Source organism: Mytilus edulis, chromosome 8 (genome assembly GCF_963676685.1).
Source record: "Mytilus edulis chromosome 8, xbMytEdul2.2, whole genome shotgun sequence".
NCBI classification, from domain to species: Eukaryota; Metazoa; Mollusca; class Bivalvia; order Mytilida; family Mytilidae; genus Mytilus; species Mytilus edulis.
In genome coordinates, this window is record NC_092351.1 from 49,988,890 (window position 1) to 50,060,978 (window position 72,089).

General features: G+C 32.3%; 1 protein-coding gene across 1 annotated transcript; it reads left to right on the top strand.

The window, feature by feature from the left end:
- Positions 1-37,852: 37,852 nt before the first annotated feature.
- On the top strand, positions 37,853-56,646 carry LOC139484167 (uncharacterized). The gene is made up of 5 exons (XM_071267899.1): positions 37,853-37,883; positions 40,927-41,337; positions 50,336-50,386; positions 51,732-51,827; positions 54,803-56,646. Exons 1-5 carry the CDS (start codon positions 37,853-37,855, stop codon positions 56,644-56,646), a joined length of 2,433 nt encoding a protein of 810 aa, XP_071124000.1.
- The last annotated feature ends 15,443 nt before the right edge of the window (positions 56,647-72,089 follow it).

Below are 72,089 nucleotides of genomic sequence, written 5' to 3' on the forward strand. Positions count from 1 at the left end.
TGTCAAGTTGCAGTATTAACTAGAGAATATAATGCACCAACTATTGCCAATTAAACACTCCTTATATTTCTTCCAAAACAATATTATAATTTATATGTTCAACTCATAAAAAAATGAAAATCAAAATCATTCAAAGACTATCCAAATTAAGTAAACAAATTTCCAATTATAACAAATATGTCATATCTCGTGACACCCCTTATTATTTTTCTTTAGAAGCCATCGAATAGGCCAACCCCCTATTCATTTTTGCAATTTTGTTTGTTTGTTCAATTAAAGTTTTAACAATGATATTAAAGGTGCTATTTGTTTTGCAGGGCAGGACTACTTTACATCCGTTCTAAATTGAAGTGGGTGGCCTTATATGTACACCTACAATCTATCCGTTGACAAGTGCAGAATTACTGTGGTACTGCATATAAAGCCTAAAAAGGTGAATTGTTTTATCAATGAATGGGATAGAAACTATTTCATGATAGAGTTGATTTGTTTTTACATATATCGCCTTATTGTTCGCAAGTTATAATTGTTCGATAGCTTCAGCCTGGTCAAAAACTTCTAGGTAAAGTATGCTTGTGGTTATATTTGTACTTTGAGAAGACGTCACTAATATTGTTTCCGTTTGTGTCTAATCCCATTTGCAAATGTTTACAAATTAAATGCGTTTAAACTGAATTGATTGTGGTAAAGTTTGTTTCACTTTGGCCACTAGATTTCGGTGAAGAAGATTTTTGTAAAATTAGTTAACAGCAACAGGCTAATGCTGAGTTGACACGGACATTTAATTCGAATTGAATTCGAATCGAATTCGCTTATCGCGTTCACACACTTTTTTTTTTTTTTTAATTCGAATTGATTCGAATTGGGTAATTCGAATTATCCAATTCGCATTAGAAATATGCTTTTGTCAATACAAATTAAAAGTTAACGTCGTTTGGACAGTAAAGCGAATTTGACGCGCATTGTAATTCGAATTAGAATTAACATCCGGACGTAAAACGTTTCGAATGCGAATTAAACTAACTCGAATTAGTTAATGCGAATCGAATTCGAATTACATGTACGTGTGAACTTAGCATGTAAAGTGAGAAGAAAAGCTTTCTTTACCCTGTTGATCAGATGTGAGAAGAAAAGCTTTCTTTACCCTGTTAATCAGATGAACTTAAAATCTGTAAAATGAATTATAATTCGATATCATAAATTACATAACAACTGTTATAACTGATTAGAAAAGTTCGTTATCACGGTTATAATCTGTAATAACAATTCGTTATAAAGATCTTAATTACAAAACATGTGATAAAGAATTATATTTGCAAATACGAATTACAAAATCTGTAATAACGATTTCCACCATTTGGTTATCACAAAGTTAATCTGTCATAACAAATTGTACAATTCGTGAAACAATTTAAATCGTGATTTCGAATTCAAATTATATTTTATGAAGGTTCTTAATGGGCTTCCGTAATACACAAATGTTAGAAAAATAAATATGACTTATTTAGCAAATAGTAAACGATATAAAAAAAAAGAGGAACTATTTTCAACAACTTCCACACCAATTTCCTTAAAACTATCTGCTTCCCTATAACTCGTTTCATATGCAAATGAAATGAGACTGTAATACATAGTTGTTTCAAAAAAAAAAAGGAAACAGTAAAACAAACTTTTATAATATTTCTTCCTTTTTCTCTAAATCAGAAAAAAGATTGATAAATTAAATATATTGTCAATGCAGAGACAATACTTTTTTTGTAGATAAGACTCGAAAAAGACCTCGTGTATACACGTAGTAAATGGGTAGAGAACATCAAGTGGCATACGTTGCTGATCAATTATTCTCTGTGCTTTGTAGCGAAAAAAACTCTCACTAAAAAGCTGGGCGGGAGCTAGCAGTTTCGCGATACACTGTGTTGGAAATAACGGAGATAAAGGTAGAAGGGGTAACAAGGACCTGCTCTGAAATAACCAATGTGTTTAAGGTAAGCCTTTTTCATTTGTTTCATTATTATTTTTAAAAACTTATAATTGCGTCTCATCGTTTATATTTCCTCGTATATGTATTGATCATCGATATCAAATTGGGATTTTGATTTTGTCATTTGACTCGAAGGAGGCGGTGTAAGACAGTGACGAATACAACTCCTGAGATGTATTACTAATTACACTGGGTTAAGCTCCTATTCTTCGCTTTTCTCTTTACAAACAATGCAAATCGGAGGCAAAATAGGTAGACTAGAGCAATAATACGAAAACTCTCTTATCAATGTATTGAGGTACTACTATCATTCAAAGTCTTGGCGAGCCCGGTAGATATGACCTTCGTAAAATAGTACCTGACCATTCACTATTGACATGGAATATGTGCCTATATTTTCCAATTGAAGACCAAGTCAGTAAAAATAAAGACAAAAATCAAACTGTTACCAAAATTAAATATGATACTAAAAGTTTACCGGAAAATTGGCTTATCGGTGATTCTATTGTAACAGAAATTAATCGTGTGATATTGCAGTTGGAACAATCTGAAGCTTCACAACAAAATATCGATAAAATGTATGATAATTTTGTATCGGTACTGAAAACAGAAATGTCCGAAAAGTTATCAAGTAAAGAAATTCGAATTAGTAATGCGTTTAACAACAAAGCTAGAAAATGTATTTTATATAGCTAGTGTTAGTGTAAGTACTGTATATACATTTTAGATAGTCTCTCATAACTCTTTTTAGAGTGGCTCTTGTATGTTTTATGTTGTTGTTTTATCAACTGTTTGTATGTTTTATATAATGAATATATAGTCTGTACGTCACAGTGAGGCCTTCAACACTGAGAGCAAAAACCTCACCTCAATGTAAGTTTAAGACACCCTCTAGCACAAACTGGAAAGGAATTCTTTTCAAAAACAACTTTAATGACATATGTGATTACATCTAATAAGAAACTAACACTTCCTTAAAAATAAATTGAACAAAATAAGATGGAGCCTGTTTTTGCCCTTAATTTGTTATCACATTTTGTTCTTTTTTAATCTATTTAACACTAATGCTGTAATGCTAATTTCATATAATTTCAAGCATGTCCTACAAAGAAATGAGCCATCAAGTTTGACTCCTATTAATCTAAATGGAAGTATGTAAACTGTCTTTCAGTAATATTATTCCTACATTGTCAGGTTTCCGTTGTTCGTGTGATTCTTTGTCAATTGTGTTCTCCAATTTATTTATATTGTAGTCCTGTGTTGTCATTTTGATGTTATATTTCACATGGCCATAAAAGTGCGAGGTTTGGCATGCCACAAAACCAGGTTCAACCCACCATTTTTTCCTTTAAAAATGCCCTGTACCAAGTCAGGAATATGGCCATTGTTATATTATAGTTCGTTTCTGTGTGTATTACATTATAACGTTGTGTCGTTTGTTTTCTCTTATTTTTGACTGTAAATTCACATTGCGATAAGACGTGTCACGGTACTTGTCTATCCCAAATTCATGTATTTGGTTTTGATGTTATATATGTTGTGTACAAGTTATCATTTTGTACAATTATAACATAAAGGAGTAGTGCACCTATAAACCAGATTCACATAACATTATAACATAATCGAGTGCATTTTCATATTTCAATCTGTTGTACAAGTTATAAATGAATTTTGGTCAAATTTTGTACAAATTGTAATTTGTACAGGCACTTTTTGTACAAATTATAATTTGTACAAAGGCAAAATACAAATTATAATTTGTACAATATTTTTGTACAAATTATAATTTGTACAAAATGATAACTTGTACACAACATATATATATATTATATTTGTTATTCTCGTGGGATTTTGTCTATGTGTGTTACATTTTAGTGTTATGTCGTTGTTCTCCTTTTATATTTAATGCGTTTCCCTCGGTTTTAGTTTGCTACCCCGATTTTGTTTTTTGTCCATGGATTTATGAGTTTTGAACAGCGGTATACTACTGTTGCCTTTATTTCCTAGTAATTATGGTTGCTAAAATTATCCCGAATCTTAAACATAAAAAAACACATTTAAAAAAAATCAACCTTTTAAGAATAGGAAACGACAAATTAACTTCATGGGGAGGGAAGTTGATCTTATGATTTTTTTTCCTAAAAAAAACATTGATTCCAAATTTGATGAAAAAAGTACTGGTCAAGCAGATGACAAAAAAAATAATTTCTGAGTCTACTCAGAAAAATAACATACCCCCTTGAAGCTTAATGGTTGCTCCCTTACAATGTGTGTTTCCCGCGTAAACTAAATTGAACCTTATGTACATTTCTCATTTAAACTTTACTTAACATGTTTTACCTTTCATATGCTTTACATTTGCATCTATGAGCACATTTCTGTCCGAACTTGTATGGAAGACAAGATTTGCACTTCTCTCTTCCCTCTTTATCCGTAAAATATCCTACTTCACACGCTGTTATAAATTATAAAAACATGTACATGTAAACAACAACAAAATTACATGAAATCATAAATAAATCGTACATGCCATAGTAGAGTAATACACCAATTTAAATTATTACTATTACTCAAATGTATCATAAAATCAAATACAGCATCCAAATCTGGACTTCGGCTATTGCCTGTTCGGGTTGTTGTCTCTTTGACATATTCTTCATTTCCATTCTCAATTTTATAATAGTCCTCGAACTATTTTCACACATGCAGATTGGATGATATTTTCTATAAACAAACTTCGTAAAAGACAGACTAGATACACTTTATGAATCATTACTACACACGATTACTATTGAAGCCTTAGTAGCCATAATAATTAACTTTTTTTATATAACAAATTTATAATTTGAAATGACAGTTTTTTAAATATATAGGACAAATTATTGACTTAAGATAACGTATTATCAATTTGTTAAAACAAATTATGAATTTGATTAAACTGGTTATCAATATATATAATATAACAAAGTATAAATTTGATTAAACTGATGATCAATTTGACATAACAAATTATTGATTTAATATAAATGGATATATAGGGATGATTTTAACAATGAGCTGACGTCGAAATGCCATGCCGCATGATGTAACAGAAAGGCATGCGATATTAAGCAGAATCCGTTAATAACAAAATTCATACATGTATCACACGGCTAAGACAATTCTTCAAATTTAATGAATAAGTATTATGTACAACTAAGTTTTATCGTGGGGTACAATAATACAATTATTTTCTATAAGTATATGATAAAACAAGTTATAAATTTGAGGAAAGTAATTATACATTTGATTAAACTGATTATCAATTTGAAATAACAAAGTATACATTTGATTAAACTGATTATTAATTTGACATGACAAATTATTAACTTGATATAACATCAGAACATATTATCAATTTGAAATAACAAATTATAAATTTGATCCAATAAACCGATTCTGAATTTGATTAAACAAATCATTATTTCGATATAACAAATTGAGAGTTTCTCTACCAACAGTATGATTTAATCATAATAATGATTGATTCAAAGATTTAATAACCCAAACTGGCATATTTTTCCCATTATTTGAGACAGTTTTTGAGACTAGTTAATCTATTTCATACATGGGTCTGGTGACTTATAACTAACCATGAAAGACTTTTAGCATTATATATATAAAACGAATATAGGAGATAAAAGAGGGCATCTTTAATGATTTATTTTGCATTTAATAAAGACAGAACGAAATGAATAGTTTTATTAATATATTGGTGTTTCTAGAAACATAGGAACATGCAAGGATGCAGAAATGCTACCACTTCATAAAAAGGCTGACATGTTTCATAATTAATTCAAATAGGAACATGAAATGGTTAATCAATCATAAAGTTTTTCTAACATAAATTTGTTTTTATATCTATATTTGATTTGGAAATAAAAACAATCTAAAATAAAGACACACACGTGATATTAGTTTCTATTGAATATATCCTGTGTATACCCTGGGCATCAGTTATATCAAATCCTTAATTTGTTAAATCAAATGGAAAAAGTTATTAGAATGACCCTAAAAGGCTCCTGTAGAACAGATTGCAAAACAATGATTTCAAACGTATTATTTTTATAAATTTGAGGATCTAAATCCCAGACGCATCTGGGATTTTGTTCCTCATATCTAAAAAATAATAATTAAAGAACACAGTTGAGTGTGTGTTAATCTTCAGTACTCAAAAGAATATATTACATTAGCAGCAGCAGATATCATATATAAATATGGTTAAGGTAACTTTTACCACTTCCATTAAAGCGGGAGGTTTGGCATGCCACAAAACCAGGTTCAACCCACCATTTTTTTCATAAAATGCCCTGTACTAAGTCAGGAAAATGGCAATTGTTACATTATAGTTAGTTTCTGTGTGTGTTACATTTCTGTGTTGTGTCTCTGTTGTGTCGAAGTTCTCTTATATTTGATACGATTCCCTCAGTTTTAGTTTGTAACACGGAATTGTTTTTTTCTCTATCGATTTATTAATTTTGAACAGCGGTATACTACTGTTGCCTTTATGCACCCCTGACTAAGCCTTTCAAACTTTACACATTTCATGCAATTTTTTGGGCACAATGTATCTACTGGTACAAATTTTACTTCCACCCAAGAGCGAAAAAGTGTACACGAGGTTCTATACTTAGATATATGTCACCAACACCAACTACAACTTCAGCCCTATATCTCTATTTTCCTTGACTATGAATTCGAAGTTGTCAACCGAAATACGGCATATTATGTATTTTTTTCAAGCAATGTAAACCACTGCTTTTCCCCACTACACACAATACACCGGAGAAAAGCAATAGGAACACGGATTCATGTTTCATACAAGACAGACAACAACATCAGCTAGTACCCCGAGCCGCTTGTACCTACATTGTACTTTTGAGGTCGAAGATTTGTGGTTTTATTCCGTAGCTGACATAGATCAGATTGATACAAACATAAACTACACGCCCTTTACCGACTTTGTAACAAAATACTGATGGGACCATTTCACATCTTCTAGAGGGATGACAAAGCAAGCTGAAGAAACATTTTTGCACATGCATCCAAACATTTTTAAACTCATACAACTACTGACACATGCGGAAGCTACCGTAACGCCCTGATCATGTTCCAGTATGCAGACGATGGGAAGAGAATGGCACAAAAAATGAAAGGTTGTCGTAATCATCAACAAATTAGAAGAGCTTTTAGATAGATACCTCAACCAGGAAGTCAAAACAGTAAAGTTTGGGTTGCAACCTCTCTCCTTATTCATATAAAATAGATTAATAAACTATTACTAGACGTATACAGTGAATTTCTAATATTTGTGATTTGTTTTAGTACTGTTAACTTGTACTGTTTGTTTCTTATTATATAACAATGCTTGTTTGACTCTACTGTTAAATTTGTGATATAAATAATATAAAATGATTTACTTTAACTATTTGTTTCCATTTCTTTTATATTTATTAAAACAAATAATAGAAATACATAATTCATACACATACAAAAATAACCTATTACCTATCATAAAAAAAACACTCAGTCTGGTCAATTAAAAGTTGATGTAACAAATGAAAGTTAATTCAGTATTACATATAATAATCCTTTTCTGGCACTAGTGTTTCCCCTATTTCCACTCGAAAATGTAACTTTCCATCTAGATTTTAGAAAAATTGGAATATGAGGAATGAACCCTCTCGATAGATTCTACAGCAAGAAGAAAGCTGTCGATATGTCATGAAAAATAATGGACTATGAGTTTAATAGACTCTTGCATTACATATCGCTTGTGGTTAATAACGTCTTGTACAGAAACGAGTATATGTCAATATTAAAAGCAAAATAAAACGATACTTGCCTTTACATTTATTTTGAACATATTCGTAATGACGGCAACAAATAACATATTGCGATTCATCTCTGAAAAACAAATTTGAATATTATTTTGAGTTAAGAAAATGAGGCTAAAATGTCCAATAAAGCATTGATGATGATGATAACGTCATGTTTCTGTCATATTCCCCTTGGTTAGTTTTGTTATGCATCGTTTCGTTTCGCCACGATTCGCACTTTGCAGGACGGCAACATATTTCTGTTTTTCATATTTTAATCAAACGCCAAAATAATCACTGATTATGTTTGGACTGTCCAACGTTAGTAGATTGATCGTTTTTTTGGTATAAATATTAATATGACTTTTAAATACGTACCTGTTAAATCATTGGATTTTATTTAAGAATTTGGACTTCATCAATTCGTTTATATTACTTGTACTGAACTGCCGCCTTGTATGAAAAATAAAAAGCTAGTGTCCCGGATTGTGAATCGTCCCCATTGACGGGATCCCACTCAAAGCCATCTAGACAGTTTTATGGAGAAAAGTGTGACAACGAAAGATATGAAATACTTCCTCATAAAAATAGCAATTTATATACAGTTTTGTTATGGTTTCGATGTTTAGATTTTTTGTATATTAATGACGAATAGAAAAAAAATGTTACGATATCAACACTTTAACATGTTGATAAGAAAACTCTAAAAAATATGTCTTCTTTAAAAAAAAATATACAGTCACTTGCAAAGCATGCTTACTAAAATTGAAATTCTATTAAAAAAAATTATCCAATAAGGTTTGAAATTTAAAGTTGCTTTACATACACAAGTTCGTATTTTTTTTTAATCTAATGAAAATTAAGCAAAGAATGCATTATAGTAAAAATTCCTACTAAAAATTTCCATGAATAATTCTGTCACAGCAAATGTAAATTTAAATCAATTTAATGTACATTCGATGTGAGCCAAGGCTCTTTGCTGAAGACCGTACTTTGACCTACATGTATACTAGTCAACAAAAGAAACGATACACGATTTTTTGTTCAAATGAAATTTCCGTTTATAGGATCAATATTGAAGGAAGTAATATGGAATGACCATGGAAACATAAATCCGTTGATTTTTTTTTTTTGCTTTCGTGACGTCATATGACGAAATTTGATTTTTTTTGGACAACATTTACATAAAACAACAATTTTAAAAACAGAAGTTCCAACTAATGATGTCAACCTCTCATTTAAAGATAAAGACAATATGTGCCATCAATCCTTTAAAAAAAATATCGTATAGTTTATTTGTTTATTTGTAAAGCAAAGTTCCGCCCCAAAAGAAATTGTTAAAATGTAAACATTATCAATTGATTAAGTTAAATTAAAAAAAAAAACGTTTATAATTTTAAAACTAATCCGAAAGGTTCCAAATTTACAGTGTGTTGTTTTCATATTTCAAACATTGATTTGAGACGAAAACATTTTGTTTTCTTTTTTTGATTTATTAGATTTCAAAAACCCCGGCCCTTTTTTTAACCAAAAATAACAAAAAAACAAAATTTTAACCCATTAGTTACAATATAAACATAACTTGATTAGCATTTTAAATATTTTAAACAAATTTTAAAATTCATTTAGTACTTAAAAAATTGTGTGTCGATTTTGTGTCAAACTTTCCGCAAAAATAATTTGCACCCTATGATCGTTTACTCGGAATTTAGTTACTTTCTGACAGGTTTTGATTTTCATTATCACATGTGCATACATCATGTACATCATGTACATTGCAAATCAACACTTTTTAAAATAGTGTATCTCATTTTGTTTTAGTTATAATACATTTTGATAAATTTTATTATAAAGTTGTGTATCGTTTTTTCAGTTGACTAGTATATATATAACGATAATATGGGTTTAATTTCTCAAATTGTGACTAGATGGAGATTGAGAGTTGTCTCATTGGCACTAATACCACATCTTCTTATATCTATGTACTCATTGTATAAAATCATCACTTAAAGGGATTTATAAAATTGTAGAATAATTTGTTGCTATAAAAACAAATCATGCCATTCATTTTTAATAACACATGCTTCATTATTATCCACAAATTTGCCTTATGGTTCATTGATTAGCTTAACTTCCTACGGGTTACTATAGGACTGTATTTGTCAATTGTGTAGAGTGCAAGTGACCTTATAGACCTTTTCAACAACTGTCTCAGTGGCGGATCCAGAACTTTTCCTAAGGGGGGCCGCTGACTGACCTAAAAAGGGGGGGCGGCACTCCAGTCATGCTTCAATGATTCCCTATATAATCCAAATTTTTCCCACAAAAGGGGGGGGGGGGGGCCGGCCCCCCTGGATCCGCCTATGTAGTCTACACCTACAGTTGAGAACGACTACAACAGGTATGATATAAGGGTCGTCTCAAAAGTAAAACAGATGAAAAAAACACATTATTGATTCCATATGAATATTTTGTTTGCTGATAAGACAGTAATATCCAACAAGATGTGTCGTTACGAAATTTTTGTGGTCCGTACCTTATTTTGTTTATTAAGAATTTGTTTATTAAAATTAAAACTATTTGTGAATTAACAAAGATACACACAAACTTTCATGGTATCTTGAAGCAGAATAGTTCCTCGTTACTCAATTATCGATGTGTTCATTTCCTTTGACCTTTAAAACATATATCTCGCTACATTGAAGACCTGTTGGTGACCCTCTGCTGTTGTTTTTTTATTTGGTCGGGTTGTTGTCTCTTTGACACATTCCCCATTTCCATTCTAAATTTTAGCTTTTACTGCTCACAACATTGTATTTGTGCAACAAGTGACGTTAAGATGGCTCGATACACACCAACTGTAATGGACAAACGGACAGTCCAAAGATGGGGAATAATTACAGTATTTTATTACTTGTCGGTTTAATAATATCGACATGTATGTCGTTAAGATACATGTAATAAGAATAACATATAAAAGAGAGAGATGTTCATATATTTTTTAAACATTTCTTTCGTTAAATTTAAGGTTGAACGTAATGCTATTAATGAATTATGTTTCATTTTGAGACGGTCCCTTAATTTTACATGTAAACTGTAAGTGTCATTAGTCGGTTTCGAGAGTTGTTAAAAATGTCTAATACGATATTTACTAGTCCACAAAAGAAACGATACAAGGGCAATGTATTTTCCGTATATAATGAAATTGAATACACTGTACTATGGTAAATACTTGCAAAAATGGTCTAATTTATAAAGAGTGTTATGTTCTTACCAAAATCTTTGTCAATGCAAAAACGCGATTTGAAAAAAAAACAATTGGTATTTTAAAATCGTAATTGAAATTATGCGCAGTCGAATAGTCCCGATCCACCTTAATGAAATTTTAATAAGTTTGATGTATTATCCCCCCTCCCCCCCCCCCTTTTACAAAAAAGTCCATTCTGTACTTAACTATTTTTGAAATATGGAAGGAATCTCGGGTCAGGAAATTTGAATGAAAATATATAGTTGTCCAATAAATTTTCCCTCTTAGGGAGCTACAATTTGATTTTTATGGGGGGGGGGGGGTAGGGGTGACAAATTTTGTCCTGCATTTTTTTTTAGCTGTAATTTCTGTCCTGCCTTTTTATTTTTCACTCCGTTCGGTCCTGCCTTTTTTTTTTTAAAGTTTATCCTGACTTTTTTTACCTAGCTTGTCGTCCTGACTTTTTTTCTTGCAAGTGTCTCATCCTGCCTTTTTTTACTCAAAACTCCTGTGCGTCCTGCCTGTTTTTTTCAAATTTCATCCTAGCCCCCCCCCACCCCCCAATAAAAATCAAATGGTAGCTCCCTTAACACAAAATTATATATACGTTGATGCATCATATGTGCATGTTTTTTCTGAGAAATTGAATGTCTCTTATCTCTGGTATCGAACTATATATATATATAGAATGTGTTTACAGCCTTGTATCACCATCACTGCTGGCGATTCGATGGATACAATCTGTTGTAGACTCGTCACTTGTTCAGACATACTTTGTAAAATGCCTAGAAAAACTAGTCATTTTGTATAATGACTGAATCTTGCAGGTATTTTAGAATATGTCTCAAGTTTTCAGTCATTTTACAAAGTGCCTAAATTAAGAAAAAGCCTGTAACATATATACGTTTTGTATTTTCACGAATTAGTCCGGGAATTCCATCCAACCAAAGCTTTGATCGTATCTTTATTATATAAAAAATGTATGAAATCTTATTTAAATACATTTACTGACAACTCAGTTTTACGTACATTATTTCATTTCCGCAAAGAATATCTGAAGTGATTTAGAAAATATATCAGACAAATGGGTCATATGTGTTTTAGAGAAATTGAATGTCTCTCTGATATCTTTTCCCATTTCTTTTGCAAACAACAAAACTTATTAATCAAATTTACTCAAGTAAGTATTTGTACATGTGCTAATCATGCTAATGTCCATTTACCTGACATAACTATTTGTCAAGTAAATACCAGTAGATATGAACTGGTAGTCATCACCTTCTTTCAACTGTTAATCGAAATGTTGTTTTTTTTTTTTTGTGGTGGGGGAGGTTGAAATCATAAGATGGTGTCTTTATGTTGTTCATAAACGTTATGGGGATAGGGTTTTCCAACACAATTTTCAATGTGAACAATTTTATCTGACAACCTCTGCTAATAAATATTAAATAACCGTTGCATAAAATTTAAAGTTTCTTTCGATTCAGTTTACCTGTTACAAAATCCTTCTGAACGTAAAACTCCAATTATGTTTCCAAATCTAGACACCGACAAAAGAGTTATTAAAAGTATGTTAAATGTCATGATCATTTCATCATTTATTTTGTTGTTGATGCTATCACACAAGGACATTTTTGAATTTCCTATATTCTATATTAATCTTTCAACCGGAAATACTAAAACTGGGAAACAATAAGCACCGGAAACCGGTACGCTTATTGTTGTGTGTTATATTGTCAATGTTAATATATATTAGACCTAATGTCCAACTCATCCATGTCCAATGTTAAAGTATTTTATTCTGTTAATACTTAAAATAAACATGATAAAGGTTTTCGTGTTTTACAGTTCCTCAAACCTGTCTAAAAAAAAACCCACAAAAAACAACAACATAACATTGGTTGATAGGATAAACTTTTATGTGTTAATTCGAATTGAAAAAGTTTATTTTGTTTTTATAATTATGGTTACATAGTATGTTTACTCACACATGTATTCGAGTTTAGATCTCACAACGTCCATCAAACGGGTGCTGCTGAAATGCGGAAACTGAATACGGAACGGAAACGGAAACAGAAGGGAAAAAAATGATCTGTAATTTTTTATTTTTTTTCAATAGGCATGTTGTATTAATTAAATAACATGTTTACAAGATAGAAAGACAGGGGAATAAGTATAAGTAAAAGATCTTAAAGTATAAAGTATTGCAAATAAATAGCAGGAGATGATGCTTATTTAATATGGGCATACATATTGTACGTAATTAAATGTATAACTCACTTGCAATTGTTTTATTAGTTCATTTATTATAGTTTCTACTATGTCACTTTAGACCATGAACGTACGTCATTCGTGCAATTCACCTGTAGCCTATTTAACTCTTCTGACTCAAAAACAATTAGACATTAACTTGACAACACAAACACAAATCTTAATAAAGCATACAAAAATAGACATTCGCCTCGTTTCTAAATAGGGTTTCGTGTAATTAGATTTTAGGAAAAATGTTTTTCATCATTATTTCTTTGTTTTCTTTTTTTTGATTGCTTTGAATATAAGGGAGCTACCATTTGATTTTTATGTGGGGGAAGGGGGGGGGCTAGGATGAAAAATGTTGTCCTGCTGGTTTTTTTTTAGTTGTAATCTCTGTCCTGCCTTTTTTTTTTTTTTTTTTTGCCAAGATGCTCATCCTGCCTTTTTTTTTACTCAAAACTCCTGTCCTGCCTATTTTTTTCAAATTTCATCCTAGCCCCCCCCCCCCCCCCCCCCCATCCCCCCATAAAAATCAAATGGTAGCTCCCTAAGGATTAGTTATGTCGTGTATCTTGCTGTGTTATTCTGCATTGCTATCTTTCCTTGTATAATTGAGGGAGAAAAAAACAAGTAAAACCGGATGGGACAATCAAGTATCTTGGAACAACAGCCAATATGGAAACCTGAGAATTTATAGATAAAAAAAAACACTTGTCATGTACAACCCAACCAAATCACTCAATATACAAAGTCTGTATCACTAGATTGCAATACTGGTTAGCATAACCATATGCTCTCATGGACTTTGGTATCAATAAGTATACATTGGTGTAAAATTGGAAATTAGTATGGCGTTCATTATCACTGGACTAGTATATATTTGTTTAGGGGCCAGCTGAAGGACGCCTCCGGGTGCGGGAATTTCTCGCTACATTGAAGACCTGTTGGTGACCCTCTGCTGTTGTTTTTTATTTGGTCGGGTTGTTGTCTCTTTGACACATTCCCCATTTCCATTCTCAATTTTACATAAATCAGGCGGATGATCAATACAGGACTGTACAATTTACTTTACTTTACAACTGTAGTCCTGTGACTTTTCAAACTTAACATGTTACAGTGCCTTGAACTGGGTTTTTTTTGTGATTATTTGTTACATTAAATATTTGAAAGTGATTAACATTATAACAAAATATTAACTGCTGTACGTACCCCTCTTTTGAAATTTTTACCTATTATATAAAAAAGAAGATGTGGTATGATTGCCAATGAGAAAACTCTCTACAAGAGACCAAACTGACACAGAAATTAACAATTATAGGTAACCGTACGGCCTTCAATAATGAGCATAGTCAGCTATAAAAGGCCCCGAAATGTCAATGTAAAACAATTCAAACGAGAAAACTAACGGGCTTATTCATATAAAAAAAAATAACTAAAAACAAATATTTAACACATAAACAAACGACAACCACTGAATTAAGGCCTCCTGGCTTGGGACAGGCAAATACATGCATAATGCTTATCATGTCTGTTTGTTTAGTTCACACATAGTTTTATGTTTTGTTCACACCGAATTGTATGTGACTGTCATACCAGCGATAAATTCAGCTAGCTATAAAAGCAGGTTTCTACATATACAATGCATGCTCCAAGTCAGAAACATGACGGATTGTTTGATTTGTTTGTGCTGTTTAATTTGCAATTGATTACGGACTATTCCTCGAAGTTCGGGTTTTTTTTTGGGGGGGGGGGGGCTTTTGAATATCATAACGCTTGATTCCTTTTTGAAAATTCAGTCCCGTTCAAATACTTGTAGCCGTGAACGTTATTTTTACTAAGTCTATTAGTACAACTAAAATTGTTGTCATTCAGTTGGTTTGGTATTTTAAGCATTACTAAAATATAAGAATAGACATGAATTTATGTTCATTCATACTAAAGGAATCATGAATTTGAAAGTTACTTTTATTCATATCAATAGATTTATAAGCAGTTTTTTTGTCAAGATAACTTAACAATCATTACTCTACGTTCTTTGAGATTATTTTTTATGACGATACTTTATTTTGAACTGCACATCTGATTGTTTGGGTATTTCTCCTGTCCAACCACCCGATTATCTGAGAAACCATCGACATGTAGACTAAATGACACAGGAACCAGGAAAGGGCCTGATACACTCCAAAATCAACACTGGGTGGACCAGTTTGATTTTGTCCAACTTAATATCACCCTTTGCTTGAATACAACATATCACCAAAAAAAAGAAAAAATCACTAACAAATATAAAATCCAATTATTAAAATCCCTATCAGTACATGTACGTTAAAAACAATGTATTCAAGATCTTTCCCAAGCCTCCAGTCTTAGCTTTTCGGAGATCATAAGGACTTATTTGTGAGAGCTGATGTCTCCTCTAATAAATGTTTTTCAACTGCTGAGTTGGACATGTCGTGTGGTAACAGACATGACAGACGATGTCGTACTTGCAAAAAAATAGTGAATACTCAAACATTTATTGCAACTTTACTGAGTCTGTGTACACTATATTTTGTAATGTAACTTGCAAAACCCAGAATGTTGTATACTCTTCCTAAGTGTCGATTTGGTATGCAGTATGTTGGCGAGACAGAACACCCATTCATCGAACGCATGATTGGTTATCAAAGTGATTACACCTGAAAGGTAGGTCGTTCGTCATTTATGATCACCCAAGTTGATCTAAAAAAAAGAAAGTTAAAGAAAGTTTCAACAGAGGGCATTTATGAACAAACCTTGGTCCATGACTCTTACAGTTTAAAGAAAATATTCCTCCTCTCAAACAACAAAGTTGAAAATAAATCACCAGCGTATTGATTTGAGGATGTTCGCTACTCGATCGGTTTAAAAATAACAAGCTTTTTAAAAGACTGTTATGACTTTATAGTATATAAATAAAGAAGCAATAAAAGCAACAAAAAAATGGAGGGTCCGTGTGCTAGTTTTCGAGCTATAAGTCATAGCAAATTGGGCGGGAAATATTTATCGCTATAGAGTTTTCATACATTGAACATTGGCACCTATTTTGTTTCAAAAACTATTAAAAAATAACAAGGATTTTATAAGATTTTGAAATATGGCTTTTTGAACTTTATGTAATAAAATTATAAAAAAGAAAGGAGGAGGGAGGGGGGGGGGGGCATTTCTTTTTTAATGGCAATACATGGATAAAACCAGAGGATTCCGAAAATTTGGCAAAAATTTAAAAAGTAGAGTACCTGAGCAAACATCCTTTTGGTAATTTGTAAAACGAGTAAGGATATAATTATAGCTGAACTACCTCATGTCAAGATAAGAATCATTTTACATCTTACTGATGACGGATAAAAGAAATCCGAAATATTGTTCATGAATTTTTTTATTTTTTTGTGATGTACTCGTGTAGACTTGATCAGTATAGCAAATGTATAGATATATAATATTTTTATCACATTTTTGAAAGCTATGTATTGTCAACATGGTCAAACATGACGCGGTTGTTTCCTTTATATATTCGGTAATTCTTCAAATCAGTATCCTCCAATACTCATTTTGACTGATTATTTACATTCAAAACATTAAAACAGAAAAGATTATTTGCGACTCAATCGAACTTTAACCTGTGTTGTTCCCCCGTAAGTAACCCCCCGTTGCTTAGTTGTTTCCGGTCGTATACAGTTGTTTTTTTTTACCATTGTTGATTGAGGTAAGACATCTAGTACTATAACTAATTGGCAAGGATCCAGTTCTAAAAAAAAATGATGTCGTGTTAAGACAAAATGCTTGTATTTCAATATGTATAAATTGGATTTCACTATAAACCAATCGAATGATGATTATTGTTAACCTTTTTCGATTATATTAAATATAGATTGACCTATTTCTTTTAATATTTACCATCAGTATACATTTGAATAAAGAATATCGACATAAAATGATATTTAAACGTAGCATATTGTCATAACAATACAGGAATTAAAATAGAATTTTATTTTTAGTATCCTTGTAATGATTTTCACATGATAATGTAAATATTATGTGTGTATATAATTAGATGTGCAAGGCTCGCCAAGTGTAAATAAAAAGAATGCTATAATTTAAATTATGCGTTTATGAAAAGAACGGCTTTGAAATCTTGTGTAAATTAAAACGATTTTCAACAAATTAAAGGAAGTTATCTAATTAAATAACTTCAAATTCAAACAGTGTATTTACTCATATTATCATATTCGATTAGATTAAATACATAATGACACACATATTTAGAAAATGGCAGCTGTAACATGTGTTAAGGGCTCGTTAAGGGTATTTATTACATGTATGCTATTTGTTGTCTACAATCTATTGTTTTTAAACTTGAAGGACAAAAAGAAGCATTACAATAATACATTTCAAATGGTACGTTTCAAAATAATTTAATCATGTTAATATAGAACATAAATTATTTTAAAAATTAATACAATTACGTGGCTCGGTATTTATACATCACCATTGTTTTTTTGTTCTATGGTCTTTTTTTGTTACAACAAGTACGAATGTAATATATTTTTTCTCAGTGACATCACCTTTGTTAACACAAATAAAGCTAGTTAAGCAATTTTCTGTAATAGTTATCCCATGAGGACGCGGTGTTAAGATCAGCCCGATGGCGGAAGACCAGAGGGTGATATAAAACTGACACACCAAGTCCGAATAGGTTAACTATTTTTCATCCAAGCTGTTTCAGATTAGACGAAAAACCATTTAAAATTCATAAAATCTAGTTTAGGACGCCACACAACCATTATATACTATACTTTATATAAGATAACTTTATTAGCACTAACACATTAACAATTAAAAACCAATTGTTCAGGGAACCATTGATGGTCTTTCCACCAGTTACGACCTTTTTTATATGAAAATATTAAAATTTCATTTTAAATGTCAATTTTAGCGTCAAATAACAGTTTATTGAACGCTTATTCTAAAAATATATGGTTTCTATACAAAAAGATATAAATAAGGGAGACCATTTTTTACTTCAGGTTTAAAATATGTTACTTCCGGTAGTTTTTTATTGTTTACTTAGCACTGATTCCAAAAATATATGGTTCTATATACTTTTTCATTAATTAGGTATAAAATATAGCTACTTCCGGTTTACAAAAGGTCACTTCCGGTTGTCTTTTTCTAGATCACATTGCTTGCAACCTAATTTAAAAAGTCCCATGTCTTGATCATGTATACATATGAGGTAAAAGCAAAGGTCAAAATCTAGAACGTTACATTTACCTATGACCTTGAGCTCAATTTCGAGGTCATCAACCAAGGACCTCAAATCAAAAGACTCTAGGCCTCTACAATATATTGTTAATGAGTTGTATTACCTTACAACAAATATTAGATATAAAAGGGGTCAAAACTGGCATCAAATGTCTATGTACTCTTTCGACTATAATTTACGTGTTACAACATGTCGCAACTAACAATTTAGTAAAATAATTTGTTATTAAGTTATACGGCGTTTGAAAATATGTGTAATTAAGCATAAATAAAAATTTATAACATGACCTTGACCTTTGACCTTGACCTTATTTTCATTTTTTTTAACCAAGGATTTCAAATCAAAAGACCCTAGGTCTCTATCACTTATGGTTTACCAGTTAGAAATGCATATTCTTATATATCAAACATAAAAGGGGGGATAACTCTCATATGGAATCTATATACGGCTTCGGTCACAATAAAAACAGAACATCCTAAGGATATAACGAGCAATTTGGAAAAATAAATTCATCGGTTTCTTATACGGTTGCGAAGCCTTAGAGATAACAAGGAAAACAGTGTTCGGGGAGATAACTCTTATTTGGGAAAGTATTCGGTTAAGCAGAGTTGGTTTCAAAAGCGTATAAACTGTTCGATATCATATTCCAAAAATCTAAGCGACATCTTGTGAAACAAAAAAACAGCGAAGGAAAAAAATTAGGCGGAAAAAAAAAAAATAATCAGAAGAAATCCAATAGGTCTTTCCACGGAAAAGTGGAAAGACCTAATAAATGGTTATGGCAACAAATTAAAGACAAACTACAATAACATATATACAATGAAGGAGTGACAGTGGATAATTATGAGAGAAATATATAAAAATAAGGAGAAGCATATACATTATTACAGAAATCAAGTACCTTTTAATAATGAGTTCTCACCAACAAGCATTCATTCAAATAGTTGACAAAAATTTTTAATATTGTTTGGGAATTACTATACTAGTCAACAAAAGAAACGATACACGACTTTGAAATAAAATTTATCAAAAAGTATTAAATATAAAACAAAATGAGAAACACTATTTTACAAAGCTTTCATTTGCAATGTATGCACATGTGATAATGAAAATCAAAACTTGTCGGAAAGTATCTAAATTCCGTGTAAACGATTATAGGGTGCAAATTAGTTTTGCGGAGAGTTGAATAAAAAATCGACACGTAATTTTCTACGTACTAAATAAAATTTTAAATTTGTTTAAAAGTATTCAATATGCTAATAAAGTTGTGTTTCGTGTTGTAACTAATGGGTTGAAATATTGGTTTTTTTTCAAATTTTTGGGAAAAAAAGTGCTTTTTTTAAATCTCAAAAAATGCAAAAAAAAATTTTTTTAATTTTTATCTCAAATCAATGCTTTAGATATGAAAACGACACACAGTAAATTTGGAACCTTTCGGATTAGTTTTAAGATTGTTACCGCTTTTTGAATATCACTTTACACATACTGTCTATGGTAAATCAGTTGATAATGTATACATTTTAACAATTTCTCGTGGGGTCGAACTTTGCTTAACAAATAAACGAAGAAACTGTATGATTTTTAAAAACAGATTGATGGCAAACATTGTTTTTACCTTTAAATGAGAGGTTGGCATCATTAGTTGGAACTTCTGTTTTTCAAATTGTCGTTTTATGTAAATTTTGTAAAAAAAAAATACCTTCAATATTGGTCCTATAAACATGATAAACGGAAAACTTTATCTTTAATATGAAAAAAAGTCTTTTATCGTTTCTTTTGTTGACTAGTATATTTAGAATTAATATAAGCAAGTTGTATGTTAAAGAAGGTAATTTGTTTTTCAATAGGACATTATTTAATTTTTTAATGAGGTTATCTCTCACATAGTTATAAGAGGAACATTTTAAAAGAAAATGTAGTTCATCTTCAATGTCTCCATTGTTGCAGCAAAGACATACCCTACTCTGCTTTGTTATTTTTAGATATCGCCCTCTTTCAATAGATAAAGTATGAGCACTTAACCTCAATCTACATAATGTTATATATTACTATATAATGTATACCCTTTATGACCCTCAATTTAATTAAAATTAAATTCTTTGGTTGCTCCCGTTCTGATATGCGCGACATATCAGAACTGGAGCAATTCAATGATTTAATTTTAATTAGATTATACGACCAAACACGATGATTTAATATGAAACAATGTCAACTCGCCCAACTGGAAAATCGGCCCGCACTAGATCGCCACTTTATAAACAAGTCGCCCCACTCTTCTGCTCTTGTTTACCGACTCGCTTCATTTTTGAAAAAGTGTAAAATCAAATCAAAGAGCCATTGAACAATCAGTCTGACAACTCACTTATTTACGAAAAGGGTTTAAACCCACTGATTAAAGGTCTGCGAACTCGCCTCACTTATAAAAATATCTTGCTTCCTTTAAGGATGTTAAATTACTGATAGTTGGTATCCAGTCATCCTGGAGTAGTGGTATGCGTCGTGGGTTCATATGCTATAGGTCTCAGCAAGTTCGAATCCCAGCATAAACACTGGATTTTTTCTACGTAAATTTTAATAGATAGTCTTTTCCGGAAATTGGTAACGTTATGGTAAATATGTCAACAGTAAAGGCGGATAGAAATAATATAATTTCTGCACTTCGGTAAAGAGTTTGATTTTGCGTCTATTTGGTTAAGAAGAAGTAAAAGTAAAATACATAACTTATCATGCTCACTAAGACATGTAATTTGACATTGAACATATTTTTTCTGCTTTTTTTATACGACCGCAAACATTGAAAAAAAAAATTTGGTCGCCGTCGTCGTCCGAAGACATTTGGTTTTCGCACTTTAACTTTAGTATAAGTAAATAGAAATCTATGAAATTTTAACATAAGGTTAATGACCACAAAAGGAAGGTTGGGATTGATTTTGGGAGTTTTGGTCCCAACAGTTTAGGAAATAGGGGCAACAAAAAATGTCCCAAATAAGCATTTGTCTTGGTTTTCGCACAATAACTTTAGTACTAGTAAATAGAAATCTATGAAATTTTATCATAAGGTTTATGACCACAAAAGGAAGGTTCGGGATTGATTTTGGGAGTTTTGGTCTCAACCGTTTAGGAATTAGGGGCCAAACAATGTCCCAAATAAGCATTTTTCCTGGTTTTTGCACAATTACTTCAGTAAAAGTAAATAGAAATCTATGAAATTTGAACACAAGGTTAATGACCACAAAAGGAAGGTTGGGATTAATTTTTGGAGTTTTGGTCCTAACAGTTTAGGAATAAGAGTCCAAAAGGGTTCAAAATTAAACTTTGTTTGATTTCATAAAAAAATATATTATTGGGGTCCTTTGATATGCCAAATCTTACCGCGTATTTAGATTCTTAATTTTTGGTCCTGTTTTCAAATTGGACCAAAATTAAACTTAGTTTATAGTCACTTTGATTTTAACAAAAAATGAATTCTTTGGGTTCTTTGATATGCTGAATCTAACCATGTACTTAGATTTTTGATTATGGGCCCAGTTTTAAGTTGGTCCACATTGGGGTCCAAAATTAAACTTTGTTTGATTTCAACAAAAATTAAATTCTTGGGTTTCTTTGATATACTGAATCTAAACATGTACTTAGATTTTTGATTATGGGCCCAGTTTTCAAGTTGGTCCACATTGAGGTCTAAGGGGTCTAAAATTGAACATAATTTGACATCATCAAAACTCTTGGGGTTCTATGATATGCTGAATCTAACCATGTAATTAGATTTTGAATATTGGATTATAATTGGTAAATGTCCAATTTGAAATTTTCAAGTTTTTAAGTTTAAGTTCTTAGACCACATTCATTCTGTGTCAGAAACCTATGTTGTGTCAACTTTTTAATCACAATCACAATCAGAGCTGTATCAAGCTTAAATGTTGTGTCCATACTTGCCCCAACTGTTCAGGTTTTGACCTCAGCGGTCGTATAAAGCTTCGCCCTGCGGAGCATCTGATTATATGTTGAAAAAGGCAAATGAAATGATACTTTGACAAGATATAAGGAATTCAAAGAAGGGTTAATTAATAGCTAAAACGGCTTAAAGATATGAGTTATCAAGAGAGATTGAAAACAAACTAGGCTTACCTACATTTATTATCGAATATGGACAAAAAAATTTACAATTGATGATTGATAGTAAAGAAAATATTGTGAATCAGAGTATAGAGCTACAGGAATCTCTTTGGGATTGATAGCATTACAGGCTTTTGAATATTATCAAGATGCTTGATTTCTTGATTGACAACATATTTGTTACGTTCGGAGGACGTGTTTTTCAACAAACTGTCGGCATTCCAATGGGAACAAACTGTGCCCCTCTACTTGCCGACTTGTTTCTTTATTATTATGAGGCGGACTTCATGCAGGAACTTCTTAGGAAGAAAGATAAGAAGTTAGCAATATCCTTTAACTCTACTTTCAGCTATATAGATGATGTTCTTTCACTAAATAATTTAAAATTTGGTGACTATGTGGAACGCATCTATCCCATCGAACTAGAGATAAAGGATACTACAGATACAGTTAAGTCTGCCTCATATCTTGACTTACATCTAGAAATTGACAATGAGGGTCGATTGAAAACAAAACTTTACAACAGAAGAGATGATTTCAGCTTTCCAATTGTGAACTTTCCATTTCAAAGTAGCAACATTCCAGCAGCACCTGCATACGGGGTATATATCTCCTAATTGATACGATATTCCCATGCTTGCATTTCCTATCATGATTTTCGTGATAGAGGATTGCTACTGTCAAGGAAGCTATTAAACCAAGAGTTCCAAATGGTGAAGTTGAAATCAACCCTTCGTAAATTTTACGGACGCCATCACGAGTTGGTTGACCGTTATGGAATAACCGTTTCTCAAATGATTTCGGATATGTTCCTTACGTCGTAACTAAAACCACCTTTCCTTTCATGAATGTGACCTACAGAAATGCAGAATTAGACTATTCACCGGATTTGTTATCCCTAAGCAACACGACGGGTGTCACATGTGGAGCAGAATCTGCTTTCCCTTCCGGAGCACCTGAGATCACCCCTAGTTTTTGGTGGGGTTCGTGTTTTTTATTCTTTAGTTTTCTATGTTGTGTCATGTGTACTATTGTTTGTCTGTTTGTCTTTTTCATTTTTAGGCATGGCGTTGTCAGTTTATTTTTAATTAGATATATGAGTTTGACTGTCCCTTTGGTATCTTTCGTCCCTCTCTTATCGTACAGGATGCAGAAGGGATATTATCGTAACATTTAAAATTATAAATGGCTACTATGATAAGGTAGCAAACCTTTTTTAGATGACCTGGACAAGCGGTTCAAGTGAGCTTTTGTTATTACTTGACGTCCGTCGTCCGTAGACATCCGTTATCTTCTGCACACATCTTTTCCCCTGAAACTACTGAGCTCCTATTTCCTGAAACTACCGGGCCAAATTATGATTCGTGTGTGTAATGTAACGTGTATTCAGGCGTCTATGTCTCAAACGAACGTACCAGTAAATACCTCGATCCAAGTTGTCCACAAAAAATACAGCAATACTAAGAACTATATATCTTATTTATGTTATGCACAATGAACTAAAATGTACTTGCGATCTCTTTGCCAATGTTCTGCTCAATTATGAAGTATTTTATTTTAAAAATATCAAGTCGACGACATGGGTACCTATCAAGTTGGGTGTAGACTATGCATAACCTCTGATTAAAAAAGAAACACCACGGACGGAGAACATATCAATCTATTAGTTCAGTAATTTTAGTGTCTGCCCTTCCATTATGCGTCTCAAGAAATAATTTCATAAATGGGTAACAAGTGTATCAAAAGAGAAAATCGAGTGCATCTCTTATGTAAAGGCGTGTTTGAGTTGGATATGTTGTCTTGAAAAAGTATAAAGCAAGAGTATTTGATACACTATCTCGTTTCAAATTCTATCATTTTTTATATATATATATATATCAAGGCTACAGGTTGACTTTATAACATCAAAAATTAACGGTACTAAAAGATGAAATATATACGTCAACATGGTCAAGTGAAATACCTTACTAATGAATCACACAAGTTTTAGCTTTCTAAATAGCTATGGACTGCTTCGCTCTACACTGTTTAAGGTTATATGCGTGCATGTGGTTGTTAACTTAGTACTGGAAATGTGGTATTTTTAGATATTGATTGATATGTAAAATGGAGGTGCAGTACCTGGCCAAAAGTATGCATTTTTGCCTATCCATTTCATAAAAAAACCACATTTTTTCAAAAAAATATTTTGAGGCTATTTATGGTTGCTTTTTATCAATAAGGTCTTAAAAGACGTAGAATTGTCTAAAGTATGTTTGTATATTTGGTAATAGTTTTGTATTCAGGTGTTCTTAATTTCTCTTGATGTGAACACATGTATACAATACATTTTTATAATTTAATTTGGTTAAATATAAAGCGAATTTCTGAACAAAAAATAATATTTGTGTGTATCTTGTGAAGAAATGAAAACAATCCACAAAAAAAATATAACCAAATAATCAAATAAACCTGTGACAATTCTGCTTTTATTGGTACCAAGTTGCCTAAAATTAAACAAAAAATGCCCCATTTTTTTTGGGGAAAAAATGTAGTTTTATATATACAATACGTATAGCAAAAAATCTCAAATGACGAATGCCACACTCTGTACTTTAATAGTGTGCTTTATACACCCATGCTTAAAAAAAAATTCTTGATGAAAATTAAAACAATTATAAAATTTAGACACGACTCTTGAGGTGTGCCTTTCTGGAGTTGTGCCTATATTGTGAGAAATTATAAAATACATTTAATGCATTTTTATAAACATTGTACATAAGAACATTGTTTTAAAAGCAAAGCAAATGGTGCAAATTGCAGAGTTACAAAGCAATTAAACACGTACTAATAATTGATATTTCAATGGCGAATTTATCTCTGAATTGTATGCATAATAAAACGAACATTAATTAATGCCAGTTAATCAGAACTGATATACGCATAGTTAATTTTCCGGCATTTGATGTCTTACCCTGGACGAGAAAAGTCTGTAATTCTTTATCTCATTTAGGCCAATAGCTGTTACTGTATCTCAGCCTCATTTTATTTCAACCAATCAGAATCTATACGTGATAAGTATTTTATTCAAGATGGCGTGTATTTCGACACAAACTAAAAGGTACCAGTCTTGTATTACAATAATAAAATTGAGAATGGAAATGGGGAATGTGTCAAAGAGACAACAACCCGACCAAATAAAAAACAACAGCAGAGGGTCACCAACAGGTCTTCAATGTAGCGAGAAATTCCCGCACCCGGAGGCGTCCTTCAGCTGGCCCCTAAACAAATATATACTAGTCCAGTGATAATGAACGCCATACTAATTTCCAAATTGTACACAAGAAACTAAAATTAAAATAATACAAGACTAACAAAGGCCAGAGGCTCCTGACTTGGGACAGGCGCAAAAATGCGGCGGGGTTAAACATGTTTGTGAGATCTCAACCCTCCCCCTATACCTCTAACCAATGTAGTAAAGTAAAACTCCAGTTTCCGGTGCATTCAAAATATGGAGGGAAACAAAATAGTGCATTTTTTTCCTGAATTTTTTCCTGAACACATTTTTTTCTGTTTGATTATAGGTTTATGCTGAATTGAAACATATATCATCATGATCATGTATATATAAACTTAAAAACAAATCTTGCACCTTTTGGCGATATCAATCCAGGAAAATGAAAGGATATCATGTTTACTGGAAGTGGTGCGACTTAGTAAAAAGAGCACACAGAAAGTAGGAAAAAAAAGTTTTGAATTCAGGGTTAAGTTACTTTTTATTCTTCGTGACAAGACCATCCTTTTTTCGATTAAATCCCAATTTCACATTAGTGCATACAGTATATGAACATGACATTTTTTTTTCTATGTAGCATTTTTAATTTTTTAATTTCAAAGATCAGCTGTTTAACTTGAAAGCTTATGGAGCAGTCAATTACAAGACTACAACCAATAGCTCCGAATCGCGATGCGAAGCATAAATAACAGAGAAGGTGTGTTCGAATAGCTCATTTTTACTAAATGTACTTGACGACATAATTTAAAATAGATGATAAAATGCATATATCTTCGAAAACACTTCATTTTTTGTGTGTGATAATTTGGGTTTATTGTCTTCAACCACTGATTTTTTTTAAGTTTGCCCTTCCACGAAAATGCGAAATATTAAATTAGATTGTTTTTATATGTTGAGGAATTTTCGAAAATTTCACCTGCCAACCGATCAGACAATACTTTTAAGTTGACTCAATGCAGACAAGAACATTTCGGTTTTCAAGAGCTAAATTGGCAGCGCTTCATCCCTACAATGGCTTCCATTTCTACGATTGAAAAAATTAACTGGCGTAAATTAATGAAGAGATAATTTTGATGAAGCAGAGTCCTAACGGAGATGACATGAGTCATTTATTAAATTATCAGAACTTTTAGTTGCTTTATATAACAAAGCAAACTACATCTTTGATGAGTGTCAATTATTAATGTTTTACTTTACACAGGTGGAAACGTCATTTAGCGTTACCCTTGTCTGTCGTCCGTACTTACGTCCAGTATTGGTTTTAATTCTCTGACTTAAGTTTACCTTGAACAAATTTAATGAAACTTATACACAAGGTAGGCTTATAACGCAAAAAAAATGAATAAACAACAGATCAAGTTCGAATTTAGGTGACGTCACTTCTACCGTTCTTGAGTTATGCCCTAGGTAGATGGAAAAATGCTGAATGTTTCGTTTTTGTTTGCCAACCTTTAGCTTGCATCAACCACTTGTTATTGAATTGATGCTCAATGCATATCACCGCTAAAATCACATCTGACAATCGTTCAACTTCAGTTTAATTGTTCCATTTACATAAATATATGATTGTTCGCTTTTTGTACTATTCTCTGTTTGTTTCAGTTGAATTGTAGAACGATATTTACAAATTAATTAAATGTTTGAATATAATACAACATTTAGGATTTCCCAATTTCGCTGTTTCTCAAATAATTACTAATTTCTAATTTTAGTTGCATAGAAAATGCCATTGAAGAAGTTAATCACACATTTGGTAAGTATTAGATAACATGATGACTTAGTCTATTATTATTATTCATATTTTGGACTTATCTATACAATTTGTAATCTGACGTAAAACAAGCAACATGCAATCGATAATAACTTATAAATAGTTACTTCGTGAAAAGTAGGAACAATAGCAGTATATCTTAATAAGCAGTGAGAAACCATTTGATGTTCTGGGGATCGATTTTACTTTCATTTATTTCTGAGGATGCCTAACTTGTGTTTGCGAAAAAAAACATCAAATCGTATGCAATGTTACTTACTCGCCCTTATCATACAAACATACTCATTTTTCGACAGCTTCTTTTCCCAATTCTTCAAATTATCGCCCCCTGGTAATGCATTTGTTTTTGTTCATCTATATCCATTGAATTATTCCGAGAAGCGATTTACATTTTTTTTCCGACGTAGTCGGTATAGTTTTGGTTTGTGCCCTTTGAACTTAAGGACGCTTAACTATGGCAACAGAATACGCATGCTCGAAAATCCTTTCTGTGATTGGACAAAATGCTGTCATGGTGGGTGATTTGGTTGTGTTTGAAAAAACGTCTCATTAATTGTATCGTGATGGAAAGCAAGTGAAAAACTAAAAATATTTGAACTAGATCTGACAAAGATTTATATTTTTATTAAAATAATTGTTCCTCCAATAGCTCTTTGCAACCATGACAGCTGTATATTCGGGATAATTATATAATTTTTAATATGTTTAATGTTAACTTTATTGTACGAACGTACATGACTTTTAGAACGCACCTACGCATGTGAGATTTCCGCGGGGTTTTGGTGAATGTAAACAGAAAGATAACCAGACTTAGTAAAGAATTTCTTGTAGTTACATTCAGATGGAGATTTAAGTCATTGTGCTTCTGAAGGTTATCGAAATGATAGTTTTAAACATATACTCAAATTTAAATACGTCGGATGTCTTTTTTTAAAGATAGTTCTTGTTTATTAACAGCAATCAACATGTTTTGATACCTATTTGTAAGGGGAAAAAAGGAAAATAGGAAAGTATTGTAATATTGATCTTCTCAAGTTCTTAAAAAAACAAAAGCAAAGGAATAACGCTTGTACATATAGTCATTTCAACTTCATAGAGGAGGTGCAATTAAAACGGTACCATTTTGCTAACATATATAACACTTACAGTTCGTTATTTTGTTTATTAATAATTACATGTATATAAAAGGAACAGCTAATTGTACTTATATTAAATCGACACCAAATATTAATTGGTAAGAGAAGAATCTCGATTGAAAACTTCAGATGTTTTGGATGATATTCAAAAGTTTTTAATTTGTCACGTATCTTTAATTTAGTTTCAGATTCTTATATACGTTGTATGTTTATACAAATCATATAAAATCCAGTGTCCTCATTCTTCACAATGGAATTTAAGAGCTCTCAATGATTGCAATGCCACATCACAGTATTATTGTTTGTTTGATGAACACAGCTTTAAATACATCGAGCTTTGTAGACGAAAACCAGATTTTGAAGGACCAGGTATTTATGTTCTGCCATTCCCATGCCTCCAAGGCCATTTATTTTTAGCTCACCTGACCTGAAAGGTCAAGTGAGCTTTTCTCATCACTTGGCGTCCGTCGTCCGTCGTCCTGCGTCCGTCGTCTGTCGTCCGTCGTCCGTAAACTTTTACAAAAATCTTCTCCTCTGAAACTACTGGGCCAAATTCTACCAAACTTGGCCACAATCATCCTTGGGGTATCTAGTTTAAAAAATGTGTGGCGTGACCCGTCAAACCAACCAAGATGGCCGCCATGGCTAAAAATAGAACATAGGGGTAAAATGCAGTTTTTGGCTTATAACTCAAAAACCAAAGCATTTAGAGCAAATCTGACAGGGGTAAAATTGTTTATCAGGTCAAGATCTATCTGCCCTGAAATTTTCAGATGAATCTGACAACCGGTTGTTGGGTTGCTGCCCCTGAATTGGTAATTTTAGGGCAATTTTGCTGTTTTTGGTTATTATCTTGAATATTATTATAGATAGAGATAAACTGTAAACAGCAATAATGTTCAGCAAAGTAAGATCTACAAATAAGTCAACATATTTAAAATGGTCAGTTGACCCCTTTAGGAGTTATTGGCCTTTATAGTCAATTTTTAACCATTTTTCGTAAATCTTAGTAATCTTTTACAAAAATCTTCTCCTCTGAAACTACCATGCCAAACTAAACCAAACTTGGCCACAATCATCATTGGGATATCTAGTTTAAAAAATGTGTGGCGTGACCCGGCCAACCAACCAAGATGGCCGCCATGGCTAAAAATAGAACATAGGGGTAAAATGCAGTTTTTGGCTTATAACTCAAAAACCAAAGCATTTAGAGCAAATCTGACAGGGGTAAAATTGTTTATCAGGTCAAGATCTATCTGCCCTGAAATTTTCAGATGAATCGGACAACCCATTGTCGGGTTGCTGCCCCTGAATTGGTAATTTTAGGAAAATTTTGCTGTTTTTGGTAATTATCTTGAATATTATTATAGATAGAGATAAACTGTAAACAGCAATAATGTTCAGCAAGGTAAGACCTACAAATAAGTCAACATGACCAAAATTGTCAGTTGACCCCTTAAGGAGTTATTGCCCTTTATAGTAAATTTTTAACAACTTTTCATCATTTTTTGTAACTTTTCTAAAAATCTTCTTCTCCAAAACTACTTTGCCAAATTTAACCAATCTTGGCCACAATTATCATTGTGGTTTATAGTTTAAAAAATGTGTCCGATGACCCAGCCTACTAAACAAAATGGCCGACATGGCTAAAATTAGAACATAGTGGTAAAATGCAGTTTTTGCTTTATATCTTTGAAACTAAGACATTTAGGGCAAATCTTTCAACATTTAAATGTCCATCAGAATAAGATATATCCCCTCACAAATTTTGAGTTGAATCGGACAACCGGTTGTTGGGTTGCTGCCCTAAAATTTGTGATTTTAAGGATATTTTGCAGTTTTTGGTTATTATCTTGAATACTATTATAGATAGAGATAAACTGTAAACAGCAATAATGTTCAGCAAAGTAAGATCTACAAATAAGTCAGCATGATCAAAATTGTTAGAGGACCCCTTAAGGAGTTATTGCCCTTTATAGTCAATATTGAACAACTTTTCGTCATTTTTGTAACTTGTATAAAAATCTTTTCTAAAACGACTTGTCCAAATTTAACCAAACTTCGCTACAATCATAATACATTGTACTAGGGTATCTATTTAAAAAAAAAAGTGTCTAATGACCCCGCCTACCAACGAAGATGGCCGACATCAGTAAACACATCAACAGGTGAGCGACACAGGCTCTTGAGAGCCTCTAGTTAAATAAAATAAAAAAAATCGAGTTGTTATGTGTTGCACTTACAGATATGCAGCTGATATTTGATACATACATGTACATTTCATTAAGTGTATAGGTATTATCTTGCAGATCGAATTTGTCTTAATTTCGTTATAATTGACATTGTTTGCGAAAACTAGACCTTTGAGTTCTGAATTTAATGTTAATTGAAATTTTAATATTAAAAAGATGTGGTATGATTGCCAATGATACACCTCTCCACAAGAAACCAAATGACACAGAAATTAATAACTATACATTTGTAGGTCATCGTTTCAATAATGAGCAAAGCCCATACCGCATAGTCAGCAATAAAATGCCAAAAAAAAATGACAAATGTAAAAAAATTCAAACAAGAAAACTAACATCCTTATTTATGTACAAAATAATGAACGAAAAACAAAGAAATGTTGCACAGCAACAAACGACAACCAAAGTCGTTGAAAGGAAAGTAAATCTTTACTAACCCCAAATGTTTGCTAACCCTATATGGTAACTAATCATATATTTTTTAGACAACAAATGGAAGTGTTTAACGAGCTTGACTGGCTATACAGCCCTTGCACGGTAGGCCCTGGCTTGCGCCTTTTTGTCATTAAATAATCTATTTTTACCATATTTTTAAGAACACCCTATTATATATGGAATATATTTAGTCACCACGTGTTGTCCCGTTAACCAATCATATCCCCATAATTATTTAGGAGGTAAAATAAATATAATTGGCGTATATAACGCTTCATCTTATTTTCATATATGATATATGGCGTTTATAAGCGTATATAGCCTAGGTGGTGGAGTGGTCTAGCACGTCGCTGTATTACAGATTATCGTAAATAAAATAGCATCGAATTGCATGTCCTCATTAACCAATATGATTTAATGTGCGTCTGATCCACTTGGAATTATATCTGTTTACAGGGTTAGAGAGTTAAAATTCATTTTATGTTATGATACTTAACAATTTGTTAAAATCTAAAAAATGATCTATTACCTTACATGAAATACAGGGTTAGTAATGCATTATACACCATAAATGTGTGAATACAGGACCTTGATCCTGACCATATTTTTTTTCAAGCCTGCAACATGTTGTCGAGAAAGCAAGACATATAGGCTAAGCGATCACATAGTCATATTCAGTTTTCGACACTGTCGTCAACATTGAGGTTGATTGTTTTTCTTTCAAACAACCATAATTTTGTAAAATCAATATGGAATAGATAAATTTGATGTATTTACTGTCTTCTGATTGGTTAAAAGTATTACTTTTATTTTCAATGTTGTCAATTTTTATAACGACACGCCCACTCTGACGTTTTGTAATCATACGCCAACATATGTGTACGTTGTTATTGTTAATATAAATAATATTAATTAAGAGGCCTATGAGCCTTATTTTTGATAAACATTTATTTATAAATTAATGAATGGCAATAATTTGTTTTTAACTTTATGGTTCAATAAATTCAAAATAGATTATTGTCATTCATTAAATGTTATGAAAATAAAATGAAACTTTTGTTATGCAGGGCAAAATTGAAAAATATTTTATGTCAAATTTTTCCATGTTTTCAGATAAATCATTCATGGTTAATATTTGCAGTTTACATGAAGATTCAAACATAGGGTTTATGTTTTTTTTTACATATATAACTTGTGAAGTATTCTTATTAATTAATGAAAATTTGACACGAATCAATGAATTTGTTTGGCGGCTCTCTGTCCAACTTAGAGCAGTGGAATATTACGACTGACTTTCATGTATATTTCGTCTTTTATATGAATTGATGTTTCTGTCAAATGTTCAATGTCAAATGTTACATACAAATACGAGACAAATTGATATGAATATGAACACTACTTTGTAAACGGCTTTGTCAACCATCCGACTTTAAAGCACACTCGATGTAATCATTAGCAACGACCCGAAAAACAGTTTAAGAAACATATTGAATTGGCAAGTATGAGTTATTCAAATGTATTTTTCATTAAACGGAAAAAGTAATGGTCAAGGTATTTTATTTCAGGATACAAATTGGTAGTTCTGGGTGGTTTAAATGGACGAATTTGCGCCGATGGCCGATATCAGCCGTTCATATTTTGGACAAACGGAAGCAGCAAATGTATTTTCCAGAAGTCATTATGCAGAGAAGAGGGTCAAATGATTGTGACTGAATATTCTGCAAGCGAAGATACTACGTGTCGTTGTGATTATGACAGAGGGTATTCCTTTCTATCACAGCCTAAGCATATCACTTATTGTATTCCATCCAAAGAAGACTGTTCGTGTTATCGAAAACAATGTCCTGATGGACACATGCTCAATGCAGGTACATGTAGCATATTTTATTTATATTATATAGTAAATTATTATACCTTACGTGCTAAATAAATTATATAAACATGCATCCAAGAAAAGGTTTTCATCCTGAAATTATGAGAAACATGTCACGAAATATTTTGTGTTGTTGTTTTAGAAAATAAGTAAGATCTATACGATTTTATGTTTTATTTTGTTTTGTCCAATAACTGAACAATGCACCATATCTCCGTTTGTCCATTCTTCAGTTTAAGACTTACTGAGATGTCTTCATGAGACACTCTTCTTTGTAATTCATACTAAACAGAATGTATTTCTGTTGTGCTATGTAAAATGTAGCATGAGATCACTTTTATTTCGTAGCCCAGTCCTGTCAGAAATAAATGACAAAAGAGTGCAATCACAGGCAGCCAAACGACCTTCAACCACACAGTATGGTCAACGATTAAATGCTCCGATATAAAAATATGAAACAATTCCATTCAGAAACTAATGGTCAAATTATAACAAAACATTTTACGAAAAATAAATATAAATGACATAAACAAACGACAACCACTGAACTACAAGTTCCTGATTAAGGACAGGCACATAAACAATGTAGCTGATTAAACATGTTTGTAATATATATATGTGGTCAACCCTCCCCTAACCATGGACAGTGGTGTGGCAATATAACCGAAGAGCAAACTATAAAAATCAGTTGAATAAGGCTAAATGCATCAGATGGATTCAAAGAGAAATACAGTTGACAAAAACAAATAGTGGACGTGGACGGGTACTTGTACATCCCAAAGAAAAAGACAATAAGTGCAGAACTGAGAGTACTTTTATAAACTGACAGCTAGTTCAAAGCCAATAACAACTAACGACCACAATCATGCATCTGATATTCATATGATGAAGATATAATTTTTCAATCAGTTTAATTGAAGTCTGGAGCTGGCATGTCAGTTAACTACTAGTAGTCTGATGTTATTTATGTATTATTTTCATTTTGTTTATTTTCTTTGGTGACATCTTTTGACATCAGACTTGGACTTCTCTTGAACTGAATTTTAATGTGCGTATTGTTATGCGTTTACTTTTTTGCATTGGCAAGACATATAGGTGGAGGGTTGACCAGGATCTGCCTACCCTTCCGGAGCACCTGAGAGCACCCCTAGTTCTTGGTGGGGTTCGTGTTGTTTATTCTTTGCTTTTCTATGTTGTGTCAATGTGTACTATAATTGTAGGTCTGTTTGTCTTTTTAATTTTTAGCCATGGCGTTGTCCGTTTATTTTAGATTTATGAGTTTGACTGTCCCTTTGGTATCTTTCGTCCCTCTTTTTGAGATCTCACAAACATGTTTAACCCCGCTGCATTTTTGCGCCTGTCCCAAGTCAGGAGCCTCTGGCCTTTGTTAGTCTTGTATTATTTTAACTTTTAGTTTCTTGTGTGCAATCTGGAGTTAAGTATGGCGTTCATTATCACTGAACTAGTATATATACATGTTTAGGGGCCAGCTGAAGGACGCCTCCGGGTGCGGGAATTTCTCGCTGCATTGAAGACCTGTTGGTGACCTTCTGCTGTTGTCTGCTCTATGGTCGGGTTGTTGTCTCTTTGACACATTCCCCATTTCCATTCTCAATTTTATCTATTACTAAAATATCAGTCAGTTTACATAACAAGAATTCACCATCTCTAAGCCAATTTTTAATATATATGACATGTACTATACATGTGACCAGCTTTGTTCATAACTAGGAATAAGATAAATAACATTTTATTAATAGATTATCAATGCATAGCAGGAAGTTCAAGCAACAACGGCAGCACCACCAGTGACCCATTCATTTCATCGAAGTAAGTTGATATTTACGTAAAGTTATTATTTATCTGGTGACTGGAACAGCTCATTTTAAAGCACTATAGGCTGTTTATAGATAGGTATATTTCAGATATTAAATTTGAAAGGTACGCTTACAACGTGTTGAAATGGATAAAAGTACTTAAGTGGAAAATTTAGGAATATTTTGTTGTTACGTAAATTTTGTAGTTCGTTACGTCTGACCCATTTGTTTTCTGGTATATATTTTCATACATATACAACTCGTCTAAACATCAACTCAAAAATCTTACATCTGTAAATTTGCTTTCGCAAATTTTTTGTTCTTCCCTCGCCGGGATTCGAACCAATTCTACTGAGAAATAGTTACATCAAATCGCCTGCACTGCTAGACTCCACGACCACCTGGGCTTCATTTTTCTTTTGGTGGCCGGGTGTTACCTTTCAACGTCAGTTTTAATCTAGCGTCGTACTACAGTACATGATATATAAGGCATGAAGATGTTATTTCTACAGATCAGCTAAATTATCTATAGTAAAGGATCCTACAAATTAATGTAAGATACAGTCACAGAAATAATTATATTTATAAGTACGTCTGAACCAGTGACAACTCTACAACAGATTTATCCATCGGACCACCAGCAGTGATGGTGATACATGGCTGTTATATATATATATAAAAATAGGTACAATGTACAGTGTTCTGTGTACTACTTGGCAATCATCCCTCATCTCATATTTCATTTTATACAAATGGAGAACAATATTCAGTGTGTTTATAAAAAATTGTTTCCTGTTTATCAAACTTTGATACAAAAAAACATCTTATTTTGGTATACAACATTGATGGATCTTTTCTATCAAGACCATTCCATTCTAAACAAAGGAACTCAAACAGTAAAAGGAAAAAGTTTGAAAACTGTAGTGGTAGCCATAAAGCCACCTGACGAGTACCCTTGGCAGGGACGAAACAGTTTAAGTCACAAAAAAAATATCAACGGATGTTATTTAATATAAAATAAGGGCATCTATGTTTTTGATACTGAATTTATCAGCAAGAATAGTCGATTTAAAATAATATATTGTATGGCCAATTCTGCCTGTAATTTAACTAACTTGGTACCAATGGAAATATTACTCTCAGGAGATTTGCTATAGTTCAAACAAACTGAATTTAAAAATAATATATATATATATAATTATGTATTTATATAGTTATAGATTATATTATCAGGATAAATCATAACAAAAGTCAAGAGAAGTAAAGTCATGACAAAATCTCTCGTCTGGTTATTTTGACAAATACACCTTGTAAGCGTTATACATTTGTATAATATTCAGATTCTTTTATCTTCGAAAGTCTAAATTTACTTGTAAACTTTTATAATATTTATTTGCGGTTCAAATGGTTCAATGTGCCTGCGAAATTACATTAAATAAATCGTTAGTTTATATAGGTTAAACATATGTTATTGTTCAAAATTTAAAAGGACAAATGGAACAGGCACACGTTTTTCAACTTAGTAACGCGGCTTTTCTTCGCACTGACATTCACTGATTGCGATTTAAGTCTTGGATATATAAATTATTTTAGTATATGTTATAATTGGCTTTGAAAATGCTTTTAGTAACTATGGGTATCTCACATCTGTATCTTATGTCTTGAGTACTTTTGTTAGATGTTTATTATGTGTATTTTGTTTTGTTCTTTGGCGTTTAATCATTTTCAATTGATTTTGTAGTTTAAGTATGTTATTCTGTTACAACAGTCCCAGGTCAGGGGAGGGTTGCCGGTTGGTATTTGCAAAATGTTTAATACCGCCAAATTATGTGAATGCCTGTCAAAAACAAGAAGCATGCCAATCAGTGGTTGTGATTTTATCTTGTGTACCATGTGTACCATTTTTGTATGTGGCTTCTTATTTTGTACACACAAATCAGGGCATTATCGTTTTCGTTTGAACTATTGAACATTTGACAAGTCGATGTAATTTATAAATTGTAGCTTGATATGTAGTATATGTTTTACTTATTGTTGAAGGTCGTACAGTACCCACTTGTTACTAAATTCTACATCATCAATATATCTGATGGACAATTTCTGATTAGTAATCATACCACATCTTTGTTTTCATATTGAAGCAATTATTGGTCTTTCAACTGGTAAACATTACATAAGATGTATGTTTTATTCTAATACGTTTTTCTGATTGCTTAACGGCTAGCTAGTGTCATTCTAAACTCAACCTTCATTTCAAAATGAATTGTAACATTCTTGACAACACGAGCTTCTAAAATAAAGTGCACAAGTAACAAAAACTTGATAGTAATCGTGTTTTCATGATCATAGCAAAAAATGTAATTATATGTATTGAATGCTTCTTTTATTAATTTCATAGGGTTGTAAAAGTAATGACCGTGTACATGATTTCAGAATTAAGCGCTTCTGCTGCGCTTCATACAAAATGAACATCGGTCAACGCTTTTACATCTCAATGAATTTACATAAAGAAGCATTCAATTTTTAATTGAAAAAACGTATGCACAATCGTATGATTATAAATGTATGTGAAGTTAGCAGCTGGTTCGTTATGTAAGTTGCATATTTGTCTTTATGTAATACAGATTTTTATCAATAAAAGGACATCAAAACTGTAGTTTTATATCTAACATTTCTTAAATCAAAAACAAAAACCGATCACTCTAGAAACATTTAGAAACACAAATAAATATATATGGAAAGCTCCGAAAAAAGAAATATATTGTGAAAACCTACCCTAGACCGCTAAAATGACGGTGAGACCCCCTGTTATTTCAATTATCATTAATTTCGACAAATTTATCGACTCTGTATATATGTTACAGTAAATTTGTATAATCAGCGATTATGTAGAATCCCTTAGAATAACTAGCTAGTTTAGGGATTACATATACTAAAAATTTCAGGGATTATGTATACTTACTAGATAAAACGTCAGGGAATATACATACTTATTAAAGTGAAGAAATGCATGAAATACACAACAGCCCGGGTGGAATTTGCCTTTTCCACAGGCCACCGTGGGCAGACCACCCGTGCCCACCCTAGCTATAATTTTTTTTTTTGTAAAAATTGTGATTTTACCACAATAGCCACATCTTAAAAAAAATTTCCTTCACATATCGAATAAGATTTTACGACACGCCTAAGAGAATAAAGTATTCAGTAAAAACTTCTGAAGGTACTCCAAAAACAGGGAATTAGCAACCTCGAACTGGTTCAAGCAAGATATCTTGTTTTGTGGCCAGGCGATATCCTTTTTCAGACTTTTTGTACAATTGCCATTATTTTTGGGGGGTTTCTCTTTCTTTTTTTACTCTATGGGATTGCTATGAGAATATTACACCAAATGCCAGCTTCCCCTTAATTTTTTTTCTATTTGTCCATCCTTAGTTCTGCCTGGTTTTTTTTTACGTATAGATGCGCAAGTTCTCTCAGTGTGAACTTCTTGTTCATTTGAACACAAAATAATAATAATAAAAAAAAAAAACCAACAAAACCAATGTTCCATAATCTTCTTCACTATTTGTTTTACATGTACAAATGTACCAAAAATAACATGATCAGTGGATTTGCAAATATAACATGAATATCAATTTGAAGCTGGCTTTTAATAAACAAACAATACATGTATAGAATCGTACGGAGCCCTGTTGGTCTCACACAGATTATAAAGTGTCTTTTAAAGTCCTGTGCTGAAGATGTGTAAAGTCTAGCGCTGGAGATGTAAAGTGTAGCGCTGAAGATGTAAAGTCTAGCGCTGGAGATGTAAAGTCTAGCGCTTGGGATGTAAAGTCTAGCGCTGGAGATGTGTAAAATCTTGCGCTGGAGATATGCAAAGTCTAGCGCTGGAGATGTAAAGTCAAGCGCTGGAGATGTAATCTTCTACTTCAAAATTGCTTGGTTAATTGGAACCAAATTTGCAGGAATGTTTATGGAGGGTCCTCTAAACAGATTCCTCATTTTGTGCCGATTGATTTTCAAACATGGCCAAAACGGGCAATACTTGTTTCTGATTTGTCGAAATAAACAACATGTTTTCCTCTGAAACTACAAGGCCTAAGGAACTGTTACTTGGTAGGAATGAAATATGGGAGGTTCTCTACAAAGATTTCACATTTTGTGCAATTAAACATGGCAGCCAATAATGCCGTGGGCAATTCTTTTTTCGAAATTTAAAATCATCTCCTGTCAAAGTATATTCAGTAACTGTAACTAAAATGGTAGGAACGATGTATGGAAGTCCTGTACAAAGCGTGTGTATTCAACCTCAAACATAGCCGTGACCATGGGCAGTACCTGTCTCTGATTGGTCGAACTCAAAAAATGTTTTCCTTTGAAACTACAATTCCCAACAACTGTTACTTGGTGGGAATGATGTATGGGAGGTCCTATACAAAGATTCCTCATTGTATGCCGATTCGATTTCAAAAATGGTCGCCATGGGAAATTCTTGCTTCTGATTGGTAGAAATAAAACTAAAGTCTTGTCCTCTGAAACTACAAGGCCTAGTGTTTAAACCTTGAAAATACAGTCGACTCTCGTTATCTCGAACACATGTACCGTATTCCTCGTACTAAGCACCCCTGCCACTATAAGCAACCCTACCTAGTTTTCCAACAAAAAATTATTAAGAGCCCTCTAAAATAACCAAAAAGTATCGTTTTTTTTTTACGTAGGAACGTCAGTATGTTTCTGTTTGTGGCATGAGTTTCAAACTGGAAACACAATTTAAATGGGAATTTTACTCCAGAAACAGTTTCGAAGCGATAAAAATTCCGGATTTTGTCAATTTCAATAAGCGCTACCTCTTTGGAATTTTGTAAGCGCCATGAGCGCTTAATACGAGGAATACAGTAAGTCGAATTGTCGGATAACTCGAACAGAATGTTTGGACCATTTGTAGTTATATTGTAAGTAAATTTACTCCTGATTACTCGAATTTTTGGTTAAGTAGAAATTAATTCATCGAGTTCCACATAACGAGAGTCAACTGTCTCATAATAGGAATGATGAATAAAGGGTCATCTACAATATCTCCTCGTATCCAATATGGCTTTCATGTGGTATGCCTTGGGACTAGGATCGGGTTACAGGATTAGCGACACAGGCTATGGTGCACCCCTGAGATTCAAGTTAGACCAAACCGTCAAACAAATTTGCCAAAACACACAATTTATTTTGTTCAAACTTTGCAATCTGTACTGACTCAATACAAAGGAAATTTTATGATTGTGGTGCCAATTTTTAGAAATTAAAGATAGCTTCCGCAGACAAACATAGTTTTGCGTAGAAAATACTGATAATTTCATTTAAACCAGGTGAAAGATTACAGACTCTAGAGCTTCTGGTTTATCAGACTTGGATAAATTTATATATAGGTCACAGTATAATAATAGCTGAAGTGAATTCAAAGATGAGTTTTGTAAATAAATTTTTGTAGAAATTATGCATCTTGATAACTTTGAAAGCACTGGGTACTGTTTCACTAAAGGTCGTAAGAATTACGACTGGCTGTAACTCTTACGACCTTTAGTGAAACGGTACCCTGGAGTCCTGGTTTTTAAATCTTCAACAATTGACTTCACATCTCCAGCGCAGGACTTTACATCTCCAGCGCAGTACTTTACATCTCCAGCGCAGGACTTTGAATCTCCAGCGCAGGACTTTGAATCTCCAGCGCTAGACTTTACATTTTCAGCGCTAGACGTTACATCTCCAGCGCTTGACTTTACATCTCCAGCGCTTGACTTTACATCTTCAGTGCTATACTTTACATCTCCAGCGCTTGACTTTACATCTCCAGCGCTTGACTTTACATATCCAGCGCCAGACTTAACATATCCAGCGCTTGATTTTACATCTTCAACGCTTGACTTTAAATCTCCAGCGCTGGCCTTTAGATCTCCAGCGCTAGACTTTACATCTCCAGCGCTTGATTTTACATCTCCAGCGCTTGACTTTACATCTTCAGCGCCAGACTTTACATCTCCAGCTCCCGTTAGATGTCCGTTTTATGCGGTACTCGTCCGTTGGATGTACGTTCGAAATCCGTTCTGCCCGGTACGTTTCCGTTTCTCGTACGTTGCATATCCGTTGTGTGTCCGTTATGCATCCGTAACACGTCCGTTTTATTCGGTCAGTACATCAACGGACGCCCAACGGATAACAATTTTGTCAACGGACAACTTTTGTTTTCATCCGTTAGTCGTTCGTTCGTGCTATCCGGTAAGGTGTGACCAAGGCTTGAGTTTATCTTCCAGACCACCAACGGATGTATAACGGACACGTAACGGATACAAAACGGAAACGAAACGGACGAGTACCGTATAAAACGGACGCCAACGGACGTTCAACGGACATTTTACCCGTTGGACGTCCGTTCAAAGTTTTGAACATGCTCAAAATTTTCCACCGGACAGAACGGACGTCGACGGATAAAACGTACGCTTAACGGACATGCAACGGATTATGGACGGACGTCTAACAGATAAGAACAGACGTCTAACGGACATGAACGGATTGAAAAAAAGTTATCCGTTAGGCGTCCGTTCGAGCTATCCGGTAAGGTGTGACCGAGGCTTTTCTTGCATCCTTATTTGCAATACGCTATAAAACACGATTTTATATTTCTAGCGATAGACTTTACATCTCCAGCGCTTGACTTTACATCTTCAGTGCTACACTTTATATCTTCAGCGCTAGACTTTACATCTTCAGCGCTGGACTTCATATCTCTAGCGCTGGACTTTACATTTCCAGCGCTTTACTTTACATCTCCAGCGTTAGACTTTATATCTCCAGCGGTTGATTTTACATCTTCAGCGCTGGACTTTACATCTCCAGCGCTTGATTTTACATCTCCAGCGTTTGACTTTACATCTCCAGCGCTAGACTTTGCATATCTCCAGCGCTAGACTTTACATCTTCAGCGCTTGACTTTACATCTCCAACGCTCGACTTTAGATCTCCAGCGCTGGACTTTACGTCTCCAGCGCTAGACTTTACATCTTCAGCGCTAGACTTTACACATCTTCAGCGCAGGACTTTAAAAGACACTTTATAATCTTTGTGAGACCAACAGCACTAAAAGTCGAACAGGTTAAGTGTTAAAAGTCTGTTCTAGCCTGGAATTTATAACCTAGAGAACATACGTAATGGCTCGACTAGATATACCCCCTGTACAATACTGTTCATAGAATTGCATTAGGAACTGCTCTTTCTCTTTCTCATTTCTCGATTGTGGTCCACATTCCTCTATACTTCGTATCTTTATATATGTTGTTGTTTGTTATTTTATAATAGTATCGAGGAAAACATGAATTTCTGGGTGATATAGTAAGGTGAGCATTATTCAACCAGGTAAATTTTCGCTAAAATGGGCTATCGAAAATACAGGTGAGCAGATTAATCCGGCGCTTAAATGGGCTCTAATGTTGGCGCTCAAATGTCCCCTAGTAGTTTTAATTTTTTCGCTCAAATGTCCTGCGCCCATGTTCACACCCTCAATTACAGGGGTCAGTGTATTAATTGAATTTATTTTTTTTAAATTTCCTGCAATTACTTTACCTTGTTAATATATAAAAGTAAAAAAATCATTGATAATATCTATGCACACGTACCGAAAAAATGTGTTCAAGCTTACGGAAGAATATCTCAAGAACGTTTTGCGACACTCCCGGCAAGGACCGATTACCCTGTTTACTTATTGTTTTTCGGGAAAATATGAATGGCTTCTCATATCACATTTTTTAGAAAAATCAATTTTTTTCAGAAGAGTGTCCACCAGGCACTTGTACTGCACTATAATTAGAATAGTAGAATAGAATGCTATACAAATAGATGAAAGTTATATATACATGCAACCGTCATATTAATATAATATATAACAACAAACCAGTGTATACTCTGGGACTATTATTATATTAGTATAATAGTCCCAGGTATACTAATTTGTATCACTAAAATATAATTATAGTTATTACGGCGCGGTTGAATTTCATGTCATTTATTCATCATCCATGCACGAACTTGTATCAGAAAAAATATTTTTCTGTAAATTGACCTCAGTTTCAGGTATAGAATTGTGATCTGTTTCTGTGACATGTATTTTGACCATCCACAAGAAGCTGCATTCATCCGATGTTCAGTACTTCTGAACTTTGATTAATATTTTTTTTTTTTTTTTTACGATTTTCAACATAATTTTGAATATTGAACCGACTGCTAGCAGCCGGTTGGAGATTAAATATCGAATATCGAATAAGGAACCGGCTGCTAACTTCACATCCATTGATTATCAGTGGCGGATCCAGAAATTTTCATAAGTGGGGCCCACTGACTGCCTAAGTGGGGGTCCGCTCGAGTCACGCTTCAGTGATTCCCTATATATAAGCAATCAAATTTTTTCCCAAAAAAAGGGGGGGGGGCTAGATCCGCCTCTGATTATCTGATTATAAACGTTTTGCAAATTACTTTCATAATAATGACATTATATTTTACAGAAATAAATCAACTGAAATGAAGGTCATAACTGGTGAGTTGTTCATACATTAATTTTGTTCATCTTTTGTATTGAGTACGAAATTAGATAACGTATTATATAATGATATAACCTTCACTAATAGTCTACTAACTAACAATTTCAACTTTTAAACATATGATCATGAGAACTTTACACTTTTAAATACAAGACCATTTGCACTTTTAGTAGTTACAGAACATCAGAACTTTATACACATTTTATTTACTCGCATTTATATTTTTAGGCATTAAGATTAAAGCCTGCACACATTTATCATGATTTTAGACTAATGCCTAACATCATTTAGACAACAGACTGACTGCCTAGGCGTTAGCTTATTGTATAGTATTTAAGCTTAATGTCTAATTTCAAATATTGCAGCAAAAATATAAAAAAAAAACCCACACGTATCTTATTATAAACACCTAAATAGTGTCCCTTTCATTCTTTACATGTTGAGTTAGTTTGATAAAATGACATATTACGCATAGGATTCTTCTGTTTTTGTTTTTTTTAATTAATTTCTAAAAGTCTATGAGAATTTTGATTACATTCAGTAAGTGAAAAGTAACAAAAGAAATAGCTTGCATTTGAAAAAAATTATGTAACTTATTAAGTTTATTTTGTGAAATAATAATTATCTACTGTGTGACATACGAAGATTGCTATTTACGCAATTGTGAGATCTATACATTTTAAAATGAAGAGATATTCCATTAGCGCTTGATACACTAGTCGCCTTTTTGGCTCGTATTTATGCTTTACATAGTCATGGTCAACTGTTAATACTGTAAGCATTCCCCACTCTCCTAAAAAAATATGTATAAAAAATGCCCAGGGATACCTATTAACATGTAACACGAATAATTTAGCACAAGTAAGACTGTCTCAGTGTGTCTTACAAATGTCAATATTGTTTGAGCGCAAGTGTCATGTTGTGTTACAGGTAAAAATGAATAACTTTCCTGGATCTTGATGCATGACGCTATTTTTGTCTCGATCTTATAAACAAAATTGCTTCATAAACTCTATTTTTATATTCGGCCCTTTTAAGTATTTATCTTTGATCATCGTTTGGTGATGTTTGAAATCATTCATCTTTATCTATTAAAAAGATATATGAGATTTCAACAATTTTTGTTAACCAAGACACCAACACAATATACGCGGTAATAACAGTGAAAAACACTCAGTATCATATTTTACGTAAACATGTAGCTTTCTAATGATACATGTACTAGTGCGCGTGTCTAAATGAATCTATGTATGTAAATGACAATATGTAATGGGTTTAAACGATTTGCATACGACCGCAAAAATCTTTGCAGTCGTTTATTTGAATCACATCGTTGTCGTCGTCTACGTTGGCGTCAGCGTCGTCCGCAGACATTAAAATTTAGTTTTCCGGGAAATAAATTTGAATGGATCTCTATGAAATTTAAACACAGGTTGTGCAACCACAAAAGGAAGGTTGGGGGGTAATGGTCTCAACAGTTTTTGAATTAGGGGTCAATAATTGTACCACAATATTCCATTTTTCAAAGGAAAGGCTTGAATTGAGGTTTGGGGTAATAAGGGTCCAATACAAGCATTGTTCTAGTTTCTAGACATAAGTTGTGTTTATTAAAGTGTATGGATCTCTATGAAATTGTAATACAAGGTACCATACCACAAAGGGAAGGCGGGGATTGAATTTTGGAGGCAATTTCTCCCTATTGTTCAGGAATAAGGGGCCAAAAAATCGGAATTGAGGAGTAATTGCTAAAAGGGGGGTTAAAAATTAGGGGAATTACAATTTTTTTATAATTTTTTATAATTTTTAGGGTTGTTTTTCCAAAAAAAAAAATCCATTTTTTTATTGATCATTTCTGATTTATTAATAAAAGCAAATAAAATACTGATATGGCACAATTTCATAGTATTGTGCAATAGCTCTGTCAGTATTCACATTAGCAAGAAATATTCAATTGAAATTTAATACAAATATTTCAACCCATTTCAAATTTGTAAGATAACCACATGTATTTTGTGTCAGAAACCTATATTATGTCAACAATTTGAGTATAATTCAAATTCAGACAGCATCAAGCTTGAATATTGCGCAACTTGCACCAACTGTTCAGTGTTCTACCTTTGCGGTCGTACCAGGCTGCGCTCGGAGAGACTAGCTCATATATTTTTTTGTTTTTTCGTTTTTTTTTTTTTAAATTTTTGTACGTTTTTAAAAACTAAGGATTTTCTTATACCAAGCATAGATTACCTTAGCATTATTTGGCACAACTTTTTGGAATTTTGGATCTTAATGCTCTTCAACTTTGTACTTGTTTGGCTTTATAAATATTTTGATATGAGCGTCACTGATGAGTCTTATGTAGACGAAACGCGCGTCTGGCGTACTAAATTATAATCCTAGTACCTTTGATAACTATTTAAAGGGAGTCGGGTGGTGGTGGTTGTCGTAGTGCATTGCCCGTTGTTTTCTTTCTTCAAGTTAACCTATTAATTTTTTTTCAGGTTATAGAATTGCTTGGACTGTTACATTAAATGTGAAACAATAAGAGCCAAAATGATTATATTTGCAATATAACTGTATGCTTCAAGTTTGATTTTATTCATTTCCAGTCAATACAGAATCAGATCGAATTATCTTCACGAGAGAAAAACCTGTACCTGCCATCCTAGTACTGATTATTTTAGGTAACGTACAGCCTTATTACATATTTGAATACTTTTATTGAATATATTTGAGGATGAAAATAAAGCAATATCGACATATGACAGCATTAGACTATGTACTTTTACCTACTTTATAATTACTAGGATTTAAAAAAAAGAAGAAAATTATGAAATAAACGAAATTCAAACGAGGTAAAACGCAGAATTGATTATAAAAAGACAAGTTGCGTATACGTAAAAGGAACAACACAATTTTTAGCACAATAGAAACGTTAACCAGACATACGTTCATTTTACATTATGAGGCTGACTTCATGCAGGAACTTCTTAGGAAGAAAGATAAGAAGTTAGCAATATCCTTTAACTCTACTTTCCGCTATATAGATGACGTTCTTTCACTAAACAATTCAAAATTTGGTGACTATGTGGAACGCATCTATCCCATCGAATTGGAGATAAAGGATACTACAGATACAGTTAAGTCGGCTTCATATCTTGACTTACATCTAGAAATTGACAATGAGGGTCGGTTGAAAACAAAACTTTACGACAAAAGAGATGATTTCAGCTTTCCAATTGTGAACTTTCCATTTCTAAGTAGCAACATTCCAGCAGCACCTGCATACGGGGTATATATCTCCCAATTGATACGATATTCCCGTGCTTGCATTTCCTATCATGATTTTCTTGATAGAGGGTTACTGCTCACAAGGAAGCTATTAACCCAAGAGTTCCAAATGGTGAAGTTGAAATTATCCCTTCGTAAATTTTACGGACGCCATCACGAGTTGGTTGACCGTTATGGAATAATAAGATAAGATAAGATAAGAAAACTTTATTTTGATTCGGCATGAGTACAAACAAGCAACACAAGCTCTAAGGAGCTTTTGACCGAATATAAAAACATATAAATAACATAAAAACAGTGCATTTTGACATATAAAACAACCTGTAATACAAAGTTGAATCTCACATACATAGCATGCAATAAAAATAATCAACAAATTTAGAATGAAGTAAAAACATGCTTGACCAGAGCAACCAAAAGCAGCATAAATAATAAAACAGTTTAAGAATTATCTGCAAGCAGAACAGTGACATTCCAAACCGTTCCAGGACTGAACAAGACTTTTAAAATGTGAAAAACTGTTTTCAGTCCTGAAATGGTTTGGAAGACTGTTCCATAAAGTAGCAGCAGCAAATTTGAACGATTTTTTACCGTAACGGGTTGACTTTACCTGTGGAATTTCAAGAATATTTACATACCTGAAAGAATATTTAGATTTTTTGACATTCACCAAATTTTGTAAGCACACAGGAGCGATGTTGTTTATAATTTTAAAAGTTTCTAGAGCCATTGTTCTTATCCGTCTGATCTGCAAGGAAGGCACCTTAGCTTTAAGTAAGAGGTCCTCGTAGGAGCTGGTAAAATCCTCATAAACAAAACGGAGTGCTCTTTCCTGCACCTTTTCTAGTTTTTTGGAATTTTTCTCAGTGCAAAAATGCCATGCCAAAGGGCAAAAATTAAAATTACTAAGAATAAAAGTATGAAATATAGTAAGTTTACTAAGTCTATCCAAAAATGAGCCTAAACGTTTTAAAACATTTAATTGCTGTGATGCCTTCCTACAGATTGAGCTGACATGAACATCAAAATTTAGCTGGTAGTCTATTTCAATGCCTAATAATTTTACTGTTTTTTCACATGTGAGGTTCGAATTTTGAATATGTATAGATGGGTTCTTTTCAAAGGTCTTTTTGCCAACAGCCAAAACTTGAAATTTGTCAGGATTTGCTTGCATTTTATTTACCCTGAACCACTCAATAAGTATTTTTGAATCAGATTCCAAAGTTGAAATTAATAAATCGAAATCTGGAGTACAAAAAGATAAAGTATTGTCATCTGCATAGTTATATAAACTACCATTTTTAACAAAAAGAAAAATATCATTTATAAATATATTAAACAATAATGGCCCTAGTATCGAACCCTGTGGTACGCCTTTATGGATGTCAGCCCAACCACTCAGAACATTGTTGACTTTAATTTGCTGTTTTCGATTAGATAAATAGGACTTTAAAAGAGCAACTGCATTGGGGGTTAAACCATATGCTGATAATTTATCTAGCATAATATTGTGAGGCAGGCAGTCAAAAGCCTTAGAAAGATCCATTAATACTGCTGCAATGTACTGGTTTTTATCAAGAGCTTCTCGCCAGTCTTCTAACACTCTGAGAAGTGTGGTCTGACATCCATGTCCACGTCTAAATGCACACAAAAATGGATTAAATATTTTATCAAAATAATCAGTTAATTGAATTTCATATATTTTTTCAAAGATTTTAGAAAATATGGGTAAGACACTAACTGGTCTATAATTTGTTTTTAATAATGGGTCACTTTTTTTTTTAAGAAGGGGGGTCACTTGGGCTTCTTTAAGTTTATCGGGGAAACAATTATTATCAATTGACAAATTTACAAGAGTTGTCAGTTGTGGTGCAATATAAGATTTACAATTTTTCACTATTTTTGCTGGAATACCATCAGCTCCTGTAGCCTTCTTTATGTTTATTTTATTCAAAATTTTTTCAACATTTTCATTTGATACTTTTTTAAATTCAAAATCAGAATTATGTTTTCTGTTATCCAAAATTTCTTTTATACTAGGGTGATTTGAGGGGTCATATACAACATCTGCTCCAATTTTGTCTGCTACTGTGGAGAAAAAATTATTAAAAACATTTGAAACTTCATTTGAACAATTTACAATTTTGTCATTTTCACATAATAAAATTTTTGTTATTTTTTTTCATTTTAACTTATTTTTAATACATTTCTAAGAAAAGTTTACATACAGTAACCCCCCCCCGTAATAACCGTTTCACAAATGATATCGGATATGTTCCTTACGTCGTAACTACAATCCCCTTCCCTTTCATGAATGTGACCTACCGAATTAGACTATTTACCGGATTTGTAATCACATAAGCAACACGACGGGTGCCACATGTGAAGCAGGATCTGCTTACCCTTCCGGAGCACCTGAGATCACCCCTAGTTTTTGGTGGGGTTCGTGTTGTTTATTCTTTAGTTTTCTATGTTGTGTCGTGTGTGCTATTGTTTTTCTGTTTGTCTTTTTCATTTTTAGCCATGGCGTTGTCAGTGTGTTTTAGATTTATGAGTTTGACTGTCCCTTTGGTATCTTTCGTCCCTCTTTTACAATAAACATATTTACTTGTTTACAAAATTGCCAGCTGTCAATCTTTCAACCGTCCAGAGTAAAATATACTGTAGCGCGGATCTTGTCTGTTGGCTTGTAAACAGTGTCAAATGATATGCAAATGCACGCTGATTGTAATTCAAAATCATCTGTCTGACATGTTTAAGTATTGTGAGTTGACTCTTAGTCAAAGTTAATTACTTTTAAACCCAATTGTCTTTAAGATTGATTGCAAATTCTGCATCTTGCATAGCTCACCTAATCTGCCTGACTTGGTAGCAATTTAATATTACATTTTTTTCGGTCTCTTTTGTTAACAAAACCGAAACAGGACGGGTTTGGCGAATACAATAACATTAACGGCACCAATTGTTATGTTATACATAAGGTAAGTAACCGGCTGTTTGGTGTTAAAAGATTTAGATTACGCAAAACCCCCAACATTTCAACTTTGGAAACGTCATGAAGATTAACGAAGTATATACTAGTTACTGTATGTAAACTTTTCTTAGAAATGTATTAAAAATAAGTTAAAATGAAAAAAAATAACAAACATTTTAATTGTGCTATTGTGTATATTGTAGCTTTAATTGTAACTGTAACTATATGTTACAATAAATCGAAAGCAGACAATGGTAAGTATTGTAATTGAGATAAGGTAGACAATATCTTTTGTAATTCATTGAATCTTGTGCAAAAGATTAGTTTCTAGATGCTAGGTTCTAATGTTTGCATATAGTACTGACTTTACTGAGAAAAAAATACTTTTAGTTGAATATGTGATGTACATGATGTTAGCCTCATTTACGCAGTAGTAGTATTCAAATAGTGAACAAAAATATCGATAGAAGATTGGATTATTGCTGGTTAATTCACGTCCTGTGGCAAAGGTGCAAGAGGTCATCTATAATTGTCACCACTTTCCAAAGTGTACAAAACATATACTTTTTCAGATCCCCTATCCTCCCTCAAAAAGTGCATATCAACTATTTTTAGATGTAAAGACAAGAATCAATCATTCTTAATAAAAAGAAGATCCTGTCTATTATAGTTTAGTTTGCAGTAAACATTTTGATTTTTTAATCCACTCTCCCCCTGTGTGTACGTTTTGTACACTAGAATACGGTGTTCAATCATGGATGACCCCTAAAGCGTATTCAGTTACTTTGACGGTTGGCAACCGAAGTTAGTAATAACACATTGACCTATGAAATATAAAAATAGGAAATGTGGTAACTCTCCACCAGAAAATAAACGACAGGCCACCGTATTTTTTTTTTAGATTGGACAAAACCAATGTAAAGAATGCAACTCAAACAAAAAAACTAACGGCCCGATTAATGTAAAAACCAATGAACGAAAATCAAATATAATATACAGCAACAAAAAGTAAAATCCAAAAAATACTTAACTCAGAGGAAAATTCAAAACGGAAAGTCCCTTAGCAAATGGCAAAATCAAATGATAAAACGCAGCAAACGAATGGACAACAACTGTCATATTCCTGAATTGGTACACACATTAAATTACAGGCCTCTGTATTGAGACAGACACATACAGAATGTTGCGGGATAAACGTGTTTGCGGGCGATAATTCTTCTTTAGTGGTGTAGCAGCACAACTAATTAATCTTCTATACAAATCGGTTAAAAAGAGCTTCACTTATGAGATCGATACAAAGCAGAAAATACATGTAAGAAAACCACAGACCGCAGGGAACAGATTACTGTCATTTAAACAGTTGGAAATTGTAGAAATCAAATACATTTTAAGTTCAATAAAAAACATAAAAATGTTCAACTTAACTTTGCCGGAGTAAGTAGCTACTGGGTTATTGCATTTGATTTAAATATTTAATTATGAATTTATGTTGGTTTATTTTCTCCTTTTACTCAAAGAAACAAAAGTTTTTGTTGTGTTAATTGTTCGAAAGACTTCATTAAAATTTGTGTTTCTTTTTGTTAATATTATTGCAAACAGACACAACTAACAGTATGGATGAGACAGAGATAAAAGACACCCGAGACCATTTGATTGAAGGAGGCCATGCAGTAAATGTACAACCAGTTGTTCAAAGTAAGTAAATGAAAAGTATTTACTAATTTCTCAGTTTAGTGAATTTATTGAACAGATTTATAGAGAAACAGTTGTGTCAATTCCTCCTTACTTCAAGATTGTCTTGATGCCAATGCAACTTTCATAAAATTAATAGTAAGTAATGGCATTTTGCGTACCAACAAAATGTACCTAATTTGATCAAACCGGTTGTGAATGCAGAACATAATATGTATCTGCAATTTGAAACCACACTATTTCATTGCAGTAAGAACACCAATAAATGCATTTCGAGGTATAGATTTCCTTGAATTAATTATCTATAAAATCAGTCAGAACTTTCTCTTAATACTAGTCAATAATGATAAATATGCGCATGTTAAACTAATTCAGTCCCTTTCACATGACTGACTGTACCAGTTCAGGCTACCATGTCCGTTTCATCTTCATTAAAGTTTTCTATTTATGGATATGCTACGAACTTTTCGCATGCACGTGGCATCACGATGCAAGGGATATGACAATGGTATACATCCATCCATCCGTAACTCAACAATACCTAGAGGTATGAAGGTGTAATACCACCAAATTATGGTACGTCACATCTGGTTGCACACGAAAATAGGTCGAAAAAATATATATTTGAATTTGACAGTTGTAGGTAATTAATTCTACATTTTATTGCAGTAAAACATTTCTGGATCATAATTGTATATATTTGGATATTTGAAAGCACCACTTTTGTTTTATTTTTGGTTTATATAGACTATTTTGAAAAACTTGAGGTTACATGGTTACTAAAGCTTGTACACAGTTTAAATAAGGGAAAAAAATTGATTGATTAACTTCCAGTGATGGTTATTTTTTCTTACATGCAATGAAATATGCGAAATATTTTTTATAGTACTAGACAGGATAAAACTTTACTCATGCAAAGCATTTCTGTATTTGAAACGAAGATAAATTCTGCACTATTTTTTGAAAAGTGCAAATTTAACAAAGGCTTATAGAGGAAAATCACTGGCGGTATTACACCTAAAGTGTATATGTTTAAGATCCCAAATTAAATATATTCCTTGTTAAACAGATAAAGGATTAAAAATTCAGGATTGCTAAAAGGTGTATTTGATTTGATAAGGTATTTGACGTGAAGGTACACAAATTGCACCGAGTACCAACATTGAATCCATTTAGCAATATAAGGATCGGACAATTTTCAAGCTTTCTTGGAGACCCAATATTTTGGTTTTCATTTGACATTATACACGTCTTTCAACATAGCGTAGTATATTTAGATATACATAAAACGTTCCCAGTTCATTTCAACCGATGAAGTATTTACTGTAAACATTAAAATCTATGGAAACGTCATCATAAAAAGTAAAATCACAAAAATACTGAATTTAGAGGAAAATTAATTCGGAAAGTCCATAATCACATGGCAAAATCAAATAACAAAACGCATCAAAAACGAATGTACAAGAACTGTCATATTCCTGACTTGGTACAGGCATTTTCAAATGTAGAAAATGGTGGATTAAACCTGGTTTTTATAGTCGTTCAATGTGTATACAAACAATTTTAAAATTTACCTAGGCAATGTTAGCATACAGGGTTAAAAAATCAAAAGTATGTAAGAATAAATTTCAGAAATAGAAAGAAGTAAAAACACAAAAATACTGAACTCCGAGGAAAATTCAAAAAGGAAAGTCCAAAATCAAAAGACAAAATCAAAAGTCCAAACACATCAACCGAATGGATAACAACTGTCATATTCGTTACTTGGTACAGGCATTTTTTAATGTAGAAAATGGTGGATTGAACCTGGTTTTATAGCTAGCTAAACCTCTCACTTGTATGACAGTCGCATCAAATCCCATTACATTGTCAACGATGCGTGAACAAAACAAACATACTCAAAGAGTAAAAATGTCAAAATTAGGGGCACAGCAGTCAACATTGTGTTATCATCTTAGAAGCACAAAAAGGCATACATCAAATTTAACATCCTCATTTTGCTTATCTTATACGATTTTATTTATCTATGTAAAGTCTACCCGTACAGGATGGAAGGTTTTCAGTAAAATAATTGTGTGGTTCAAAGTATGACGGGATACATAAGTACAGAGTCACGTCAAATGTATATAATAAAAAACAGACTTAACAGAAAAAGTAGTATTAATGAATAAAATAATTTTGTCATTCAAAGTATGACAATTAAGATCCATAAGTAAAAGTAATATTGATAAATGAAATAACTTTGTCGTTCCAAGTATGAAGTTTTACATAAGCACAGAGTCACGTCAAATTAATATCTAAAAAAACTGACTTAACAGTAAAAGTAATATTAATAAAGACAAATAAAAGAATACTTTAACACGTTATTAAGATGATAACCAACGTCAGTACGCAAAATCTATACTTCAAGACCATCTAGTATTATTTGTGAAGTTGATACGGAATAGTTATCAACAAGTTCTTGGTACCTTCCGATGAACTTTTTTAGAAAAAGGACGAGACGTTCTTTGCCATACCCCTGGTTTATCAACTTTCTGCTCATACACTGGTGACGTTTAACAAACTCTGAATAGGAGCTGCAAGCTCTTAAATACCGAATAAGTTGGGAAATGTATATGTCATATGCAGGTGAAGTTGGTATATTACTTCTAAGGTGGGGGAAATTGATAATTTCAAAATTAAAATCGTCTCGTTTGTCATAGATTCTGGTACTGAGATGACTGTGTATGTCAAATTCGAGGTGTAAGTCCAAAAATGAGACGGAGGAAGCCGTGTCTGTTGTCTCTTTAATTTTAAAGACTGAGATTTAAACTATTCCAAAAGTTATTTATAGAATTTATAAGAATCCACAAATAGTTAATTCCACTACGCGATTGAATGATTTTGACGTTTGTGGTTCAACGTATATTGTACTTCATAATAGAAATATATCATAATGACATAAAGGAAACTTCTATTATTATTCTCTGTACTTTCAGAACAACAAAGGTATTTAGGATATGCACAAGAAGGGACATATGAAGATAGTTTTAAAGCTACAAAGGCATTGTCGTGCGTTTATAAAAATGTAAAAACCACTAAAATTACAGTTATTTCAGGACCACCAGGTTGCGGAAAAACATCATTATCCTATCACGTTGCTAGGAAATTGAGAGCTACAGACAACTATAAAATATGTTTCGTATCAAATCCAATGAAACTTATTGATTCTATAAATACATCAACTAAACAAATATTTGTTATAGATGATATCGTGGGGAAGTATTCCTTAAACAATTTCCGTTTACAGACGTGGAGAGCAGAGTCAAATTTGATTAAACAAATTATAGGTCAAAGCTTGAATACTAAATTGATTTTGACATGTAGATCATACATTTATAGGAATGAAAAATTTAGTTTATTAAAACTTCCTCATATTCATTGCGATATGTTAGCAGATGAAATGTGTTTGACTAAAGAAGAAAGGCTATTAGTATGCGGTTATTATGTTTCTGAAGAAAAAATTGAGTCACTTCATGAAAATGTTATGATGCTATATAGTTTTTTTCCATTGATTTGTATGCGGTATAAAGATAAAGATGCGGAAAACATAAATGAATACTTCACTTATCCCTTTGATATCATTGAAAACGAAATGATCGAATTGAGGATTTCTTCCGATCCTTGCTTCCTAGCTTTGGGATTACTAGTTATCTATAACAACAGTATAGATAAAGAATCTCTAACCCTGTACGAACAAAATCAAACTACCGAAATCAGAATTACCGACGTTTTGAGTGATATGCTACAAGATATAGATTATGGATATATGATATCATTGAAAGGAATCTCTGTCAGTCTGTCACTTTTGGAAAATGTATATTTATCAGAAACAGCTTTAACGTTTACCTGTATAAATAAATCCATGTTTGATATGCTTGTGGGAACTGTTGGCCAACATTTCATACCATGTATACTAAAACACAGTGATAGTGAATTCATTAAGAAATACGTCGAACTTGTTAAATTTTCCACAGTTCGAAACTCTCATACCATTCAACTTGAAAGTAAATATGAAAATATATATTTTATGCGAATTATAGATGATATCAATAATGGCTTATACTTGGATGTTTTTGAGACTGTTCAAATGGAACGTAAGGAATACCGATTACATTTTTTAGAAAACGTTTTGAAAACTGAAGAGCCTACGTTCTGTAAGTCTAAAAAGGACGGATCAACACCGTTGCACGTCACATCACTTCTTGGATACCATGATTTCTCACTCTTTTTTGCTAAAAATTATACGTCACATGTCAATTCTAGAGATAACACTGGTAAAACTCCATTGCATATGGCTTGTTCAAAGGGCAATACAGCTGTAGCTAAATTATTAATAAAACATAATGCCATTATTAATCAAATGGATATCAATAAAGTGACACCCTTGATGTTAGCTTGTTCGTCTGGTAAAATCGATCTGATAAAGTATCTTCTCTCAAAACATGTGAACATCAATGGATTAAACGTATTCGGATCTAATCCACTTCTTAATGCATGCATTAGAAACAATTTTGAAGTGTTTTCAATTTTACTCCAACATAATGCTTCTGTTGATTGCTTTAATAAAAATGGTGATACTCCATTGCATTTAGCATGTCAATCAGGAAATACCAAATTAGTTTATATGTTGATTAAATATAACGTAGGTACATGTATAAATAAACCAAATATAAACGGTAACACTCCATTTGAATTAGCTCTAAGTAATGGACATAAGGAAATTGCTAGAATTTTATCACGTATTGAAGTGACCCAAATATACGAAACGACGAAGGATTAAATCCTTTACACGTCGTTATTTATGTGAGACAAACAAATTAGAAACTGTAATTACGCTTCGAACGCATGAAATTTATTTACGTAATATTTTCAGCAATAGGTCGATACCTCTGCTGTATGACTTACAGTCCTCTGCAAGGTATCATCATTTCATTAGGCAGTACTTCAATTGAAATTATTTATAAAATGCCTTTCTTAAATTGTCTGATTATTAATTTTGACATTATTTAGAAACCTTGGTTTAAACTTTTGCAGGCAAAGTTAACCTTAAAAAATATGTCTGTTATTTTAAAGTCCTGTTTGGTCATAAAGCAATTCAACTGTTGTGCTGATCCCTGGCTTTCCAATATTTGGCTTTAAGCGTTCCTGATGAAGGTTAATCTGGAAAAGCGAGTCTGAAGAATGCAATTTATGTAATCGTGTTTTCATTCAAAATCTCATGCATTTAACATATTTCATTAACTTAAAAAACTCCAAACTATTAAATGATGCACATGTTGTTACTAATTCATTTATTATGGCTGTTATGTGTTGCAATTCGAAATTGACATACTTGAGGTACATACGACAACCGTTCATGTTGGCTGTTTAAAACTCCTCCCTCTGAATTATCGCATTGCCGGTTGTTTGCTAGAAAACAGACACAACAGGGAGGTTCATGGAAGAGCCTACACAAACGCTCTACACTTATACACATCGGACTTAGAAATTAACTTAATTGTCCTCATCAGATTCGAAATAATTGATGCCAGCTATACTATTGTAGTTTTAACATGGGTGGCGTTATGTTCGTGTTATTGTTATTGCTCGGGCAAAACTAATCACGGATATAATGCCTATCTATGTTAAAACTACATAAAGTATAGCTTACATCAATTATTTCATAAATTACTAATTGATGGAACATTACAATTATAGTAACAAGCAAGATAAATGATAATAAAGAAAACTTTTAAATGAGTATTACGGCAACAAATCCCTCTAATAGTTGAAAGAAATCAAATTTTAAAGATTGACTTTTAAAGATGTTGTAAAAGATACTAACTACAGCAGAACAAAAATCTAAATCAACGAAATATTGTAAATAATGACAAAATATACAAAACAATACACTACCTAGACCTTTGTAGGGGTTCATTTGTTGCTACAAGAAGATTCTTTTGTGTAATTGTTATATCATGTATATATGTACCAACATTTTTTATATTTTGTAAAAAAAAACTATAATTGTAGTTTTAACATTGGTGGACATTATATTCGTGTTATTGTAGCCCTCACTATTGCTCGGGCAAAACTAATCACGGATATAATGCCTACCCATGTTAAAACTACATAAAGTATAGCTTGCATCAATTATTTATTAAACTACTAATTGATCATGTTGATGGAACATTACAATTATAGTAACAAGCAAGATAAATGATAATTAACAAAACGTTTAAATGAATATTACGGCAACAAATACCTCTAATAGTTGAAAGAAATAAAATTTTAAAGATTGACTTTTACAGATGTTGTAAAAGATACTAATTACACTTGTACCAACATTATTTATATTTTGTAAAAATATGAGGAAAGTATTTTTTATTTTAATCTTTTTTAATGAAAACGATGACCGTCGGGCAAATCAAAGACATAACTGGTATTATTTCACTATTTTAGTTGTTATATAATGTACTCTTAAATACTGGTTACAAATAGCAAATAATGAATATAAAAACTGCATGCTTTTATGATTCGTTATCTCTGCAAAGGCACAATATATTAAGATTTTAATATACATCGGTTATTTTCTAACGGTTTCCTATTTTTATAAACAAATTGTAATACTCCATTTATAGATGATGATAAAATGCCGTAATGATTTGTATTAAATTTTGTCATTATAAAATATGTCTAGTCACTCGTGATTTTTTATGATGTAAATGGTGCTTTTAAATGTCACTTTATTATGTGTATGAATTTTCTTATGATATAACTGAAAATCTATACTTATACCTTCAATATAACACAATCAGTTACAAATGACATAAAGTCATTTGTCAGATCTAGAAATGTGTTATTTTAAAAAGGCTTCCGATAATTGCATTGTATGATTTATATTAATCCTGTTTCTTATTAAAAGTTACTGACACTTATAATTTATATATCTTGCCTACTACGAAAGTCGCCCAGGCGAAACATGGGGATTGTTTTTTCCGGCAACAGATCGGTAACGATGGCCTCAACAATTTTTAAGTTGTCGGCTTTAGTTAGTTTGATAGGACAAACTTTTGATAGATCATTGATATTCAATATAAAGATGATTTTTGTCTTACACAGGAAATATTTTATTGTTTAAGAGTAAAAGTCACTATCTTTAAATATCCTTTTTATTACTTTCAACCCATGTTTTGTCATCATTTATTGGGGGCTGTTGTTTTAGTTATTAAATTATCACAACAAGCAATGCCAGGCGATAGGTACTATATATGACACCTGTAACTTTATTTATCTGTGGTTCAATTTACCTGTTTACACTATTTTAAAATAATTATATATACATGTTGATAATTTTAATATGTCAATTCTTTATAAAACTAAAGTATGCAATATCATAGTTTATAAGGACTAAATTTGAAGGTATAAGTGTATAAAACATATCAAATTCATTAATGTATATCAGCTGAAACATGCTAAAAGATAAATAATCAAATATGTTTTGTTTATTATCAATGTATTACTTCAATAAATAGTAAAAACTACCATGAAAATTTCAATTGACCAATATTTGCCAGTATTGACCACTTCAGAAGTATTATCCGGGGCGGTAAATACCGGTATGTACCACTGGTAAATACCAGGGATGGTAAATACCGCCCAACCTTGATCTGCTGCTTGTGATACATTTGTGTGATAGATCAAGGATAACTTGTACATATATGAAGTCGTATTACTGTCAGTACGTATCTATTTGACGACTACTTTGAGACCTAATCCTTATGTTATTGTTCAATGACTTTGAACTAATTAACAAGTTTTAAAGTTAAGCTTCTTTAGTTAGTTTAATTCTTCTTCTTCTTCTTCTTCTTCTTCTTCTTTTTCTTCTTCTTCTTCTTCTTCTTCTTCTTCTTCTTCTTCTTCTTCTTCTTCTTCTTCTTCTTCTTCTTCTTCTTCTTCTTCTTCTTCTTCTTCTTTCCTCTGCTTCTTCTTCTTCTTCTTCTTCTTCTTCTTCTTCTTCTTCTTCTTCTTCTTCTTCTTCTTCTTCTTCTTCTTCTTCTTCTTCTTCTTCTTCTTCTTCTTCTTCTTCTTCTTCTTCTTCTTCTTCTTCTTCTTCTTCTTCTTCTTCTATTGCATGGATATCATTACAATTTTGGAAGACCACATACAGTTGTGTATGTGTATTGAGACGCGTCACACAATGTTAAAACTTATTTGATATAATAATTACAATGCAAGTTAAGCAGGGTTAAGCTTAAAATCTAAAAGGTTACTTTAGAACATGTTCTTTCACTAAATAATTCAAAATTTGGTGACTATGTTGAACGCATCTATCCCATCGAACTAGAGATAAAGGATACAACAGATACAGTTAAGTCGGCCTCATATCTTGACTTACATCTAGAAATTGACAATGAGGATCGGTTGAAAACAAAACTTTACGACAAAAGAGATAATTTCAGCTTTCTAATTGTGAACTTTCCATTTCTAAGTAGCAACATTCCAACAGCATCTGCATACGGGGTATATATCTCCCAATTGATACAATATTCCCGTGCTTGCATTTCCTATCATGATTTTCTTGATAGAGGGTTACTTCTCACAAGGAAGCTATTAAACCAAGAGTTGCAAATGGTGAAGTTTAAATCATCCCTAAGTAAATTTTACGGACGACAACACGAGTTGGGTGACCGTTATGGAATAACCGTTTCACACATATATATATCGGATATGTTCCTTACGTCGTCGTAATTTCAATCCCCTTCCCTTTCATGAATGTGACCTACCGAATTAGACTATTTACCGGACTTGTTATCACATAAGCAAAACGACGGGTGACACAGCAGGATCTGCTTACCCTTCCGGAGCACCTGAGATCACCTCTAGTTTTTGGTGGGGTTCGTGTTGTTTATTCTTTATATTTCTATGTTGTGTCATGTGTACTACTGTTTGTCTGTTTGTCTTTTTCATTTTTAGCCATGGCGTTGTCAGTTTATTTTCGATTTATGAGCCTGACTGCCCCCCTGGTATCTTTCGTCCCTCTTTTACACTGTATGAGTTAACTGAAAAAAAACTTTCTCTACTTGTTTATCATACATACACAGACAAAATAGTTGTTTGCAGAGTACTGTTCATTATACACTTTATATACACTGTTAGTTTATAATCATCTCATTGAATGTTACATATCCGCGCTAGAGCTATTAAAGTCTTATTCTATGTGTGTGAAGTTTATAATATAGATTGATCCATAGGTTATGCATATCGATAATGCACTCCTTCTTGAACAATGGATATAAGTAGCTACAGTCGATCACAAGCTCTACAATATATCTTGGTTAGATAGGAAAGTGTTTTTCCAAATTATGTTTATTGCATATTTCTTCAGATCTTGGAAGTCATCTTTTCTGTGTTTGAATAGAGCTGGAAAATCTTTCAATAAATGAATCTCATCCTCATCAGTCAAACCACAAAATTTAGAAATTGGTGCTTCCTTTCCTCAAGAATATTTACATTTTAGACTTTGTAGGAGATATGTTTCAGTAATAAGGCGTCTTTTTCCTCCTCAAGAGGCAATGTCCCCAATATGAAGTAATACTGCACAGCTAGCTGTTCTCATAGGTAGGGATTTGAAGCCCTTCAAGTTTTTCAGATTCCATGTATTTCATTTATCTATATTTGTATTGTTCAGTGGTAAAATTTCAAAACAATATATCAGTCTTGGGAGTACGTAGCACTAATAAATTTGAAAGGAGGTTGCCAGGTTTAATCCGTTAGATCTATTTGCTATAGATCATTGATACTTTCTATGAAGTTTAACTACCAGCAGTTCATATCATTTTGACGTACCATTTTATGCCCTGTTCCCAAGAGGGATCAAGTATGAATGAGTTTGGTTCGGATGTTGATTTGCATAGTTGGACTTAGAAGTTTCATGCAAATGATGAGTTTTTCACACTTCTTTTCGTCAGGTCTGAAGGCATTGATTTTATATACTAGTATAAATAGTTTACACCCTGACAAGTTCAAGATCTAGAATTAATTATGTTCGGTTCAGGTGATCATTTTGCAAACTTATGGTTCGAAATGGTAAGTTTTCTACAGGTTGTTATCGTCATACTTGAAGATATTGGTCATACTAACTCTTTACGATACTGATTGGATAATTATTTCAAAAACACAATGACAAGTTATAGAACAAGCTAGCATTTTGATTCAGCCGTTTGATTGAATGTCAATTGGTAGGGTACTATAAATTGTCATGTAGTACACTCAAAGTACTTGTTATTCTTAAAAGTGTTTGATTATCTCCAATAAAAAAGGTTTGTAGTGAGTTCGTTGTATGTAATGCAATTGTATAAGAAACGCAAAGCTAAAATATTGACAGGTAAAAAACAAAATCACAGTAGCGGTAAATATAATTTCAAACCCATTGCAATTAAGTCTGATGTCAAGTGCAGTTATACCGTCCACTCCCCCCCCATAAAAAACCCTACAGTTTCAGGACAAAATTAACAGAAACGTCGAAATAATAATTGTTAATTTGAAGAGGAAATTTTAATATATTTTGACAGTTCTATTTAAAAGAACCGGCGCCTGAAGAATACAAAATCAGGTTATTTGCCTACCCTGATTAAAATATATTAATTAAATCCGACAAAAATGCATATATATGCATTATCAATGTCCATTTGTCTGACCCTGGCATTAAATATCTTGAATTTGTCATTTTGTTCTTTGTAAAGATGTAATTTTAATATTTATCTTTAAAAAGTACAATAAAAATGCGTATTATCAACTCTAACAAATCATCTGAACAGTTTGTAGAGTTAATTACTCGACTTGTAACTTAATGTTCGATCTAACTGTCTAGTGCGTTCGAGCAGTTACGAAAAAAGAAAACGTTTCACTCCAGTAGAATCACAGTGTTGTCGAGTGTCGAGTTGCGACCTACACAAGTCGAGCTGCGAGTAACGAAAGCGGAATAGCGAGTTACAAAAGTCTAGTTGTCAGTACCGAAAACAGAATTGCGAGTTACCAAAGTCGATCGCGAGTTGCAATAAACGAAAGTCGAGTTATGAGTTACGAAAGTCGAGTTGCGAGTTACAAAATAAGATTAGGGTGAAAATGAGGAAAACATGTTTTGAATGATGATTGCCTACATAATTGTATACGGTATTTTTGATTATTTGTGTTGTTTGGATTTCGTCTGAGTCTGGTGTCAAAATTGATTGCTAACATAATCACTACGCATCGCATGTTTTTTGTTTTGAAGAAACAGATAGCCTTTTGAAATACAACAGATTTCTTGTAGTTAAATTTGCTAAAAGTTTTATTTTACCTTGAAATTAAAAGTTATTGTATGTTGATTCTTATTCGGCTGGCATATCTGAAATATCATCCTTATCAATATATTCTAAATATTTATTCTCTTTCTCAACACATTGTTTTACCCGTATAACTTCACTATTATTTCCCAAACTGTCCCAGCGACGTGTTCATCTACCTTAATACCATCTTTAAAATTTAATGATAATAATATTAATGGAGAGTTGAAGTCTTAGTTCAGCTTGGAACAATCGTGAACATATATATTTACAGCGAAACATAGGAAATCACACGTACACATAAAATAATCAAAAACAATATAATGGCAGCAAGTACATTTGCCTTCTTTGTTACAGTTAACTCTGACATTAAATATAATAAGACTTTTGTATTTACACATTTTCTAATAATATGTTACCATTCGAGTTTTTTCTTGTGTCGTACTACAACTAAATCTTGACATATTATTTAATTCTAATTTGTTTGAAATACTTACGATATCAGTAGCGACAAGGTAATTTTGATTATGACCGATTTCAATATATTCTACATCTCGACTATTTCTACTTTAAAAAAAAACATTAAAAGATATACTTGTATTCTACAGAAAGTTTCAAATATTCGTGTTCCAACTTATTCAATGCACTAGGAACCTTATTTATAGATCTGTCAAATGGGATATCATCATTTCACATAATTGCATCTTGGTCAACTTTTTAATGAATGTGATGAACTGTTCCACAAATATAGTAAACAACTGACATTTTCAACATGCCTCACAAAAGTTCCTGATGTGATTCATAGCTGAAAGCTGACTAACTCTTGCAATATATTTTTGTTCTTATTTCAAATGAAAAGTAAATCACATAATGTTAACCTTATCCAAATCATCTATGAAGGTTTTCAAGCTACATACAATCTAATATTTAAACCATATCTACAAATTCAAAATACTCCATACGTTAAATTATAACAGCAAATCAAAGTAGGCACACTCATTTACAGTTACTCGTTCGAGTTGAAATTTTTCCGAACAAAAAAAGTTTGTAATACCAACACGCTTAATTTTTTTGGCCCCCAGTGTATTGCCAGTTAAGTCTAGTGCTTCTTACACGACTGGTAGTTGATGTTGATGTCCCGACTGATCAGGCATTGATATGTTGCACAACTCGTCTCTTAGAAATGTGGCAAGCTTGATATATTTTTTATCACTAGACAATTGCAACATTGTTTCACCCTCAAATCTGCATTTGAAACTACAAAGCTGGTTGAAAGCTTCTTTGGGAAGGTCTTTTAAAAAATACACTAACTTCTTTTGGTATGATGCCAATTTCATTTGTCGAACAGATAATACTTTTGAAAAGTTGCGAAGTATTAATTGATCTATTATTCGTTTGAAATATATTTCTTCATTTTCTGCATTCACTTGTATACAAAACATTTCATTTACTTTGGAACCGGGACATGATGTAAGACAGCAGTGGTGTGTAATAATGTCTGGATCGGCATGTTTAATGAACAGCGGCTGTAATACTTGTCCAAAATAACCAGCTAAACTATTAAATATAGAAGATTGTTGAATTGAAAATGTACTATTGTCTTTCTTAATAAAAGAGTTCATTAGGAAATGTAAGTCCTTTGCAAATCTATCTTGTGAAATAGTAATATTTAACGATTTCAGCACATCCTCACTGAAGGCTGTGAACAAATTTCCGCCCTCAGGTGTTAAAAACGCGATATCAATGTATCCCTTATTAAGAATACAGAAAAAGAGACTGTAAAATGCTGACGAATTTGAATCCCGCATTTCTTTTACCCTATCTGTTAAATCTTTGAGCATTTGATTTTCATCTGTACTTGCCGACAAGTTAGATGTAGGTAATTCAAATGCACTATCCATAAAAAAACTGAGTGTTTGTACTGTTTCAGTCAAGAACATAGCAGAGGAGCATGTCATTAACAGTTTTACTTTACCATCTTTCAGTTGCTGTTTAAGTTTTTCATCTTTCCATTTAATTAATTGATCGAAGGAAAAAACCAATTTTCCAAAGATGTCATGGACTTCAAATGCCTTTGACTCTTTCTCACAATGTTGGTTAACTATTTCAGAAGGATCATTGCAAGGTACAAATGTACATCCCAGACGACTTTCTAAATCTAGGACAATTTTACGAAATAAAGTCGATTTACCACAATCCGGTTCCCCATGTAAAAGTATATAATTATTGGAAACTACGTTTTCCATTATTTTGTTTGTGAACATGATGAAGTCTGCCTCTGAAATTGGTCCTATTTCGTCTTCCCATTCTTTTGTGTCCATTGATTTATAAATATCTTCTGTAATGATATTAGCACTTTTTTATTTACTTAATCATATCTAATTTCTGATTTTTATCAATATAGTATCTTATAATCAAGATTGGTGTATATTTGTATTTGATTAACCCTACAACTTACATACATGAATCTGGAATAACATTAAGTAATTGTTATTTGCTATTTGGCTTTGAACGATATTTAGTAACTGTGTTTATTTTGTCTGTGTGTGATTTTTTCGTTTATGGTTTGTGATGATCTGATGAATCAAATCATTTCCTACTGAAAATAACAGTGTGTTCTTGTATTGTGCTGAACATTATTGACACAACTTCGGAAAGGTGTCGTTGTTTGAAAACTTGTTTATACGTTATTGACGTTTATTGTTTTGTTATATATATAAAAAAAAATTGAATGGTTTCATGTTTTGTAATTCTGCAGCCCTAATAGGTATACATTACTAGTATTGTTGAAGGCTTAATTTTGACCTTTGATTATTTTATGAAATTAATTAATCTGAACAGTACATTTTCTCTTATCACGCAGACTGGTCAGATTGAATATCCAACTTTGCATGTTGGTCTATTGTACACATACTATACTGATATAACTTTACACATGTTACAATGTTAATAGCTCATATATTGTTCAATATCAAAATGTGATTGAGGCAGATGAGACCGTTTTAATTAGAACCAATGAATTTTTCAAGAAATTTCCAAAATGTAAATTTTACAATGCTTTTTTCCAAAAGATAATAAACAGTATCGGTCACCGTGCGTAGGACAGCTGTTATATGGATGATACCGTTTTTGTATCATAGAAAAAGAATAATGGATGAAATTGAAAAGTTAGTTCTTCGAATGTGCTTTTCAAAAGGGGTCACATGTCTTATTTTCTTGCTTGAAAACAAACTATAACGTAAATTCATTAGACATTCTGTTACATGTCTAAAGTAGCATACAATGTGAACATTACATACATGTATATAGAAATGATAAAAAGAGATCCGATAAATCTTTTTTTGTCGAAAATAAGTGTTAAATATAATAAAAAAAACAAATACTGTTCTTCATTTTTATAAAACGTCAAGCATTTAAGTTGGTATGATTTTATGACGAAATCGAATATTTCATTCAACTTATAGTACACTGCAAACACGATGTCTTGTCCCTTCTCATAAATGCGGTATTCATTTAATTTTTTTTTCAGCATATAATTGTATCGTTTAATATCCGAAATAAGATTAAACATTCGTTTATTCAAGCCTTTTATAATATGACACATGAATTATTAAGTTACCGTCAACATGGTCAAGTTCCGAGATTCTTTGGTTTTCCTCTTCAACGTTCTCCTGTATTTTGGGTTCTTTTTCGAAATCTTTTATTTTCGTTCTATCGTGCAGTGTAGAACTATTGCCATCATTTTGATGATTTGATGCTAGTTCTACAAATAATTAAAAACAATTTCCTTATTATGCTCAACGTACGCTTTTTGATATGAGCGTCAGTGACGAGTCTTATGTAGACGAAACGCGCGTCTGGCGTACTAAATTATAATCCTGGTACCGTTGATAACTATTTACACCACTGGGTCGATGCCACTGATTGTGGACGTTTTGTCCCCGAGGGTATCACCAGCCTAGTAGTAAGCACTTCGGTGTTGACAGGAATATCAATTATGTGGTCATTTTTATAAATTTCCCGATTACAAATCTTTGAATTTTTCGAAAATCTAAGGATTTTCTTATTCAAGGAATAGAATACCTAAGCCGTATTTGGCACAACTTTTTTTTTGGAATTTTGGATCCTCAATGCTCTACAACTTCATATTTGTTTGGCTTTATAAATATTTTGATATGAGCGTCACTGATGAGTCTTATGTAGACGAAACGCGCGTCTGGTGTACTAAATTCACAAAGTTTACAAGAGCAATTGAAAATTTAACTCAAATGTAAAAAGAATAAATAATTGTCGATTGAAGTTGTATTTGTAATCAACTAAATTTCCCAAACACTACACATATTATTATTATGACTAATGAATTATTTAGTTACCGTTAGATTCCTGGATTCTTTGGGTTTCCTCGTCTACGTTCCCCTGTATTTTGTATTCCTGATCGAAATCTTGTATTTTCTCTTTATCGTACAGTGATGCATTATTGTCATCCTTTTGGTCAAATGCTGCATGTTCTACAAATAATTAAAAACAATTTTCCCGTTGATATGCATAAAGAATGTTTTTCATATAGTTTACAAGAGCAGTTAAAAATTTAATTCAAATGGAAAATAAGAAAAAAACATATTTGTCGATTAAAGTTCTATTTATAATCAACTATAAATGTTTACACCACAAGGAAATACAATTGTTTGTATTGTTTGGTGTGATCAAGAACAAAGATGGACACAAGGTGCACCAATTCATAATTAAAACCATGTTGAGGATGAAAAGAAGTGATCAAACATATTTCTACAAATAGGAAGACAATTCACAGAGTGATAGGTGGTAATATTTATAATTGCTCAATTAATAAAAGTATGGGTTTTGTGTTAGAAAAAAATCAAAGGAACATCCATTTTTGCGCCTGTCCCAAGTCAGGAGCCTCTGGCCTTTGTTAGTCTTGTATTATTTTAATTTTAGTTTCTTGTGTACAATTTGGAAATTAGTATGGCGTTCATTATCACTGAACTAGTATATATTTGTTTAGGGGCCAGTTGAAGGACGCCTCCGGGTGCGGGAATTTCTCGCTACATTGAAGACCTGTTGGTGACCTTCTGCTGTTGTTTTTTTTTTTCTATGGTCGGGTTGTTGTCTCTTTGGCACATTCCCCATTTCCATTCTCAATTTTATCCAAAATATTTTCATATAACCTACCTTAATTCCATATTGTAACAAATAATTATTCTGCAAGAGGAATCTGCGTCGTTTTAAGATCAAAGGAAATGCATTATGTTTTGAAAAGACCCATAAGTTTGACCAATTTACAATTCAAACGTTAATTATGTCATTAAACCTAAAACAGATTGAAACTGAGATTTCTCATCAATAGAATGATGAAACATCATCTTCCTTCAAATATTTATCTTCTTAAAACTGTTAAACAAGCACAAAATACAGTGCAAAGTTTAGCAATGGGGTAACAAGAAATCTTTGATTTGCTCAAATTGATCAACATTTGTATTCTATAGGTTTTTGTAATCTAGTTTTTGATTTTAGTTTTTCAAATGAAACGCTTTTATAAAATAAAAAAAGCATTTCCAAATGTAATACAAATGGAAATAAAAAAAAAATATTTGTCGACTGAAGTTCTATTTGTAATCCATTAAATTTTACACCACAGGAAATTGAATCGGTTTATTTCCATTTTGTGAACATGACCAAAGAAGAATACAAATGCACTAATTTACAATTACAAAAAAAAAATGTTGAAGATGAAAAAAAGTGATCAATCATATTTGTTCAAATAGGAAGATAATTCACAGAGTGATAGGTGGTTATATTTATTATTGTCAAACTGATAAAGCTATGGGTCATTAGTACGGAAAAAAGGGAACATCAAAGATATTTCAATATAATTTAATTAAATCCACTATTTCAATAAAATATTAAGTTACAAAAGGAAGCTGCAAAGATTTTCAAGATCGAAAGGATATGCATTATGTTTTGCATAAGTTTGACCAATTCGTAATTCAAGTGTAAAGGCTTTCATGAAACTTAAAACAGATTGAAATTGGGATTTCTCATGCAAACATATACATTGCATACATTAGTATAAAAAGTCAAGTATGATAATAATGTTTAGTACAACTTAATAAAATGTGATGTAAAAAAAAACATAAACATGATGACATGATCAGTTTTTAATATTATTGATACAGCTAGGTTGATTTCAATAAATGATCTGTTATTTTATATTTGAAAGAATTAACATTTGTAATATTTCTTAACGGTATTGGCAATGAGTAACACCATATCTTTTGATTTGCACAAATATATCAACATAAGTAAATTCCTATTCTATATAATTTCGAAAGCCAAAATGGTTCGTGAATGTCTTTTTTTAGTCTATAACGCCAATTGTATTTACCAAAATGCTGGATGAGGTGGCTTTTGTGGGATGGACTTGCGTCATGCATTTCAATTACTTTGATTGTATATTATTGCATATTTCATTCAACTTTAAACTTGGTGCATTGTCTCTCATCGCACAAACTGGTCGAACTGAATAATCAATTCTGGCATGTATGTTGTCTATTTAAACATATGTGGTTCCCATGAAAGTATACTATTTTTATGCATAGATATGACTGAATATCCAACAAGAGGCTCTCAAGAGCCTGAATCGCTCACCTTAATTTTTTTGGTTAAATCTCTCATCAATGATTATTTTGGCTTTTCAATTTATTTAAATGTTCTTTGAATCGTCCTATTCTCTCAAAAGCAAAAAAAAAATCATTTTCTCCTATGTTCTATTTTAGCCATAGGAGCTATGTTTCTGACATACAAGGAAATGAAATATAAAATTTATACTAGATACTCTGAAACTCATTTAGCCTAAGTTTGGCTGAAATTGATACAGCAGTTTCAAAGGAGAAGATTTTTTAAAGTAAGTCAACATGATGAACAAATTGTGAAAAAAGTCTTTAAAGGGCAATAACTCCTTAAGGGGTCAATTGACAATTTTGGTCAAATTGACTTATTTGTAGATCTTACTTTGCTTAACATTTTTGCTATTAACAGTTTATCTGTATCTATAATAATATTCAAGATAATAACCAAAAACTGCAAAATTTCTTTAAAATCATCAATTCAGGGGCATTATACCTGAAAAACCAGTTACCCAATTCGGCTGAAAATTTCAGGACAGGTAGACCTTGACCTAATAAATACTTTAACTTCTTGTCTTATTTGCTCTAAATGCTGGAGTTTTTGAGATATAAGCCAAAAACTGCATTTTACCCTGTGTTCTATTTTTAGCCATGACGGCCATGTTTTTTGACGAAATAAAAAATAAAACACAAACTTTATTTTATACACCCTACTGATCATTCAGTTGAAGTTTGGTTAAATTTGGTTTAGTAGTTTTAGAGAAGAAGATTTTTTAAAGTTAGCAAATATGATGAACAAATTGTTAAAAATTGTCATTAAAGGACAATAACCCCTTAAGGGGTCAATTGACAATTTTAGTCATATTAACTTATTTGTAGATCTTACTTTGCTGATCATTTTTGCTGTTTACAGTTTATCTTTATCTATAATAATATTCAAGATAATGACCAAAAACTGCAAAATTTCCTTAAAATTACCAATTAAGTGGCAGCAACCCAACAATGGTTTGTTTGATTCATCTGAAAATTTCAGGGCTAATAGATCCTGACCTAATGAACATTTTTACCCCCATGTCTGATTTGCTCTAAATGCTTTCAATTTTGAGATATATAAGCCAAAAACTGCATTTGACCCCTATGTTCTATTTTAAGTAACGGCGGCCATGTTTTTTGACGGATCAAAAATCGAAGCACACACTTTGTGCAGGATAATCTAAGGAACAATCATGCTAAGTTTCATCCAAATCCATTCAGTAGTTTCAGAGGAGAAGATTTTTTAAAGTTAGCAAATGTGATGAACAAATTGTGAAAAATTGTCATTAAAGGACAATAACCCCTTAAGGGGTCAATTGACAATTTTGGTCATATTAACTTATTTGTAGATCTTACTTTGCTGATCATTTTTGCTGTTTACAGTTTATCTTTATCTATAATAATATTCAAGATAATGACCAAAAAACTGCAAAATTTCCTTAAAATTACCAATTAAGTGGCAGCAACCCAACAATGGTTTGTTTGATTCATCTGAAAATTTTAGGGCTGATAGATCTTGACCTAATGAACATTTATACCCCATGTCAGATTTGCTCTAAATGCTTTTGTTTTTGAGATATAAGCCAAAAACTGCATTTGACCCCTATGTTCTATTTTAAGTAACGGCGGCCATGTTTTTTGACGGATCAAAAATCGAAGCACACACTTTGTGCAGGATAATCTAAGGAACAATCATGCTAAGTTTCATTCAAATCCATTCAGTAGTTTCAGAGGAGAAGATGTTTGAAAAATTGTTAACGACGACAGACGACGACGACGACTACGACGACGTCGACGACGACGACGGACGCCAAGTGATGAGAAAAGCTCACCTGGCCTTTTAGGCCAGGTGAGCTAAAAATGGGACTAATTAGTTGTGTATTCATGCTTTATATAACATGGCACATGAATTATTAAGTTACCGTCAAGTTCCGGGATTCTTTGAGTTTCCTCGTCTACGTTTTTCTGTATTTTAGGTTCTTGTCCAAAATCTTGTATTTGTTCGTTATCACGCAGTGTAGAATTATTCTCATCCTTTGGTGCAATTGCTGCGTTCTCTACAAATAATTGAAAACAATTTTACGGCTAATAATGCTCAAAATAACTCTCTTAATAAAAAAGAAAAGAGCAATCCAAAATTAAATTCGAATGGAACATAAAACAAAAATATTTGTTTACAAATTGATCAAAATATGTATTTCTATTAGATAGGTTTTTGTAAGCTGATTATTTAATGTCTG

Excerpts from the sequence above, each read along its gene's own strand:
- LOC139484167 (XM_071267899.1), top strand. The coding sequence starts at position 37,853 with ATGTATGTGAAGTTAGCAGCTGGTTCGTTAT. Across the intron at positions 41,338-50,335 it reads ATCTCCAGCTCCCGTTAGAT|CTTTAATTGTAACTGTAACT; the intron begins GTCCGTTTTATG and ends TGTATATTGTAG. Across the intron at positions 51,828-54,802 it reads TGTACAACCAGTTGTTCAAA|AACAACAAAGGTATTTAGGA; the intron begins GTAAGTAAATGA and ends CTGTACTTTCAG.